Genomic DNA, 60,948 nt, shown 5'->3' on the forward strand with positions numbered 1-60,948 from the left:
AACCTTAATCAAGACAAAATCAGGTTACATATGTTTGATATGGCATTCGTTGTCGTGTAACAACTGGAGTTATTTTTTTGTTTGAAATTGTTGGTCTTTCTAAACCATCTATGCCGTTTGCTCAGTGTTACATGGTGGAAGCGAAGGAATGTATTGAGGGAAACGGGAAACATGGGGGAAATTATTATTATGTCTGTCCTTTTTGAAGGGTTCCACCTTGTAACACTGAGCAAACGGCATAGATGGTTTAGAAAGACCAACAATTTCAAACAAAAAAATAACTCCAGTTGTTACACGACAACGAATGCCATATCAAACATATGTAACCTGATTTTGTCTTGATTAAGATTTGCAAACCCTTAAATAAATAATAAATGTATTATTCAGCTATATAGCAACAGAGAAAGCATTAAAAGCATAAGATTACATGTTTACTGATAGTGGCACCTGGTGGCCAACATTTTTTGAAGAGAGAAAAAAAAATTTGGGAAGAGAGAAAAACATTAAAGACTTAGGCTCAGGAAGGACATTTTTTTTTTCACCTTGCAGGGTTTCCATATAATGTAGTATTCTGTTTGGTTTAGTCATGTTAAATACTATTTTTAGCTTAAATAAAACCTTAAATATGTTACCACATCAAACATATTGTTAGGTTACAAAATAAAACATTATTAGTCTTGGGAATCACTGACTTTTCATACAAAGTACTACTAATGTATTCTACTAACTCTTATCTCTAAATATCTGATTACAGCTCTATATAACCGCTAATAAGAATAATTTCATGCAAAGAACAATATTTAACATCTGCATGAAATATATGAAATAAATACACACACTACACTGTAAAAAGTTTTAACATGCAATTTTTGCCTTAAGGAGCTACAGTACCTTATCTAACCCTTTACATTGGTTTTGTTGATGTAAGTGATGTTAAATAATATGTCTGGCTTGAATCAAACCAGATGATTTAGATGTTACCACATGAAGCACATATTTAGATTAAGATTTTTTTTTTTTTTTTTGTGCAGTTCATCATAGATTGACAGAGCTCAGCTTGCTGTAAAATTGAGTAAACCCTTATGCAAGAATAAGCACTGTTCTAGAGTCATCAGAATACACTGGGGACTCCTGGGGGATTCCTCTCAAATATTCTACCCCCTCTCTTCCTCTGCCATCTCTCCATCACTCTCCTTTCTCTAGCATCTTCTCTGTCCCCTCCCCCATGCTCTCCTCCACTTTCATCCCCCCATCTTTGGCAACATTTACCCCAAACAGATGCTCACTGCTGCTCAGGCACAGATGTATGTATACCTGACCACAAAAGGCATTTCTGCACTTTTCTGCTTGTGTGTAAAATAGATATGCATCCTTTTTTGCTCCATTGTGTAAAGAAAAACATCGTCTGGTAATTCACAAGCAACCATATTCCTCCCCAGTGTGATGTAACATTGATGTACTCTAACACATTTGCAACGGTGCATGCAAGACAAACACACCCATCCCCACATTGTGAAAAACACTGCACATGACTTACAATAATCTAGTGCAGCTGTACACTCAGAAATACGAGTAAACACACATCTATATACTAAGGGAGTCCTGTTTTCCTTTTTCTTTTTAACTAATAATACATATTATTTTATGTGGACACACTGAACATCTTCAGCTCTATATATCTGCATCTCCCTGTCACAAATTCCTCATTCTAGTCTTAATGTCTTACAGTGTGCTGATGGAAAGATTTGCAACTTACCTTCTCTGTGTATGTAAAATCTTCAATGGCACAAGAGCAGTGTGAAATAGTAGCAGATATACACTGCTTGATCTGACACTCTGGCACCCACACACATAGACACACTGCCTGCTACACCACCCCAGCTGACAGTCTTTCTCTTGCTCCGCCCATCAACTAGTGGAATCACTCAGGAAGCCAGCTGAAACCCACTTCCTCTCTCTCTCCCAAACACTCACGCAGATATTGTTAAAAAGATAATAGCAAGCTTATTTACCTGCTGCTGCCCAGTCAGATCATTTATATCAAGGTGCTTATTTTTCTCAGCCACCTGTAGTCTTTGCAAGGCTTTGATTCTACTGTACGTGCTGTGCTGTTGATGTGCGCATAGTGTATAATATCTGCTGTCCACTCGGGTGGCTTCTCTGCGTGCATGTGCAGCTCAGCCAGATCTGCACGGAAATTCTTGCTCAGAGCTGACAAGGAACACAGATAAATATCCACAACTGCCCCTCCCCCAAAGTGTGTGTGTGTGTGTGTGGACGGGTTTGGGTGGTTTACGAGGACATTTTTTTAGGTTACAAACTGGTAATTACAAGAGTGTTATGCAATAAATGTGTTTTATGAGAACATTTATAGTGTCTCCATAATTCAAATCACTTAAAAAAACATACTAAACGATGTTTTACTGAAAATGTAAAAATGCAGAATGTATTTTGTGAGGGTTAGGTTTAGGTGTAGGGTTAGGGTTAGGGGATAGAATCTATAGTTTGTACAGTATAAAAATCATTATGTCTATGGAGAGTCCTCATAATGATAGCTGCACCAACATGTGTGTGTGTGTGTGTGTGTGTGTGTGTGTGTGTGTGTGTGTGTGTGTGTGTGTGTGTAAACGAAAGAAAGTTATTGTATATGCACAAAGCTTGATCTGAGCTCCTGTAATCAAAAGCTTAATCTTCAGACTTTCAATATTAGAACCACAGAAGATTAAAAAAGGAATTCCAACCGGCAACCTAAAATACCCACACAAACACACACAAGGTTACAGTGGAGGTTAAGGTGGTAAGGTGTTACATATGATTGCAGGTGTGTGTGAAACAGTTGCAGAAGTCATATTCCTGTTTTATCTTGGCAAGTAAAGACTGTTACACTGTCTTGTGTGTCCTTTGAAAATGTCATAGCTTAGCATGTCAAGTTGAGATCCTCATGTCAGCATTACTCTGCACAATGTGTATGCATATGTGTAATGCATAATAATCTGTTACAAATATGACTTTTTACGTATTAATTTATGTTTAATTAGTGCTTGTGAAAAACAAAATGCCACTTTGAGTCCCTGTGTATATATACAGTGAGGTCCAAAAGACTGAGATCACATTGAAATTCAGGGATCTTTTTTTTTTAAAACTAATATTTAAATATGGTTATATGAAGGAAGTTTTAGAATTCTGAAAACAAAGAAAGATAATGATTTTAAAGCAATATGTAGGATTCTGCACTATTTCAAAGTCACTTATCAAATGTGAGCAAACTTGTCAGTTTTTCTTTTTTTTTTCTTTTTTTTTGGCTTCCACTGAAGTGCACAAGATATTCTATGAAACATTCAAGCAAAAGAGAGACATATCAAATGCTTAGAAATTCTGAAATTCATGTCGTAATATAATATAATATAATATCCCCAATGTACCAACCGGCTTTGACATTTATTCGACAACAACAACAAAAACAAAACCAGGCCATATGAGTCATGAAACTCACAATTAGAGCATAGTAAATAAGTGGGAATAATGGGTTTCTTAAATAAAATCAAAATAATCAGTGCAGCCCAAGGGCAAAAATCTGCATACTCTTCCCATTTGTCTTTTTTCTTTTTTTTTTTTTTTAAACACTTAAAAAAAAAAAAAATATATATATATATATATATATATATATATATATATATATATATATATATATATATATATATATATGTATATGAGAACGTGAACTTTACATTAGCAGAAAAACACGACTAACTTTGTTTTTTTGTATGTTACAATAAGATAAGATAAGATAAGATAAGATAAGATAAGATAAGATTATATCATATCATATCATTCTATATTATAATTATTATATTATTGTTTTAGAAGAATATATACTATTATAAGATAAATTATAATAAAAAAAATAGAAGCAAGTGGTCTCAGAATAATTAATTCACTCACTGAGCAAATAAATAAATAAAGGATGAAAAACCAGTAAATGGATAGATAGATAGATAGATAGATAGATAGATAGATAGATAGATAGATAGATAGACAAATAGATAGATAAGTATAATTAAAAAAAAAAAAAAAAGAATTGGGCAGCTAGAAGTGGAGAGATTGAGCATTTTTTTGGCCAAACAGATTTGGAGGAGTATAATGGAATTAATTTGTCAGTGATCTGATTTCAGAGATTCATTATGTATACTAATGCGAATATGTGTATGTGTGTTTGTGTGAGCGTGATTTCAAATCTAATTTGAGGCCATCTGGTCTCCAGTAGCTGATGTCCTGCTACACTGCCCCACAGGATTACCATGAGGTTGTAAGTAAATGTACTATCACCCTGATCTCTTCACGTGCTCCCTGCACAAAGACATTAATCAATCATTCGTACAGATAACCTTAACCTTAACCCTTAACAAAGGGCTGTTATTATGATCACTTGTTCAGACTTTCATATTGGTTACACAGAAATAAAACATCAGTTAAACAAACAACATGACACTCTTGGCTTTGCATTCAGTTGAGCAATTGTCCTAAACTAAAATGAGCCCCAATCTTTCACAACTCCAGTTTAATCTCATATTCCAGATTTATACTCTTAAAGAGATAGTTCACCCCAAAAGTTCTGTTGTAATTTACTCACCCTAATGTTGTTCCAAACCTTTATGACTTTCTTTTTTTCAGTGAAACACTAAAGGAGATGTTCAGCAGAATGTTAGGGACATTTCCTATTATGTTCCACAGAAGAAAGAAAGTCAGAGAGAGGGGGAGAGAGAGAGATAGAGAGAGAGAGAGAGAGAGAGAGAGAGGAGGGAAGAAGGCAGTGTGACGAAGAGCCTGGTGAAATGGATTTACCTCTCTTGTTGCCATGGTGACAGTGGTAGTGGATGAATGGTTTTCAGTACAGTTGGGTAGCTTCAAGGAACAGAGGAATAGGCAGAGAGATGAAGAGGAGGAGGACAGCACAGGCAGGGGTTTAAAGAGATGGAACCAAATTTTCTTGATTCTGTAAATGTCTGTGTTGCTGCCCTACACCCACAGTGGGACAGACAGCTGTACCATGAGAAAGTGTATAGCATGTGATGCAGATCAGAGTTTGAAAGCAACCCACAAACACTGCTTATGTGAACAAAACCATCAAGATAATGCTGATCACATAAACAGTATGACATCCTGCATGCTCATACACAGACGTTCTCTTGATAGAAAAAAAAAAGTCATACATTTAGTGCCTGCCCAGAAAATTCAGTCATCATTTACTCACCCTCATGTAGTTTAAAGGGGTCATGACATGAAGAATACATTTTTTTCTTGATCTTTTCACATATGAGGTCACTATACTATAAAAACATACTGTAAGTTTCAGAACTCAAAGCTTCCTCCTCACTGCAAAAAGAGCATTTGTTGAAACCAAGCTGCCAAAACGAATCGTTCTCTACTTCCTCCAAATTGTGATGTCACAATGATGTAGTCATTTGCATCTGACTGCCTCCACAACAACACATCAACAGGCTTGTTCGGGATGAGCAAAATCTGCATAGCACCGATCATCGGTGATCACCGCGAGGTTAGAAATGTTTCCAGGTGTGGTCCGACTTGCTCTGATGTCATGCTGACGTATGCTAAAAAACTCTTTTGACTTATCATATTTCTGAAGTATCTAAAATACATGTGTTTATTAAACTAAAAATGGATGGAAAGTCACGACACACTGGCGAAATTAACAGGTATTTTGAGTGTCTTTTTCATCATATTTATTTTCATTTTAAAGCAACAGAATTTAAATTATACCCACTTTATCAGCAATAGCATTTGAACGTGAATTCCACAATATCTGTCTTTGATCTCGAAGGTGTCTGATCCACTATGGGAAGAGAATTGTCCAACTTGACAGCATGTATTTCACTCCTCCCCTGACTGCAGCCGTCAACTCTCGTCTACTTAGGCAAGGCGTTTGGCATTTCAAACAAGCCTAACGCCTACTTTACCTTATCACCAAGGATGGATGAAGAACTGAGAGGCCCGGGGCCTGGGTAGCTCAGCAAGTACTGAAGCTGACTATCACACCTGGAGTCGCGAGTTTGAATCCAGGGCGTGCTGAGTGACTCCAGCCAGGTCTCCTAAGCAACCAAATTGGCCTGGTTGCTAGGGAGGGTAGAGTCACATGGAGTAACATCCTCATGGTTGCGATTAGTGGTTCTCGCGGAGAGTAGCATGAGCCTCCACATACTGGGATTATCCACGGTGTCATGCACAACGAGCCATGTAATAAAATGCGCGGATTGACTGTCTCAGAAGCGGAGGCAACTGAGACTTGTCCTCCACCACCTGGATTGAGGTGAGTAACCACGCCACCACGAGGACCTAGTAAGTACTGGGAATTGGGCATTCCAAATTGGGGAGAAAAGGGGATAAAAATAAATAAATAAGAACTGAGAGGTCCATGGGCCGGCACACCGTGGAGGCCCCTCATGACGTGACTACGTTCACCTTTATGCTCTACAGGACGCTTGACAGATTTGGTTGGATTTTTCAAATTGACGGAAGAAAAGTTTGGAGCAATGTCTTACACGGCCAATTATATGTACTTTTTAATTATGAACCGATCCAAAATCATGCGTTAATAGGGATGTGCACTTATTCAAACACCAAAATCACTATTCGATTATTCTGCGCGTGTTTAGAGGTCTTCAACCCGATCTGAGTCTGACGGTACCCGACAAACCTGCAGGTTTTGGCCAGGTTCAGGTCAGTTTTTCAAGTAGGTTATAGGGCGAGTTACGGGCTGTTCACACGTGCGTCGAGGCCATGAAAACACACACTGGATGGACGTCTTTGATTGTTGAGCCACAAACAGTTTGATTTTTTTTCAGCATACCGCACAGGACCGTTGCATTTTTTTAGACACTGTGTTAAGTTTAAAATAACTTAATTATTTATAAACACATCTCGAGACACCTGTGTTCTGTTTCACCATTTGTTGCGCTGCATCAACATTTTTCAGTGCTGGTGTCACAAATCAATATTCTGATGAAGTTCAGGTTGCAAAGAGGACTTAATGTGACTGTTACACATGATTCCTGGTTGTTTTTCACCAGACAAAGTTTCAGCACTTGATAAACAGTGAGCCAATGCTTTTTTCCCTCTTTTGCTCTGGTGTGCAGACAATAATTACACAAGTTAAATGCGGAATCATTTAAAAATCAAAGCATCCCGAAGAAGTCCTGTAAACCGTAGCGTTCACTGCCTCATGTAAAGTGAATGTGCCTGGGAAGAATTACGCATTTTCCATTGATTAAGAATATGCAAACTATGTTGCAAGCAGTGATAGAGATATTTTTGTTCGACATTATTGCGATTTTATCATTTGAAGATCTATGTATTGTGCTATTTAGGTTCATAGCTCACTGTGCACTTTATTCCCTGCTAATATGGGTTTGTGTTTGACGCATCCATGGTAATAAATGTTCTTTATTCCCAAATCCCGACTTCCGATAAATAAAAGAATAACTGTTCGTGAACTCTCGCGGTTAACCAAATATTACAAAAGGTTACTGTGCACATATTTAGGGTATTAAGGCATCTTTTGCTTTATAATTAAACATTAAATGCATGCAGGACTTAAACATTTTAAAGTCCTCCATACTGTTGCACGAATTTTGTCGCTTATATGAATTTAAACATTAGCTTTGTACACAAACAGGGTAAACTGCACCTTATCTTTGGAAGCGTTTTGTAAATCAGACGCTGTTCTCTGTAGTCCTTCAAATAAACATGCTACACCTGTGAGATGCAGATTCTTTGAGCGTGCACTCGAGTGCCTGTGCTCGCGCTGCTGTCGTCCAGCATGCATTTGGCCGAACAACTGGTATTTCACATAAAGCTGACATTTACGTGGATTTATAATAGATATCTCAAAATAAATAAAATAATTGATTTAGAGGCCACTGGGCAACTGCCTAATCGGCCCAGTGTGGTTAATCCGTCTCTGCTTATCACTTCTGTAGTCCCGCCTAGTAGTGGTGAGCAGTGAGGTGGCAAAGAGAGAGCAGGTCAGTCAAGAGTAGAGAGCCAATCAAAACAGTGGGCATTTACTGTCAAGTCTTAAAGGAGAAGCACCAAAACAAAGCGTTTCTGACAGAGGGTCAGAATGAGGGTGGAAAAGATCATGTTTTAAAAAAAAAAAAAAAAAAAACTTTACTAATATTATAAGTGAACCTCAAGGAACATACAAAAATAATTAAAAAAAAAATAACAAATAAATAAATTAAATTAAATTAAAAAAAAAAGGCATATCATGACCCCTTTAAGGCTTTATGGCTTCTGTTGAACACAAAATGAGAAGTTAGACAGAATGTTGGCCTCAGTCACCATTTATTTTCATTGCATCTTTTTCCATACGAAGAAAGTGAACATTGTCCCTGATTCTAACATTCTGTGTAACACCTGTTTTTGTGTTTTATGGAAGAAAGAAATTCATACAGGTTTAGAACAACATGGAGGTGACTGAATGATTGGGTGAACTATCCCTTTAAATGTCTGTTAAGAGAAACAGAATTCACAGCTGAAAGTGTGTACTGAAAGCAGTGTGGCCACATGCTGCCAGTCCCTGTTCTGCAATCAGTCTTACTCACCAAAAGAAGGATTGTATCTTGCACATTTATTGCTAGTTGGTAGGATGCAATTTCTCCTTTGGACTGAAAGAGCCACAAAAGACTGCAAATAAACATGGCAAAAATTACTTCTATGTGATACATTTTACACCTGTGTAGTCTTATGATCAGTGTTGGGCAAGCTACTCAAAAAAATTTAGCTAGCTAAGCTACCAACTACTCAACAGAAAAATAAGTTAAGTTAAGCTAAAAGCTACACTTCAGAAAAAGTAGCAAGTTACACTACAAACTTGCTACATTTAAGCTACTTCATTTATATATTTCATAAAAATATAACTTCCCTACTGAAAAGCTACTTGATTTAAAAACTAGCGAAGCTACTGTCTCGCTACTCAGAAATGTAGTTAAGCTAATAGCTTCGCTATTTGTAGCGACGCTACTGCCCATCACTGCTTTTTATGTACTTCTTTGAGTGTCTAGGTTATTTGCAAACATGTAATATTGCATTACGCTTGCCTTTTATGCTCTTATCACAACACCAAGTGTAGCATAGATTATTGCAACTGCAGAGACTTGAACCTGAGTCTTTGACAAGTAGCTTCACTATTATAAGGGTTGACAAATATTCCCGAAGTGTTTTGGAACCAATGACTTTAGTGAAATAAACTGTTTCATAATGGAATGGACTGACTTATGTTTTTCAAATCACAGGTAAGCTCATGTTTAAAGGGAATAATACAACTCAGCACAACAAGCAAAGATCAAAAAACAGTGGCACTTAAATAAGGTGACAATGACAATATAAACACCAATAGTTCACTATGGGGACAATAACAAGTCATTGTACATGGAGAGTTGGTCCCAACATAACATACAGTATTAACTGTAAAACAACTTATTTACAAAAATGGGCAACTGTACATTTACCCTAATTTTCTTTCAAATACTGTATATATAATATCAAATATACAAATTATATAAATTATATATAGATAGATAGATTTTCTCTCCCCTGTGTCTCACAGGTGGGGCCGACATGCATGATCAAGGTAGAATTACATGCACGCTTCCAACTGCTTCTCTCTGATTGCGCTACCTATTATTGTTCACCTTATTGTTCACTGTTACTGTTCGCTATTGTTCGCTGTCATGTTCGCTGTCAGAGTTTCTCTTGTGTAGTTGGAGTGTGTTTGTGTATCTGTTGGTTGCCTGTCTATAGAGGTGAGGTTACCTGCCTGCTTGTGGTCACTCACACCAGTTGGTGCCCAGTACTGTGGAGGAGGATTCCTCGGTATCTGCCCGCTTCTCGGGAGATACGTCTGGATGTTCGCCAGTTCGTTGCCACATGACCTATTTGTGCGACCAATAAGACTTCCTGTAACCCCCCAGCCACGCTCCTCCAACCGCTGTCAGTGCCTTCGAGACCCTGGTCGCACATAGCTATGGATTTTGTAACTGGCTATAAAAAATCTGCCAGTACAGTAAGACAAAATACACATGTTAAAAATACATTCTATGAAAAACCTAAATATCTTGTGCAGTGTTGTTTCTAAAACAAGATAAATCTAACTGATCTTGTTTTAAGGATTTTTAGCTATTTTTACAGGAAAACAATTCAAAAATTATTATCAAGAATACGATATTTGCCCTAAAAGGTCTTATTAGAAAAAAAGAAATTATGATCCAACGTGAATTTTCTTGATAAAAAATATGATTGTGCCTGGTAACATGTGCATGTAAAATGGCTAGAAATAGCATTTTAGCTTAGCATAAAGCTGACAATTTACACAAGGTTTATTTCTATTTCTTCTGCTCCAAACTTACTTCAAACTTACTTCTCTGTCTGCTCGTATGAATGTAACACATCATAAGAAAGTGTTTCACCGCTGTTCAAATGCACTTTGGATCGCATCATTTATATGTATAAATGTTTTCCATCTGAAAGGACTAAATATTAAATGAAACAAATGACAATAAATTGCAAAGTAATCTCTTCAGTAATCAAAATACTTTTTGAATGTAACTGTATTCGAATTACCAATTATTTAAATTGTAACTGTTGTGGAATACAGTTACTTATATTTTGTATTTTAAATACGTATTCCCGTTACATGTATTCCGTTACTCCTCAACTCTGAGTATACTACACATTGTTACTGGTGCAAATACAAATAAAGTTTGCATGAACAAAGTAGTTCACTAAGGGCAAAGGGAAAAAGTGGACAAAAAGGGACGATAATTTTACAGGAGTCAGACTCAGATGGGCAGTTTCCCAGACGGGTTTAAATTAAGCCAGGAGTAGGCCTTAATCTAGAATAGTTAATCATGGCTTAAAAAAATGGCTTTCTAAAACACAGATTAAGTACCGATTACTAACACCTGGACTATGGAGTCCTGAACTAAAGTAAACAAGATTCATTTAAAACCACCTGTACTAGTCTGAATTAGCTGGACTGAGGTTGCCTATAAAACATGGAATGGATGCAGAAAAGCCTAAAATTGTGTGAAACTGGAGAAGCAAGTCCAAGGAAAACAATGGCAGCAGAAAAGAGACTGTGATCAAAAAACAGTGCTGAGCATGAGAAAACAGTTTTAAAGCAACTAGTTTCAAGACACCCCATCACTGAAGATAAACTGCACACATCAGCTTTGGAATCAAAGAAAAGGAATGCCTGGAAATCTATTTGTAAGGAATTAAATGCAAATGAACACACATCTACAAGACCAATACAACAACTTCAGGTAAGAATCATCACCTTACTGTTTTGTGAAATCACTTGGTTGACATTAGAGTTGCTATTCAATACAGGTGTTGTGGAAGAATATAAAAATAAACCTAAAAAACAACTGCTGCTGAAGCCAGAAGAGAGAGGTTTAAGACTGGCGGAGGACCTGCAAATAAAGATACTGACCAGTTGGATGAGTTACTGACAGGAATAATGGACAGCCAGCAACCTTTCGGGAACATACCAGATGATGACCATCTAGACCATTCAGATGATGGATCATACACACCTACTTTGAGTATATGAGTACATCTCACTTTTCCTTTTCTTTCTCTCCTTTCAAACTTTAATTTGCTTCTGTGTCATCTGATGTGTAACATCTTCTCATTTAATCTGCATTTATTTTACCATATATATGAACTGTTTTTGTTTCAATGAGAAAATCATATGGACAGAACTGAAGAGTTGCAAGGTGGTTTACCCTCCACATCCTCAGAAGCAAGGGTGGCAGTGTCTGCCCGTACTGGTCACCAGAACAAAAGACTCCCTATTCATGAAAGGCTGGTTATTGAATTTCACAAACATAAGTTAAAGTATCTTAAGTAGGAGCATGAAATGAAAATGGAGATACTGTAAGTAGAACTGGAAATGAAGATGTAGAAAGAGATGCAACTGTCTCAAATGTCACATCACGACATGAATCTGTGAAATAAATGTTGTTTTATTAACTCTTGTTGGATGTTATGACTGTTTCTGTAACATACTAGACAAAATATACACTTTTAAAATCTATTTTATTTGCTCATTACATGTGAAAATGTATGTGATCCGAGCAGAAGGACGAAAAGGTAAATAATGTCAAATATCTACTTAAAGTGGCACAATGCAAAAGCATCTCTGTATGCAAGTCCTTCTCTGTGGTCTGTTGTAAATGGTGGTACATCTGGATTGTCATCCTCTTCTATTGTAGGATCTGGGCATCCATGCTGTTTCAGATCGTTGTGAAGAACAGCTGTTGCAATGATGACAGTGCAGCATCTTCTTGGTTTGAACCGAAGTGTTTTCCGAAGGCACTGAAAACAACTCTTCCAAACATGCGCTCTACTAGACCCCTAGTGCGCACATGAGCCAGGTTGTAGCGCCATTGCTCAGCTGTTGTTGGGTGCAAGAATGGTGTAAATAAAATTCTGAGCATACTCACTGTCACCAAGCAATATTTCATTATGATCTCCTCTTTCAAACTGAGTATACAGGGATGACTTAAGGAAAATCTGGGAAAATCATGAGTTGCACCTTTCTAATGTCCAACAATGTTTGAAAACTTGCAGTTCCTGTATTCCTCAGCATTTGGCGTAGAGGGACGTTTTATGGGAATATGGGTTCTGCTTATGCAGCCTATGACTCCTGGGAAGTTCCCATATTCTTGGAATTGTACCTTGTATTTAGCTTGGGTTATAGCATCAGGGAAGTTTATGTAATATCCTTTTAATTCACAAATGGTCCTGCATACTCTGTGAATGACTTTACATACTGTTGGTTCACTGACACCACAAAAATCCTCGGTTTCTCTGTGAAAGGTGCCACATGCCAAAAACCTGTAAGTTATGAGCACCTGGAGACAAACTGGTACAGGCCATCCTCTTTTGGTCACAGATGAAAGACTGGGTTCTAAAATTGAAATAATCTCCATTGCATTCACTTTATGCATTCGAAAACGAATTTTATCAAAATGTTGCAATGGGTCACTTCTGTAGGCAAAAACTTGTCTAGCTGGTGGTACTTGTTGATCTTCATTGACCTAGTCCAAGTAATCCATGTGTCTTCTTTGACAAACGACATTAACCTTAAATTAAACCTGCCTCCTGGCAGGTTTAAGCCTCAATTTAGTCCTGGAGTAGCTCTAACCTTCAGGAAATCAGATTAGTAAATTCAGAACTAGGCTAAATCTAGGACTATTTCAAACCATGACTGAGAATGCAGATTTCTGTTAATCTGGTTTAAAAGGCCATTTTAGTCTAGGACTAGGCTTAATCTCTGTCTGGGAAACTGCCCAAGAATGATTCAAAACACTCGACACGCACAATGCACGCTGAGGACATTTGCTGGCCACAAACGTGAAGACTCCCGTCAATATGCGCTCAAAATCAGTGCCATACTGGGCCTTAGCTACTGGGGTGAAAGCTGGGAACGTTTCTAGGATCCCAAATGTGTAGAAGAAGCCCTCTTCTAGAGGGGTCCACATCCACAACAATTCCAGTAGTATTAAGGGACCCAGAGAAGTGAGATGGCAAAGAGAGAGCAGGTCAGTCAAGAGCAGAAAGCCAATCAAAACAGTGGGCATTTACTGTCAAGTCTTAAAGGAGCAAAAAGTTCAATGTGATATTGTGTAGATATACCGGGGCAATAGTTATAGGACACAATTTGTTAATTTATGCAAATAATTTTGAGACACCAAGATTTTTTTATTTTTTTTTATTTTTTTTGAGTAACAAATTAAGATGATGCTTACTCAAAATAAACACTTCAGAAAAAAAGTCAAATATTTCCTGTTAATTTCAAACACATTTGGCATTTTATTACATCTCAAGTATTCTATAAACAAACTAATCTCTGTTATGATTGGATAGAGTCAATTTGAGCCCATTTTGAACATTTTGCATAACAAATCTATTCCCCCCACTTAAGAAAAACAATGTGTTTAATAGAGGCCTTTAGCCCCTGCAACAGGGGGGCTTTTTTACCCCAAACATTATCCTTTCACTTATTGGACAGTTATTAAAAATGTTTGATTTAATGACCTTAAACAAAACTGAAAATGATAAATAAGTATTTTGTCTCAAAAGAAATGTTTTTTTGTGTGTTTTTTTTTCAGGGATTTTCATTAGATACATAAATTTGCAACATTTTAAAAAATAATAAAAATTAGATCAAATTGCCTCAAAATCAACCTTTAGACACCACACACAAAGATCCCGTGGAACAGGGGAATTTTGCAGTTTATATTGACAAACAGGTGTTTAGGAAAGTTCTGTGGTAGCTTTTGATGCTATTTAGTGTTTTGGGAGAAAATAAAATCAATGGAGACTTTTACCCCACTGAGCCTTTAGCCCTGTTGTACCCTATTTCTTTATATATATATATATATATATATATATATATATATATACATACAAAAGGGGTATACAAAACAAAAAACAAAAAAAAACAAAAAAAAAACTTTTTTAAGATTTAAGCATTTCAATTTCTTAACAAAAGTCCATCAAACTGAAATGAGTAATCTTTAACAAAATAATATATATATATATATATATATATATATATATATATATATATATATATATATATACAAAAGGGGTATACAAAACAAAAAACAAACAAAAAAAACAAAAAAAAACTTTAAGATTTAAGCATTTCAATTTCTTAACAAAAGTCCATCAAACTGAAATGAGTAATCTTTAACAAAATAAAATATATATATATATATATATATATATATATATATATATATATATATATATATATATATATATTATATATTAAATATATCAATATTTAAGTCCTTTTTTACTATCAATCTCCACTTTCACTTTCACATTCTTCTTCTTTTTTTTTTTTTCTTTTTTTTTTTTTTTTTTGGCGATTCAAATTCTTTGTGCATATGGCTACCTACTGGGCAGGGAGCAGAATTTATAGTAAAAAAGTACTCAGTCAAGATCAATATTTAAAGGAATATTCTGGGTTCAATACAAGTTAAGCTCAACAGCATTCGTGTCATAATGTTGATTACCAAAATACATTTTTTTTTTGTTTGTTTTTTTTTTGACTTGCCGCTACTTTAAAAAAGCAAATATCAAGGTTACAGTGAGGCACTTACAATGGAAATGAATGTGGTCAAGTTTTGGTGGGTTAAAAGGCAGAAATGTGAAACTTACAATTTTATAAAAGCACTTAAATTAATTATTCTGTTAAAACTCATGTATTATCTGAGCTGTAAAGTTGTTTAAAACATAATTTCTACAGAAATGTTAGGGTTTTAGGATTTGTTGACAGTACATCAACACAAGGGTGTAGATTTGGCTTGAATATTGGTGGGGTTGCAGTGTGAAGCATCTACATGTTTCCATTGATCATGGTATAAATATTGGGGGGTTGTACCTGCTTGTTTTGATTATTGGGGGGTTACCTCTCCCCCATCCCCCCTGGAAATTACACTTCTGCAACGACATCGTCAACAAAGTTGTAAAATTGGATATAACTTTTCACAGAAAAGGTTATTAAGTGATTTCATCACACTAAAATCATGTTAACATGTATATTGTTTATGTCTTGTGGCTAAGTGAGAATTTTAACATTCAAAAGTTGGCCCCCATTCATTTCAATTGTAAGTGCCTCACTTTCACCTCAATTTCCCCCTTTTTTTTTTTTTTTAAGAAAAGGAGGGGTAAGTCAAAACTAATTTTTATGGGAATCAATATTATGTCACAAATGCTGTCGATTGAGCTTAACTTGTACATAATCCGGAATATTCCTTTAAATTTTAATCTGTTTCTCACCCACACCTATAATATGGCTTCTAAAGACATGAATTTAACCTCTGGAGTCCTGTGGATTACTTTCATGCTGCATTTATGTCCTTCTTGGAGCTTCAAAGATTTGGTCACCATTCACTTGCACTTATGGACCTACAGAGCTGAAATATTCTTCTAAAAATCTTCGTTTGTTTTCTGCAGAAGCAAGAAAGTCATACACATCTGGGGTGGCATGAGGGTGAGTAAATGATGAGAGAATTTCCATATTTGGGTGAAGCGCAGATCCCTTTAAGGGGTGACTAACATTACGTCAGATGACGACACAGTGGGGGCGGGGCCAAACTTCCGCTCCGTTGCCGGGAACGCAACGCAACGCAACGCAACGCAACGCAAATACCACGTGTCCTGAAGCCGGCTGCAGCGCATGCAGTTGATTCACGTTTTTCTACTAACAGTTTAGTTGTAAGATGGCGGCGCGGTGGGGAACAGGCGAGGAGATTTTAAAAGCCTGTAATAGTCAAATGTTCTCGTCGGTGAATCTCGATGAGGTAAGAATTGCACATACTAACTCATTTTTAGTGTGGCACCAAAATGGAGTTGATGACATTTATCACTTCGTTGAAATACTCGAGTTAAATATAAAAACGTGCTGGAGTTTGTGACACGTGGATTGTAAGGGTGAGATACTATTTGCAGTACTTTATGCCACATGTGAGTTTATTTATGAAATGGTCTCTAGAAAACAGACAGATTATATCACTTTTCTAGTATTGTTGGCGTAATTTGTCCTGTTAGCAGCTGATGTTGTCATGCTTCTCCATTCATAAGAAAATATAACCTGTTCAAGAGCAGTTCTACAGATTATCATTCCCATAATGTCTGGACATTTTACATTTAGTGAACTATAAATGCATTGTTTTGGGTTTTGATATAATCTACATACAAGGAGTATTATCTGTTTGAATGTGAGTGGCATTTGTCAGATTAAATAGTTGGTCCTTTAAATAATTATGTGTTTTAACATTTATTAGTAAGTCCTTTTAACGTTGTTTAGTACTTATTTTGGTACTATATATTTTTAAATGGTTGTTTTCAAGTGATTCACTCCCACGTGGTTGAATCATTTGAAGAATAAAGCTAACAGCAAATTTTGTTTACTATCCATATTTGTACCGTTTACTTACAGATTGAAGTTAGAAACAGCAATCAGTTATTTAATAAAGTTTAATGATGCCTGACAGATCAATGCAGTTGATGTCAACTGTCACTATGTTGATGAAAAAACATAAAGCTTTGAATACATTTCTACGTTGATCACTTGCATTTATCAGTATTTAGCTTTGTTTATTTTAGCATTGTCGTGATTGTTAGCTATGTCGTTCAAAGCGGTTTGCGTTGACTCGCTGTCCAGCACGTGGTTCAGGTGTGAGTGGGTCAGTCGTGTTGGGCCGCAGTGAAATTAAAATCTATATAGTGACAACACTCTCTTTTATTCCGCATATGTTTACGTTATGAAGAGAAGGTGCTTTATTTTCATTACACAAAGGGTGATTATTCGAAATGACTTTGTTGTAGTGAAAGGCTTGTTTTGAACTCTGCCGGTGTTGCGTTTGCCCAGTAATGCACTGCGGCGGCATGACGTGCTGTGCACAACACGTGCTTGTAGCTGAAGCGTTTCATGTACCATTTAAGCTATCTGGAAATCGTTTTTGACACATTCAGTTTCTCATTTCAAATTGAAGGTTTAAAGATTTGGTCCAAAATTAAGTAGCCTGTCTTTGCCTTAAGTAATTTGGTGTGTCTAGCGTTTTGTGTTCAATGTAACTAATGACTAATATCAAAACAATTAATATAAATGAGTCGACAGATTTTCACTGGAAACCATGTAAATGAATCATAGTCTCATTCTTAAATACAGACTTTCAACTGCTGCTAAACCTACTAGGACCATCGATTTCGATTCTAGAAGATAGAACACATTTATGTTTGGCTGTTTTACAATACATAAACTACATTTTTTACAAGAGCATGAACTTTCAAAGTGTGTGCATGTGCTGCTTACACCTACCTAATAAATGTGCAACCATGCAATGCCTCCCCATGAGTATTATTCTTAGCAGATTCTTCATTTTGTGCAGGATAAGCAAGGATTACTAGTAAAATAATGGAAACAGTTACATTCATAATCCATGGGAGCAAGGGGACATATAAGGATAGTTTTAATATAAATGGATCTAAAAAGGTAAACTGGTTTGCTGTTGAGTCACAAGACCAAACTTACCTTGTTTTCCCTTCTGCAGGCAGAGATGCTTCAGGGAAGTTTCTCTGGCAGCTGTCTGGAGTATCACAGTCTTAATAACGGAGATGCTCTGGAAGCTTTACATGACTGCTTGGATCCTTCTATTCTGTCCATTTTTGAGGAAAGCCCCACTGGAGAAGTAAATTAAGCCGTTTTTAAAGAGAAAATATAAACGGTTGACCAATTATTTAAAGGTGCACTCAGAAATGCGTTCCTAAAGAAATGAATTAGAATTTTGAAGCGTATGTATAAATTCTTGAGCACTCACATGATATGATGATTTCAGTCATATTACCTTATAAAAGCTGTTTAAATCTACATGGAGATGGTCCACTCGTGGAGGCTGCCATGTTAGGATCACATGACCAGCCAAATACTGCTCACTCATTCTCAGTTACTTCCCTGTTATTGGACACTTTTACTCATGGATTAATCATAGCAAACTGTGAATAGTGAATTTCTACAATGACATCAGTAACTTAAAACCAAGATGACATAGTCTTAAAATTACTGAGTGCACCTTTAAAAAAATTGAATGGGATCTGTCTCAGTGCAATCCTTTATTGGCTAGCAATTATATAGTCTGTTTTCTATAAATCTGTTTTTATGTCATGCAGAATAATTCAGCACTATATTAAGCGTCTTTTCTCTATTTTCAGGTTAAAAGTAATATTGATGAGGAAAGTGAAGCGACACTGCTCACAGCTCTCACTGAGATACTTGACAATGTTGACGATGAGAACTTGTCGCCTTTTGACAGTCTACCGGATTCAGACCTGTTCTCAGGACACAGGGGTCAGGAACATTCACCGGTGAGCCCTCATCTGGTCTTCTCACCTGTCTAAACATGTCAGGAATATGTTGGGAGCTTTCAGAAGCTATTAATTTTTTAACAGAACAACTTGAATTTCAAATACTGATTTTTGTTTGTTTATCCACAGCTGAGGAAATTTATTTCACGGTATCCCCCAGATAAAGAGTCTGTGATTACCACAAGACATTTTCCTGGGAAGGTATTTGTGTTCAAAATCATTCTCCCCCATCTAATTTTAGGAAGACAACAAACTACGAAGAGTATTATGAGATTCATAGTTTTTAAAGACAATGCAGTTTTTTGTTTTTTTTTCCTGCTTTGAATGCATACATATGCTTTTGTTAGATGAGTCATGATGTTGGACACTTCTGTATCATTTTTGTTGTAGAGTCTCCCACGAATGCAGAGAGCATCTCAGCAGAATAGTGAAGGAGAAGAGGAGGAAGATGGAGATGCTAGTTTGACACCCATAACCAATATTGATTTATCATCATTGGATGAGTTTGACTGGTGCCTTCCTGTCTCCTTAGAGCAGGATGGAGAAAGGATGCCTGTTACTCTGAGTGATTTAGTAAAACACATGCACCCTTACTGCATGACAGTATGTGTTGAAGGAGAAGAGGGACAAGAGCATCTTCTGCCTGAACAGGGCATTATGCTGGAAGTGGTAGATCAAGGAGAGCATGGAGAGCCCATCCTGACCATCCCAGATCTCAGCCTCCCTCTTCCTGTTTCTCGCTCCGACTCAGCAGAAGGCGAGCAAAGAGTCCCAGAGAAGAACATGGAAGAACATGTAGGAACTTCTGTAGTATGTCCAGTTGAGCAGGAGAAAGTGGTTGCCAATGTGGATAAAAATGAGTCTTCTGACAAATGCAACTCAAGAGGGAGAAAGAAACAGAAAAGCATTGAATCCCCTTTGGTTGAAAGGAGAGTTTTGAGAAGCTCAACTTCTCAAGTTAAAGAGGAGTCACAGAAGAAACAACAGGAAGAGCACAAGAAGAAAAAAGTTAGGTTTTCATCAGCAGAACCCGAGAACCCCAAACTTGAAAATTCGACAGGATTGGTTATCAACCTTGAGCCACAGGTTGATAAAGAGCACATCATGAACCCTCAAGCTGATGCAACAATCACTGAGTACAAGCCAGACAACAAACCTATCCCAAGTGCATTATCTCTTGACAAATCTGTCAAAGCAGAACTGCCTTCAAAAGAGGAGCCTGTTAGTGAGCAGCCTGCTGTTTGTCAACATAGTGAAGCTAAGCCCAAACCTCTCAGTTTACAACAATACCGTCTCCTCCGCCAGCAGAAGAAACCAGACCCAGTGAATAAGACGGAGGACTACAGCACTAAATGGCCCAAGTTGCCCGAAGCACCGAAGGAGCTCCCTCCAATACCCTGCCTGCTGGACCTCAACCCCAGAGACCCACGCAGAACCTCTTCTACTCCTGTTAAAAAAGATCTTGCTCCTGAAATAATGCCTGCATGGCACCCAAGAGGTCCAGCTGCTCCCTCAACACCTGAAGCCTTGCTCGTCCCACCAGCATCAATGATGGCTTCCTCTAAGAAACCTGTGTCATCTAAATCAGGCCCTCCACCTTTCTGTACATCTGCTGAAACTGTCCAGCACTCAACATCAACCTCATCCCAGAAACAACCTGCTGCAAATTCACCTTCAGTTGTCTCAACTCAGAAACTACCTGCTCCTACCAGTGTTCCAGAAAACACTATTAAGAGTGAGACCTCCCAGCCTGCAAGGCATGAGGTTGCAAAGCAGATGCTTCCCGAAAGGACAGTTTCGCTACCAGTGTCCACTACATCCAGTCCCAAAGAATGTTTACATAGAAACCCTAGTGCTGCTTGTGTGGTAGAAGATGTGCCAGTGGCTCCATCTAAAGTTCCAGATCCCTCAAGGCCTAAAAGTCCTACCACTGCACAAGTCCAGAGCCTCAACTCTAGCCCTCATGATCTTAATGCTGCTTTGCCTCTAAAGAGGGAGACTGAGCAGGCTGTTTTGGCCCCTGTGCTTGATCAAGCCAAAAACACTCTGCCATCTAATTCTAAACCGCTGACCTCACAATCGCAGCCTCATGTTGCACCAATAGCTGCTCAGCCATTTTTCTCTGCTCTAGTTCAAGCCAGAGTTGTTCAACTGGCAGAACAGATGAGAATGGCTTCTTCTGAGATCCCCAAACCAAAGAACACCACTGTTGAGCTCATTGAGTCATTCACAAGTGAAATTGGTGAGTTTTGCTGCATATGATGTGTTTTAGATGTACTGGTAGTTAGTTGGATATTGTTACAGATTTATGTAATTTAGATTGGTTTATTTAGATTTAAACTTTTTCTCTTCAGGCATTGAGGCTGCTGATCTTACAAGCCTCTTGGAGCAGTTTGAAGAGTCTCAATGTAAGAATATGTCTGAGTGCATTGATCTTTTTTTTTTTTTTTTTTACTCCTTAAAAAGCAGGTTACACTTAACAATAAGATTCTATTTGTTGACATTAGTAAATGCATGATCAAAAAACTAACAATCAGTACGTTTTTCAGGCACTTTAAAAGTTCAATGTCATTTGGACTTAAACAATAATTTGTCATCTTAAAATGTCATTTAAATGCTTTAGTCAGACTGAAATCGCACCAGTGCGATTTTTGTGAAGTCAGACTAACAGACCCAAATAATACGATTGTAGTTCTGTTTTGTCTATGTAATTTTTGTTATTTGAATATTTTAGTTTTGTGTATTTATGCATTTTAATCAGACTACAATTGGATTCAACGTCCTTCAAATATTAAGTTATGCATTGTGTCATACTTGAAAAGACCGTTGAACACTGTAACTCAACTATGCAAAAACCCGCTGTAGCTCAAGTTTAACTGCGCATGTAAATTTACTGACTCAATTATATTTTTAACAGCATTTATTAATCTTGGTTAATGTTAGTTTATAAAAATACAATTGTTTGTTGTTAGTTAATGTAATACCTTTATTATATATAGAAATTAACATAAAACTAATTTAATAAATGCTATCAAATTATTGGTCATGTTAACTAATGCCATTAACTAGTGTTAACAAATACAAACTTTTTGTAAAGTGTTGCCAAAAAGTATTTGTTTACCAAGGATGGTTGCTAAAAGCAAGCTGACTATGTGAAAGATGTTAATGAATAGCAGAGCTTTCTTTGGAGGACTGAAACTTGTGCCCTTGGCAAAGCTGTACCAGTATTGACATCTTTAAAACGCAGACCATTTGTTTGTAAGCAATTAGGCAGCACAAATGTCTATACATTTTGAGCTTGGAAAAAGTTGGCATTCCTGGAATGAAAGAATGTTTGTGGTGTAGTCGCCATGTAAAGCACAGATCATGAGGACGGAGTTCACAATTTAACATGACTCAGTGGTTAAGATTAGATATCACCAAACCATGTTCATCTTATATTTATGTTTTTATGGCTTTCTGCCCAAATAAAGGAATATTGCCAAAAAGCAGTTTGAAGGCAAATTTTTATATATTAACCTGAATGATGCACTTTTAAATGGACAAAGCATTAGCCAGTTATAGAATTTATTAGTACAAATGTTGAGTGGACAGACTATTGTTTGGCTACAAATGAGTCTGCTGGCTCTGTTAGTCTCTGAAAATTCTCAGTATTTACTCACCCTCGTGATATCCCAGTTGTGTATGACTTTCTTCACTAGAACACATTTGAAGAAAAATATCTCAGCTCAGTAGGTCCTTAAAATTCAAGTGAATGGAGATTTCTCTTTTGAAGCTCCAAGAATCACAGGCAATCAGCATAAACATCCATACACCTCCAGCTGTTAAATGAATGTCTTCTAAAGCAGCACGATCACTTTTGGTGCAAAAAAGATAAATATTTAAGTACTTTTTTTTTACTCTAAATCATGCTTCTATTCTGCAGCAGTATGCATGACGTAATCGCATTGGCATTTGAAATATGCGAGAACTGACACGTGCGTCACAGCTGGAAGAGCAGCGTTGCTTACAAGCGATGAGGAGGAACGCAGTACAGTAGCTTGGTTGGTTTTGGTTTAGATATGTATTTATACATTTCTTTACTAACAGTGGTGCATCTGTGTGCTTATCTTGGATGTCTCAACCGAGTGGAGAACGTGAGATTACGTCGGTATCATGGCACTGTGAATACGTCACAGGAGAGACCGCTTGGACTCCACCCTCTTGTGAAGCTTACCCTCACATTGGATTATATTTAAAAAGTACTTAAATATTGATCTTTTTCATACCAAAAGTGATCAAATTGCTTTAGAAGACATTAATTTAACCACTGGAGTCGTATTGATGACATTTATGCTGTGATCTGTGATTTTTGGAGTTTCAAAAGAGAAATCTCCATTCAATAGCATTTTAAGGGCTCACTGAGCTAAGACATTTTTCTATTTTTCTTCAAATATGTTCTGGTGAAGAAAGTCATACACACCTGGGATATCATGAGGGTGAGTAGATAATGAGAGAATTTTCATTTTTTGGGTGAACTATCCCTTTAAAGAATAGGGTGTGATAGCCCCAGGGAGAGGGCCTGTGCCTTTTAAAAGAGGGTGTGGCATGAATGGAAACAGCTGCTGTGTGCTCATGCTCATTGAACTGCTGGAATTCTGCCCTGTTAACAAAACCATTTTAAAAGCAGTTTGTTGTCTTTGTCTGAGGACATGCAGGCCTGAGGCCGAAAGCTGATTTTGTGTACCCATCAAGCAAGCGTTTATTTTCAGTCTTCTGTTTCTCAGCTGTTGATGGACAATTTTGTTACTGTAAGGATCTGTTGTCCCTGTCTGTTCCATGTCATCCTCTTAAACTCGTCATTCACAACCTTTCCTCTCTTTTTCAGCTAAAGAAGTGCAGAGTGTTCCGGAGGTCTGTGGTAGAGCAGCCGCTGTAGGAAACTCCAGGTGAGTATCATGAGGTTGAAGGCTGAGTGATGGAGTTACCCTACAGCCGTTGTGCTGCTCTTACACCGAACTCAACGTTTGAGTGTGTGTGTGGTTGTATGCCACTTTTTACCAAGACCTACCGAAACAAATGAGTCCCCCAACATGAAGGTGGACATAAAAAATTTGTCAAAAACACACACGCATAACTTGGTCTGAGTGACGGCAATGTTTTACCAACAACTGCATTTCAATGCTTTTGAAGTTGTCAATGCAAATTGTATTTATTTTGTCTTTGTGAATTCAGTTTTGAACGGCAGGTGGAGACGAAGGCCCTGGAGAAAACTCGTAATCATGACCTGGGCAGTACGGCAGGTATTTTTTATTTGATGTCTTTTCAAGTCATGTCAGGAAATAAGTACCAAAATCACACTGCAGGCTTTGTCTACCACTTTATGAAAGGCTTATTAAAAACAAATAACACCGTAAAGGCCCTGTGCGCACTCACGACAAAGTGCTTCTTCGTTCTTTGCTCAGAGCCAAAAAGAAGTTAGAAACAGCTGAGCAACAACGTACTGTTTGCGAACATTCAGACACCGGACACGCCACTGGGGGGGGTGTTTAGAGCTGCATTTAAAGGGGCGGCCCTGTGGCGATCGCTGCCAAGGGGGAACATCCCTTGACAGTCCCCTCACATCTCCCACCCTGCTATCAGGGCACCACATTTGACCTCACCATGGGCCCCGCCTTTGCTTGGGATGGCCCTGGATGTAGAATGGCCAGACAAGCTCGCTAATAACTGCACGCTGGTGTGTTCATGTTGACTGATCTTAACTAATTAGTTGTCGGCCTCAAAGTAGGTGGAGCTACAGGTCACACCTACCGATGATGTGGACCAATGCCAGTAAGGTGTTAAGCAGCTGGTACAAGTTTTCCTGAAAGTTTACAGTGGCGAGCTGTTAACCACCAAAGTGAAACAACACCTTTTTGCCAGATTTTGTTCTACATGATGTCAAACTTGTTCATTCTTTGATTTTGTATGAAGTATGCAGGGGCTGTTTACTTGGAACACATTTTTGCATTTGTCTGTGCTGTTTTCTTAAAGGGACAGTTCACCCAAAAATGAAGATTCTCATCATTTACTCACCCTCATGATATCCCAGGTGTGCATGTCTTTCTTTTTTCACCAGAACACATTTGAAGAAAAATAGAAAAATTACTTATCTCAGTAGGTCCTTAAAATGCAAGTTAATGGAGATTTCTCTCTTGAAGCTCCAAAAAATCACAGACAGTCAGCATAAACTTCATCCATACGACCCCAGCTGTTAAATTAATGTCTTCTAAAGTGATACGATCACATTTGGTGTGAAAAAGATAAATATTTAAGTACTTTTTTTTTTTTTTTTTTTACTCTAAATCATGCTTCCGGTTAGCAGCGGTAGTGCGTGTGACGTAATCGCATTGGCATTTGAAACATGCGAGAACTGACACGTGCGTCACAGCTGGAAGAGCAGCGCTGTTTACAAGTGAGGAGGAGGAATGCTGTACAGTAGCTTGGTTGATTTTGGTTTAGATCTGTATCCGTTTCTTTACTCACAATGGTGCATTTGTGTGCTTATCCTGGATGTCTCAACCGAGTGGAGAACATTAGATTACGTCTGTATCATGGCAACGGTAATATGTCACACGAGAGACCACTTGGACGCCACCCTCTCGTGAAGCGTTGGATTATAGTTAAAAAGTACTTAAATATTAATATTTTTTCGCACCAAAAGCGATCGTATCACTTTAGAAGACATTAATTTAACTGCTGGAGTCGTATCGTAGATGTTTATGCTGTCTTTTTTTTTTTTTTTTTTTTTTAACTTCAAATGAGAAATCGTCATCCACTTGAATTATAAGGACCTACTGAGCTGAGAAATTTTTCTTCAAATGTGTTCTGGTGAAGAAAGTCATACACACCTGGGATATCATGAGGGTGAGTAAATTATGAGAATTTTCATTATTGGGTGAACTATCCCTTTAACTGGTTTTCTACTTACACATGGGCTACCTTTTACCACCTCTCCCTGTATTTTTCAGCATTTTTCCATAACGTATTTTTAAGATACTGTGTCAAGTTAAAGGAACAAACTTTTAAAAAATGCATCTCAAGATGCCTGTGGTTTTTGTTTTTTACTGCAAGAACTTGTTCAGTCTGAACAGCCCCTAACACTATTTAATAAATACAAAAATTAACACTGTTTAACAGATGGTTTTCCTTTTTTTCCATAGACCTTACACCTCCAGCCACACCCCCACACCAGATGTGGAAGCCTATTGCACCACTTGCACTGCTGGGGAAAAACAAGAAGTCAGAGGACCTTAAATCAACCCCTAACAAGACTATTCAGATAGAGGCAAGACCACTACCTTCAAATAAACTGCGCAGCAAACCTCAGGCCCCTATTACAACTCAGACACAGCCTTTCTCCCTTGACCACGACTACTGCATCCCTCCAAAGGAACCCCATCTAAATGAGGTTGGCAAACGGTGGAATGTCAAACAACAATCTAGCATCATCATCAAGACTGTTGAGCTGCCCTCCAACAAAGCAATCCAGCACAGTGTCTCCAAAGCTCCATCAAATCCTTCAGTTACAGAGGGAGCACAAAGAAATCTCAACCTTTGTCAACCTTCTGTGGATAGGAAGTGCATTGAGAGGGATGCATTAAATAGCTCTGTCTTGGTGACTCCAGATGCCTCTCCAAACAGGCCTGAGTCTGTAAGCCCTTTACTGGATGAAGCAAAATGCAACCAGCAGAAACCTCTAGGCTACTCTGAGTGCTTGTCCAGGCAATACCAGCACGAAAGAGGCCGCGCAAGACGAAGATACAGAGCACAATACTCCAATAGCTCCGAATCCAGCTCGGAGTTGTCTTCCAGATCACGTTCACCACCTAGGAAAAGGTCAGCCTTGAGTTTTGGCAGCCAACTAGGGCTGGGAGATATGTCTTAAATTATATCTCGATATTTTTATATTTGATGTATATCTCTATAATTATGTATTTGTTCTAAAATGGCTCAAAAGTGTTTTGATTATTAGAATATAATGCTGAATTATTATTCTGATTATTAGATTTATGTTACACAAAAGTAATATATTTCTATCCTGTTTACTTCATCTTCACCTGAGGGTTTTATTTTGACACTGAAAGTGCTGTCGTATTTACTTCAACTTCACAAGGAGCATTTATTTGACAGTTTACAATGTTCTGCATTTCCTGAAACACTGTAATCTCCTCCTTTTCTGTTATTCTGTGCCGTGTTTGTAGATTTGTATAATAACTTGTAACTGTTACTAATGTTTAGAACTGCGTGAATGCTTGAACCTGCATTACTTTGATTTCACAATGCACGTAAACTGATCTGAGAGCGCCGCCATGTGCATGCACACAGATCAGCGCGTCACTGGTTTGTTCTGAATCACATACAGACCATGTTTATCTGTCTTTAAATCACAGCATTTTGTGGATTAATAATCACATTTGACCAATTTGCGATTTTGATGTTATTTTGTTTAATTAAGCAGCCCTGAAGGATCGTGAAATTTGTCTACTGATGTGTTCTATGAAACTTAAGACAAATGAAAGCACATTAAAATCATCACAATATAGGTCAATTTTACATCATCAGCAAAATTATCTGGATTATATCGTTAATATTCAATATGTCGCCCAGCCCTACGGCCAACACATATTTTATCTTACAGATACAGATCTCGTCACTCAAGTAGTAGATCCAGTTCGACATCTCAGTCTTGTTCCCGATCCAGCTCCAGGTCTTTTTCCCCACCCCGCCGGAGACGGTATTCCTACTCGAGCTCCTGCTCTGGATCCTGGAGCCGCTCTCGATCCAGATCCCGCTCTTCAGATTCTCATATACGTCAGCATTGGACAAGACAAAGAAGGTGAGGATTACTGCATGGAACAGTTCCTTTTTAGTACAGTGTGTTTTCAGCTCTGCTTTCTCTTTCTTGACAGCCCTAATGAGAGGTCTGGTTTCCACTATTCACAAAATAACAATGAAGACATAAAAAGATGCAAGGACAAAGCCATTGTGAGTTTTTTAATCAAGGAAGTCCATCTTATTTGACATTGTCACTATTAAGATGCACTGCTTTTTTTTTTTTTTCCCTCCTTTTCCCAATGGAAACTTGGAAAATTCTAACAGTACTTAATGAACATCAATTAAAATGTTTTAGGAGGAAAGGAGAATAGTTTATGTTGGACGAATCCATGGAACGATGACTCGTAAAGAGCTGAAAGAACGCTTCTCATACTTTGGAGAGATTGAGGAGTGCACTGTGCACTTTAGAGAAAATGGGTAGGGCTCTGATTCATTAACTTCTGAATTATTATTTCTAGTTCAGTTTGATTTTGTTTATCATGAGCAACAGAACTCTAAGACTGGTTATTAATTTCAGGGACAACTACGGCTTTGTTACTTACTACAACACAAAGGATGCATTCGATGCTATTGAGCATGGAAGCAAACTGAGGCAGCCGAATGAGCTTCCATTTGACCTGTGTTTTGGAGGCAGGAGGCAGTTTTGCAGGACCAGTTATGCTGATCTTGGTAAGCTATGTTTTTTTTTAGATCTAAACTTTCTTCCTATTGAAGCCTCCAAGTGCTAAAATCGCCTCCTAATTTCTTTCAGATTCAAACCGGGAGTACGATGGTCCAATGCCTACAAAGGGAAAACTTGATGCACTAGACTTTGACACTTTACTCAAGCAGGCACAGAGGAACCTGAAAGGGTAACAATTAATAGCTTAGCTGCAGAAGAGAAGACTAATTACCTCGGAGCGAAATGCTGCCCCACACTTCCAGTGTTGCCTCTCAATTACTGTTTTTGGTTGTTTGTTTTTTTGTTTTGTTTTTCTCTGTTTGTGTTTTTGTTTCTGCAAGTTTACACCTTGTATTGAAGTGAAGATTTGTAAGAAAAATGAAAAGCGCAAAAAAAAAATCATGAAATATAAAGATGACTGTGGAATGAATTATAAGAATTTTTTAAAGGATGCAATTTATTTAAATGTTTAATCTGACTTGTCAAATGTTCGAAACATTTTAAAACAAATTAAATGGAAGCATTATGTTTGGGGAAAAACAGATATACAATGTTGAAAATGTATCAACCTAAATAAACCTTCAAATGAATTGTCTCTTGTAAGTTTCAAAATCAATGTCATTCTCCCTTGAAGCAAGACCTTTGCAAATATAGCATACTGTCTTATATATATATATATATATATATATATTATACATTTATTTTGGTCTAAAAATGTCACCATAGGTAGAGATTGTGTCTGCAGATAGATGTTCTGTTTGCTACAGAATAAAATCTTTTTAATCTAATTTCAGGAACTGGCAGGTTACAAAAGACATTAAATGAATTAGAAGGAATAAGGCAAAATACAGTGAAAATATTCTGGGTAATTCTTTTCTAGCTCCTAGTCTATTGAATGTTGAAATGGTAATATCAGGATTCTAGCTCAAGGGTTTTCAAACTTTTCAGTGAACAAGGATTCATAAATATGATGATCCCCTTGCAAGAAACCCCCTTCCTCTTTATGTGTGAGGTGGAAAAAAAGTGATATTAAGACAACCTGAACAAATGTATAGTTCTTTTCATAATAAAATATTGTACCACTGCCAAAGGCGAAAGTGGTGAGGAGAAACAATGGCTGTCAATAAAATTATAATTGTAAATAATCTCATGATTTCTAGTCTTTAGAAAGTATAATAATTTATAATAATTAATTATAATTTTATTTATTTATCACACATTATACATTTGCACATATACAGTGAAATTCTTTTTTTTCACATATCCCAGCTAAGCTGGGGTCAGAGTGCAGGGTCAGCCATGATACGGCGCCCCTGGAGCAGATAGGGTCAAGGGCCTTGCTCAAAGGCCCAACAGTGGCATCTTGGCAGTGCTGGGGCTTGAACCCCCGACCTTCTGATCAGTAACCCAGAGCCTTAACCGCTGAGCCACCACTGCCCCATGATGAATTTAAGTAGAATAAAACAGTAATAATGCCAAATTTTGGTAAATGGTTTTTTTTTTTTTTTCACTTAACTTTATTGCAGACCCTAGTTTGAAAACCCCTCTGGAGCACTTTGATTATTTGAAATCTATTATATTTTATCCAAAGCAATTCACCGTGCATTCAAGGTAAATGTTTTGGAAATCAAAAACCAACGATCCCCCCCATGACTTCCACCATCTCTGTTTAAACCAGCGCTCCAGTAATGGAGCGAACCATTCAAGATTCATATAGGGGTGCTATGTCCTACTACTCCAACGAGAAAAAGCCAGTGGCCACTGTATTCGACGATTAAATAGAGGCCAGCTCGATGTATTAATGATAAAATGCTATTACAGTACGCTACATTTCCATTTATTTGCCATTCTTCGAGAAAAAAAAAAGATGAAAAGAAAAAAACCAATCCGACTTCCATGTCTGCTCAAAACCCCTCCATGAAATAGATACTCAAACCAATGCACATCCGTTTTCTCAATAATCCCCGAAAAATGTCATAAAAACGTGTTGCAAACATAATTTGTGCAGTAAGAGTTTATTCATACAGTCGTGGTTGGACCAGCGCTGGAATCACGCTGTCTCTTTAAATCTGTGCTGGGATTTGTTTTCAGACTTGCATAAGCAGTCCGTGACTGGCTCAAACCAGTTCCTGAGTCTGCGCAGTAAGTGTAAACAGGAAGGAGAGTGAAAAATTAAACACGGTTGATGAACGTTGTTACACTGACATAGTCGGTTTATAATCGGGATGCGATATCTGTTGTTTCATGCGAACGAAGAAAATCGATTAATCGTCTTTATTTAAAGCATAGAACGCGATGTAAGGCAGGCGGTGACTAAAAAGACGCTGTTAAAGAAAGAAAAAATCGGGTAATTCTAATTGCTTGGCTGCTTAAATACACTACGGTGAAAGATAAACAGCACTTCTCGATATAATTATATATTTAAAAAAACGCTTTCAGCATTGTCAGTTCTGTCTCGTGCAGAAAACCTGCATCCGATTGAACACAGCGTCCGACCTGTGGACTGGTGGCCTACTAACCCACTTTTGAATCCGATAGTTTCATCAGCCGTGATCAAGTATAGACTACTTTAAAATGGTTCAGAAGGACAAAATAATCGAGTCGTCAGAGACTGAGGCAAACTCGGTATCAACCGAAGCGGGTTCGGATACGCAAGGTCCAGTTGTCGACCCCAGTGTCGGCGTGGAGAGAACAGGCCGCAGGAAATTCATCACTGGTGTTGTAGAGGGTGAGATAACATACCAAACACAGACTTAATATTGCCAAACCTAACAGTCGAAATGAATGGACAACGTCTAATTAGTTACCTACAATGTGTTTAGTTCATTAGTGTGCCTGTAATGATTGACTAAAGCATCTATGTCTAAATGTGTGCTGCGTTTGTCAAAACCTTATGTTGTTCTCAACAGGCTTCTATGGACGGCCATGGACTATGGAACAAAGGAAAGAGCTTTTCAGGAGGTATTGTTAATTGTAAACTTTCATAACTACTATTGTAATTCCTGAGTTTAGAACCTCAAATTATGCATCAAATATTTTATGTTTTTAGGCAGCAGAAATGGGGATTGAACACGTATCTGTATGCCCCAAAAGATGACTACAAACACAGAATGTTTTGGAGAGAGATGTATTCTGTTGAGGAAGCAGGTGAAATATCCTTATCATGCCCTTTGAAATTGTACGATTGTCTATGCTGCATCTGTCTTTCGTTTACTAGTCTAAATTTCTCTTTCATTCCTTTAAAGAGCAACTCACAATGTTGGTAAGTGCTGCTACAGAGCATGGCATTGAGTTCATTTATGCCATTTCCCCTGGCCTGGACATTACATTCTCCAATCAGAAGGAAGTGTCTACACTGAAAAGGAAGCTAGACCAGGTAAGAATGAGCCTACTTGTAACTACTGAAGCGGCCATTGTACTGTTTTCAGTGTCGTTATGGCCTACATCCTTTATCTCCGTTTTTTTGCAGGTCACTCATTTTGGGTGCAAGTCATTTGCCTTATTGTTTGATGACATAGATCACAACATGTGTCCAGCTGACAAGGAAGTATTCAGCTCCTTTGCACATGCCCAAGTGTCCATTACTAATGAGATTTTCCAGTATTTGGGAGAACCTGATATATTCTTATTTTGCCCCACAGGTAAGATACAATTAGTAACCATTGTGTTCCTTTGTCGGAATTTGTATTATATCCACTGTATTGTGTCCATTACATCTTAAAATGAATTGATTGTTCACTTGTCCTCAGAGTATTGCGGAACATTTTGCTATCCGAATGTGTCACAATCGCCTTACCTGCATACGATTGGTGAAAAGCTGCTTCCTGGTGTTGAGGTACTTTGGACAGGTAAGCTATATTTTCATTGATGGGACATCTGTGGAATAATTTGAAGGTCTCTTTTGGATTTAAAAATCACTTTCATCTTTTTGACAGGTCCAAAGGTAGTTTCTAAAGACATAACCGTTGAATCTATTGAAGAAGTCACAAAGATACTGAGGAGAGCTCCTGTCATCTGGGACAATATTCATGCTAATGACTATGATCAGAAGCGACTTTTCTTAGGGCCTTATAAGGGCAGGTCCACCGAACTCATTCCCCGCCTAAAAGGAGTCCTCACCAACCCCAATTGTGAATTTGAGTCCAACTTTGTTGCCATTCACACGTTAGCCACGTGGTACAAATCTAACATGAATGGAGTGAGAAAAGATGTTGTCATGAGTAAGTATGGCTTGATGGAAACATTTATTCATCAAAAAAACAGCAGACATTCTTATATGTTAAGTGGTTGAGGGCTTTGCCCTCTTGAATGCTAATCTAATCTCTACAACCCACAAAATGGTTGCCATATCATGGCTGATTGCCCAGTAAAAACTGATAAATTAGACATATTTTATACTGAGTTTCTCTCTAATTAAGGATCAATCAAAATGATTTATCTTGACCTACATATGTGGGTGTCATTGGCCCTTTATGTCCTGTTATATGCATTAAATGTTATGTATTCTAACTAGTCAGATTGAAAAAAAGGCTTCATAGCTTCTAATTTCTCTTTTTAGCGGACGGTGAAGACAGCACTGTGTCCATTCAGATAAAGCTGGAGAACGAGGGCAGTGATGAGGAGCTAGAAACAGACATCCTCTACAGCCCACAGATCGCACTGAAGCTGGCTCTTAGTGAATGGTTGAGCGAGTTTGTAGTGCCTCATCAGTACAACAGTAACTATTTGTTCTTTGTGTGATATATAATATGAAAGGAATAGTTCACCCATAATTGGAAATCCTGTCATCATTTACTCACCCTAATGTTGCTCCAAACCTGTATAACTTTCTTTTGAAAGTCTAAACTGTGTTTATTTGCCATAATGTAAGTGACTAGTCACTCTGATCTGTCAAGCACTAAAAAGGGCTCAAACACCATAAAATCAAAAAGTAATCGATACAACTTTTGTGCTATATTCCAAGTCTTCTGAAGCTATACAGTCAGTGCAATAAACAAAATGAAATTTAAGTTCTTATTCATTCTCAAATCAATTTATTAGGGATGTAAAAATGCATCGCGGTGCATCGATCTGTCAAAGAAATATCGATGCATCAATTACGGAATGTAAGAATTGATTATCATTACTATATTAATACCCAATGTTTCCGTCTCATATTACACTAACTTTCTCGCAAAAGACAAGGAGCAGAGCACACGAGATTGAAGGGAAATAAAGTGCTTTTTGAAATTAAGAAAATGTATGCGGCTGAGTTAACCCTGTGAACTTGCACAAGATAAAATGGATGGATGGATGGATACTGCTGATTTCGGCTTTGTGTCATTATTCAAAACTGTCTGCATCCATCTGACCAAAGTACGTAAATTCAATGTTGTTGCCGCCTTCTCTGATTATGAGATATTATGTTAATATTGCTTTTGTATCTCCATAAAATGTGTTATTTCTCCATAAAACAGTTGAACTACGAATATATCTTAGCTTTTAAAAAATATGACTGGTGGGCAGACATTGGCTGTGACCAAAAACACTCATTCGTTTATTAATTCTCTTGATATTCAATTCTACAGTATATAGGGAATAGGGAGCGATTTCAGACTGTTCTGAGAGCTAACCAGTTAGCTAAATGTCGGTTGTTGATTACATTCACCCTACCTGTGATTGGTCAATGGCACACGGCAATCAAATATTTTATCTTGCGCGTTGTCTCATGAATGGAGCTGCTGCCACCGTACAGCTTCGTCTCTCCCTATCCCAAAATGAATAGAGTACTATAGAATGAATAGTTACTAATAGAAAGTTTTCATTCTATGACCCAGTTTGATTTAAAGATGGATCTTTATTTATGCTTTATTTATGATTATGCTTATTTCACGGTTTACCGTCTGTTTGTGTGTTAAGTCTTTGTTGCATCTGACATTGTTATTCTTTATTAATATTGGATATCTGTTATGCATGTAAGATATCAATATGTACCATATTAGGCCTATATAACATGTTCATATCTGTACTGCATATCACGTAATGCATTTTTATGTTAATATATGCAGCCACACATAAGCCAATCTTCCTTGGTCCTAAATGCATCTGTGACTCTAGTGGTCAAGTCTGGTGCATTTCTGTGCTGTCTAAATTAGGAATGTTCAGTATAAACTTTGAATCCATTTTTGGCATGTTTTTAAAAATAGATATGAATCATTCCACAATAATCGGATCGAATTGTGACCAACTTTGAGATTTCACGATGCATCATAATCATTGTGTAAAGAATCGTAACCCCTACAAATTATATTAATAAAGTAAATCGAATATAGCAGATACATCGATAACATCAAACCTCATTTTGTGAACAAATGTCATGATGCATGTTTGGTCAGTATTTCTGTTCATCACGCTGGTGATCATATCATTCAGAAATCTTAGAATATAGTACACAAGTCTCATTTACTGTGGTTTCATGGTGTGTGTGTTTTTTTTTTTTTTTTTTTTTTAGCTTGACAGAGTCACTATACATTATGGCGAATAAACCCTGTCAAGACTTTACAAAAATTCACCTTTTATTTGCCATGGAAGAAAGCAAGTCATATGGGTAAATAATGTCAGAATTTAATTTTTTGGGTAAACTCTACTTTGAATTGTCAACTGTGTAATCTTATTTGTTTTGGTGTGAGCAGTCTGTTAGTGTCTTAAACTTTCTCTTCATTGCAGGTCGGCAGGTACCTCATAGTGGAACTAAAAGCACTTCTATGGATGTTCCTTCACTCAGTGTGCCCAGTCTGGACTCCACCACTACAGTGACTACAGTCTTCCAACAGCCAATCATGAGTCCAGCCGTGCCCCTTAATGATGAGCCACATGTGCTCGGCAAAGAAGAGGAGGTGGAGAAGAAAGAGTCAGACGAAGAACCCATGGAGATGGTTGTAGAGAAGCATGACGAGGTGGAAGACACTAAAAATGTCAACCAGATCCTCACAGAGATTGTCAAAGCTAAGATGACAGAAGATCTCAAACCAATGGACACAGACAAAGACAGCCTGACAGAGTCCAAGTCTCCAGAGATGTCCATTCAAGAGGATTCAGGCAGTGACATTGCACCAATGCAGACTGATGATCAGCTCAATAAGGAAGTGTTTGTTCCAGGCCTCAATGAGAAACCACTGTTTGCTGCTGAAGCACTTACTCTGGAGGATCTGACACTGCTGGCTGAACTCTTCTACCTACCATATGAGCATGGACTAAAAGCAGTTCAGATGCTGAAAGAGTTTAACTGGCTGAGAGCCAACAGCAATTATGTCAGCGTTAACTCCAAAGGGAAGGATCCAGAGAAGGTGTGATATGCAACTGCAGCAAGTCTTCAACAAGTCATCATAAGATGGAAGTTGGAACCCAAAAATGAAAATTCTCTTATCACTTACTCACCCTCATGCCATCCCAGATATGTATGACTTTATTTCTTCTGCAGAACACAAACAAAGATTTTTAAAAGAATATCTGTGCCCTGTAGATCCTCACAATGCAAGTGAATGGTGGCCAAAACTTTTAATCTCCAAAAATCACAAAGTCAGCATAAAAGTAATCCATACAACTCCAGTGATTAAACTCATATCTTCTGAAGTGATATCACAGGTGTGAGTGAGAAACAGATCAATATTTAAGTCCTTTTTTACTCTAAATCTCCTCTTACATTTCCACAGTCGTCTTTTATTTTTTGGTGATTCGCATTCTTAGTTCATATCGCCAACTACTGGTCGTGTTTCTGGTCAAAGGTTGAGATTGATCGTAAAAAAAGGACGTGTATTGATCTTGTTCTCACCTACACCTGTCATATTGCTTCAGAAGATATGGGTTTAACCACTTGTGTTGTATGGATTACATTTATGCTGCCTTCGTGATTTTGGAAGATTCAAAGTTTTGGTCACCATTCACTTGAATTGTGAGGACCTACTGAGCTGAGATACTCTTCTAAAAATCTTTGTGTTCTGAAAAAGAAAGAAAGTCATACACATCTGGGATGGCATGAGGGTGAGTAAATGATGAGAGAATCTTTTTTAAATTTTTGGGTCAGAGTATATGCCATGTTTAAGTAGGCAAAAAAGAAAACGAGGCAGAGAGGGGCACACATACAGTCTATTTAATATGTTGTACTAATGTGTGCATGGGTGTCAATTGTTCAGAAAAAAAAACCCAAAAACATTTAAATAGGTCTTTCCACAAATGTAATTGGACAAAAATGTGATACTTGGGTTGTAAACCTAGGCCCATAAGACAGTTTGACAAGAACAGACTGTATGTTCATCCTTTACAGCCTTGTTTCCATCTATTTTGAATTATTTGTGGTGTCTACTCTTACTAAAGTCTATTGGACAAACATTTGGTCCAACAAAATGGTGAATATGCAGTAATTATTTTCACCACTTGGTGGTACCTTTATAAGAAAAACTACATTTTTTGTTGCTAAGTTTTATTGAAATAGTACACGTTTCATAGTGTGATAACAGGGTTATTTCCATTTGTTTTACCTAGGTAATTGAATGGCAGTCCAGAGCAGAAAACTTTGAAGAGATGTGCTGCTCTGTCATCCAGATGTTCACCAGACTCTCTAACTCAGCCAACAGGACCATTCTGTATGACCTCTATCCATATATCTGGGATATAAAGAGTATCATCTCAATGGTGAAATCATTTGTTCAGTGGTTAGGTAGGTATGGCAAATCTCTGCGTCACATCGCAAGTTTACAAAGCTTTCAGAACTACACTTTTTTATGCATTACCATGTTTCAAAGTGACATCTGTAAAATTTCAGGTTCTCAAAATAGATTGCTCAGCAGATGGCAGAGCATATTTGTAGACTTAAGAGAGTAAATTAACACTTCTCTGCACAAGACAAAAAAAAACATATCAGCTCCATTCTCACTCAGAGTGAGCAGCATTCATATACATCACAAAAATGTATTGGGCCATGTATGAAAATTAGATCTAGTTTACACTCACTTTTTTCTTTACTTATTTCATTTATTGTGAACATATTGCTTTCCTCTACTGACTGAATGCCGTCCTCATTGCTAGCCAATCCCTCTCCTTCAGGCCACTCTGCTTAATCGGGTAGGATCAATTGTAATTAGACGGCTGTGGTCAGAGCTGCCAGGTGCTGGTCCTGCTGCTTGCTGTGCATTCAGTATCATTGTGCGTTAACTTGCCAACATCTGTTGCCACCATCATGGGTGTGATCCAGAAGGAAAGTAGGCACCTTACGACCTAGCGCGCCGCGCATGCGAACTTGGAAAGTGAGGCGGCTGTTTAAGGCTATTCTGGTGCATCATAAATGTTAATTGAAAACCTTTAAAGATTCTTTCCACATTATATGATGTTTGTCTTGTCTAATTATGTGCATTCTGAACCATTGCGCTCCACAAACAACCTCAGAGTATGCTTTACTCTAACTGAACTGTTCTGGGCTGGTCCAGGGCCTTTCTTGTCTTCCCAGCACATTTTAATAAAAATTGTAACTCAGATGACCTACGTAAACTGCCCTACAAAGCTGACATCCTGTAACTACGCCTGCACTGAAATAGAAAAAATGGCTCACTTAATTGTCTCTGAATCTGAGCATAGTTGAGACAAACCCGTCTGTCACAGGACAGATCATTGTCTAAAAGATCCAAAGAGCCATAACTCAAGTTACTGCATTTTGCCTTTGCACAGCAATATACGTCAACTACACTTCCCATTATCCTTATTTCAGATGTGCAGTCAAGTATATCAGTGGTCTCTTATCTGAGAATTACTTGGGTCATCAGCCAGCCCATTTATTTGAGATGATTGCTAAGTTTCTTTCTTCATGATTTTGAGAGACCTGTCACTTATTGAGAACGCTCATATTTGTTATCTGTATGACTCATGGGCATTTCTACAGTGCAGTTAGAGTAACGGATTCTATTCTAAATGAGGTTTTTGTTGGAAGTTGGTTGAGTAATTATAGCACCAGCATAGCCTAGGTTACCCTGGTAACCACATTGCATTCACAGGTTTCTGTCCAGCTTTATAACAAAGCAACACAGCAGGCAGCAACCAAAACTGGCATGGCACATCTAACTATTTGTTAGATGATGGAGAGGAAAATTAAATTTAGAACATGCAGCACTAAACCGTGTGTTCTATAAAAAGGCATCAATGCTTATAGGCATTTTGAATTATTTACTAAAAAATCCAAAAATGTTCCCCTAATAGCTTTCACAACATGCTCTTGGGACAGATGTTGATTTAACAATGGCTTTTACATTATATAGAGTAATCAAGAAGAACAAATTTTTGTATGGACTGTCTCCTGCCAATATGCCCCAAAGCCTCTCTTTGCACGGACAGTCCAAAACACAGAATTATTAGCCAGGCCGGCTTTTCTACCCCATCCAAAGCAGTGCGGATGGCTTTCAGTCAGCGCGTCACTGGTGCTGTGATGAGATCAGTTACTAATGAGCTCTTTTGTCTTTTCCCTTCATTATGTACAGATGGAAGAATCCTTGGCACAAGTTTGTAATGCTATTGGATGGACAGTGCCCGATGTATGCACAATGCTGCAGTTATCATTTTTCTTTTTGGGGTTTTATACACTGGTTGCCAAAAGTTTGGAATAATTGACAGATTTTGCTGTTTTTGTGAATTAAAGTACCAATTTCCTTCCAAAGTGGCACTCAGCTGATCACAAAGTATAGTCAGGACATTACTGATGTAAAAAACAGCACCATAACTATTTGAAAAAATCATTTTTTATCAAATCTAGACAGGCCCCATTTCCAGCAGCCATCACTCCAACACCTTATCCTTGAGTAATCATGCTAAATTGCTCATTTGATACTAGAAAATCACTTGCCATTATATCAAACACAGTTGAAAGCGATTTGGTTCGTTAAATGAAGTTTAACATTGTCCTTGTGTTTGTTTATGAGTTGCCACAGTATGCAATAGACTGGCATGTCTTAAGGTCGATATTAGGTCAAAAATGGCAAAAAAGAAATGGCTTTCTATAGAAAATGGTCAGTCAATCATTGTTTTGAGGAATGAAGGCTATACAATGCTTGAAATTGCCAAAAAACTGAAGATTTCATACAAAGGTGAATACAGTCTTCAAAGACAAAGGACAACTGGCTCTAACAAGGACAGAAAGAGATGTGGAAGGCTAGATGTACAACTAAACACGAGGATAAGTACATCAGAGTCTCTAGTTTGAGAAATAGATGCCTCACATGTTCTCAGCTGACAGCTTCATTGAATTCTACCCGCTCAACACCAGTTTCATGTACAACAGTAAAGAGAAGACTCAGGGGTGCAGGCCTTATGGGAAGAATTGCAAAGAAAAAGCCACTTTTGAAACAGAAAAACAAAAAGAAAAGGTTAGCGTGAGCAAAGAAACAGACATTGGACAGTAGATAATTGGAAAAGAGTGTTATGGATCTTAACCCCATTTAGCTTTTGTGGGATCAGCTAGACTGGAAGGTGCGCGAGAAGTGCCCGATGAGACAGCCACATCTATGGCAAGTGCTACAGGAAGCGTGGGGTGAAATGTCACCTGAGTATCTGGACAAACTGACAGCTAGAATGCCAAGGATCTGCAAAGCTGTCATTGCTGCACGTGGAGGATTTTTTTGATTAGAACTCTTTGAAGTAGTTTCAGAAGTTCTGAATATTTTTTTTCAAATTTTAATAGTAATTTTTCACATTATTAATGTCCTGACTATACATTGTGATCAGTTGAATGCCACTTTGGTGAATAAAAGTACCAATTATCCATGAGCAAAATCTGTACATAATTCCAAACTTTTGGCTGCCAGTGTATATATATATATTTTGTTTTTCTTTATGACCCCAAAGTATTTAAGTTGAATTTCTTTCAATGTCTCAGGAGAGGATGGGTTTTTGAATGAAGTCACATTTGCGCAGCGATAGCTCAATCGTTAGGCGTTAACCCCCCCAATTCTTTTCTCTGGCAGCTCTAACATGATTTTTGTTTCTGTCAGTAGGCCCAATTGAAATGGTTCGGACCACCTTTACTGCACCATCTAAGGGGAAAATCTGTACCCTTGCCTTATCTAAACATATTTCCACAGTAAAACAAAAACTATTCAGTAAGCAAGTTTTATCAAACATGAGAAAGTCATTGTCTGGATACAAAGAAAAAAGCAAAGGAAGTGGTGAAATTTCCCCTCAGATGTTGTATGTGTTGTTTGTCCTGCCATTTCACCACAGGATGTGTTTTAGATATGATCAAACTGAGTGAAAACAGGAACACTTTGATTCCTGTATCGCGCTCCATTTGTCTTGTTACATGACACAGAGTCCTCATCCCCTTGCATTGGCACTGCTATTTATCTAGAAATTAATGCATTTCCCCCAATGCAATGTAAAGCTTGGATCTGCTTGGCAGCAATACAGAGCGCCCAGCTTTATCATAGATATCTACCGTGGGGGGGATTGCTGCCGTGACTGGAAAGATTCAGTCATAGTATACTCTTGAATTAGGGGTTCTTTGTGACTAGCCCATGAAGTGTGCAGATCTACCTGTAAAAAAAACAACTTCATAAGCTTTTCCACAATGGTGGCTGATGAAGAATGCTCATTAGTCAAGTGACAAGACAGATAGGTCTAAATGTGACTTCAGCTAAGGTTTAGAATTCAGAGGGCTTAAACAGCTGAAGCTTATTTAGTACCAGCGAGCGAACTGATGACATGTAATCACCAATACCACTAAAGGGACTGTCATAAATTTAGATAAAATAACAATTCTTTTAACTGACAGCAAATTCATTTGAAGAACTAATCTTAAATTGCATTGTGGACCTCACTTAATTATAAATAGTAAACTTGAGGACCGTGCTAAATATGAATTGCTTCAGGCTGTGTCTTGTTTCGAAGGCTGCATCCTCCGGAGGTCGCATTTGTCGGCCGCATATGTCATCAAGGATGTCTCGTTTCATAAAAGCGAGTAGGACACTCTGAATGTGAACTTCTTTCTTGGGAATTCGGAGGGTGTATGAGGTGTATCCTTCGTGGGCACTCACAACCCACAATTCTTTGCTTCAACGGAAATGAACATCATTTGTCTAAATAAAATTATGCCAATTTGCACAAAATATGATGTTCAAATGCAAGTAATGTTAATTCCCAAGTTAAAGTACCTCAGTAGACGGGTGCAGAGTATATGTGTATATATAATATGTATAATTATAGAAATATATGATAAAATAAAGTATTATAGACTAAAAGTACAACTGTAAAATCTGTTTTCTTTTCTCTTTACCATTACAACTCTCCTAAAATTTACCTCATAGATTCCCTTCCAAAGGGACTTTGTTCCCTTCTCACTCAAAGCGCCCGTGCATGTTAAAGAGTGGCTTGCTGTCATAGCAACCATGTTATGTTCTGTTTCCATTTGTCCTACGAAGGCCGTCTCATTTAAGCGAGGCATTTTTAAAGGAGGACGCCCGGTATACTGCAGCCTTCAAAGAAAGTGTCCTAGCTAGCGCGCAGCCTTCGAAACGAGACACAGCTTCAGTAATTTGACCAAAGCAGGCATTGCTGTCAGTGTAAGCCCTCTGTCAATGTAAGCTTAAGCTGCTTGAGCCCCAGGCACAAAAGTTACATGGTATTTCACCATTGTTCGTATTGAGGTGTATTCCATGATTTTAGTATCTACGTTTATTTTCAATGGAGTGATTTGGAAATAAGACGCCTCTACCCAATACCCCTTCCCCCTCATTATGCCAGAAAGCCCCTGACATAATGTTCTCCGCTTGGATCTGATCCCAACAGGGTGTCGTAGTCAGTCATCAGCACAGTTCTTAAGTGGCGACCAAGAGCCCTGGGCCTTTAGGGGCGGTCTAGCAGGAGAGTTCCAGGTATCCAATATTGAATTACCAGCAAAATGTTACACGAAGTTGTATTTTCGTTTGTTGTAGATGTTGGTGTAGTTGCAAAATGTTACGGGTTGGTCTGTTGAAGGTGAAGCTGTCAGCAGGTGCATATAAACGTGAATGGTGTACAGCCACTTGGGCTTTATCTGAAGTGTAAACTGAAATAGGTCAAAAGACTACTTTCAGTTCCAGTGTTTGGGGTGATGGTGTTCTCTAACCCAGCCTAAATTTTGATTTCTTTCAGCAACTGCCCAAATGAGATGCTGCTTTTCCCTCTGCGCTTGCGACGGCGCAGCATGGCTAGGTTTTATTTTATGACATCTTGTTTCTTTGCAGGAAACAGCGCAAAATTATTCCCCCATTTTCTCCGCGCTTGCATCCACGGCACTGCGATTGCGCATGCGACTGTGACTTTGCTTTCTAAAAGCTCCATGAACAAATTATTTGTCCTTAACACATTTCAATTCTCAAGATCTCAAAATGATTTGGCTATTTTGACTGTCCATATATGTGATGAAAACAAACAGTATGCGATGTTTTAAGCTGGAACTCTTTGGTCATGGATTTTTGCTCTGCGCGCAAGCATCATACCTTTTCTCTACAGGAAGTTCTCGCGCAGCAAAAAAGAGTGGTAAAGGAGCATCTCCTTTGCCAGTTAAGCCTTTCTCAGACCAAGCCTGCGCACTTTCCTTTCATTTTGGTTGCTCGCAAAAAAGAAACACAAATAGAAAAAGGATGATGAATGCTGTTTACATGCTCTTGCTGTACATTGACCTATCAGAGAAGCCAATTTAGTTTCGAAAGCATTTAATTTAATGCTCTGCTTTTTTGTCTGGGGTTGGTTCAGCTGGAGCAGGTAAACTCATGCTGAAGTGTCAGTTGCACCTCAGTCATATGGTCAAATCGAGAAAAATACTAAATTATACTATGCTTTTGCTTTGGTCTCCACAGAGACTGTTGCCAATTGATGGGGCAAATGATCTTTTCTACCAGCCACCACCATCAATGCCAACTTCCAAAATCTATACCATAAGGCCTTACTTTCCGAAAGATGAGGTAGGTTTGGCTCCAAATCAAACCACTGTCATGAAGTATGTTTGACATAAGACATTTTAATTTATACTTGAAAAATGTTTGTGTTTGAAATTCTAGAAAATACTTTACACTTTATTTTGACACAGACATTGTTCTTTGTTTAGGACATGGCTTGTCTACTGCAAGCTATTTCATAAGATGAAGACTCTTTAGATGCTTTATGCCTAGATATGTTATGCCTAGATAAGTTGCTGTTGGCTGCTTGTATTCCCAGCTGAGGTGTCCCAGTTAAAGCAGTGCTTTCAGGTTTACTTGCAACACATCTGAGCCATTCTGCTGAAACAGCAGTCTGGTCCACCTGTTTGTCCTCAGAGGGATCACACTGTGTGGAATGAGAGCTGTCGGATGCCTTGACGCATTGCATCTCTGTCTTTTTCTCTCTGCCCTCAGTCTGCCATCTATAAGATCTGCAGGGAAATGTTCAACGAAAGCTGTGATGGCATTTCTTTCCCCGATGAGTCGCCGGACCTTATTGGAGACAGGTGCAGTTTGAGCTTCTGCTTGCTTTCTTTAGACCTATAAATGTGTTAAGTTTTGATTAAAGGTGCACTCACAAATATTTTTATGTTTTGCTGGCCGATATGGCAGTTACACTGACACCTAGTGGTGTGGATGTAGCGTCACACAAAATCAATAGTTTTCAGTTACCAATGGCATTCTCTAAACGGAAGAGTGTGATTGAGATAAAATGAGTCAAGTGATCAATACATGGTGGTCCCCATGAGGCAGCCCATGTAAAATGAAACCAATTTGATTAGGCTACTAATATGACTGGATTCTTCATCTCGTGTGTGTGTGTGTGTGTGTACATGATTTTAAAAGAAGATTTCAAAAGTACTATTAATTTTTTTAGGGGTGGAACATTTCTTTAGGGGAATAAATGAATGGAGTGCACCTTGAAGAAAAATGAAACTCTTATATCCTTGGATAATCACATGACCTGTGATCTTTGTACCATTATTATCCTCACTGCAGGTTTGTAGGAGGTTTCCTGACGCTCAGCCCAGACTATGGCTTTGTGCTTGAGGATGAGGAAGGTATTTGTGGCTATGCTTTGGGCACTGTGGATGTCAAACCTTTTGTGAAGAAATGCAAGTTAAGTTGGATACCATTCATGCAGGAGAAATACAACAAGCCAGACACAGAGAAGGACATGTCAGAGGCAGAGGTTAGCTCACACTCCACTCCACTGTAATTTCTTCTACAGCGAACCCATCCTTGATGTTTCAGGGTTATAAGATGTTAATGGAAGTCTTTTTTTCTCCATAGAAAATGATGCTAAGCTTCCATGAGGAGGAGGAGGGCTTGCCAGAATCATTCCTGAGTAACTTCCCGTCCCTTATTAAAGTGGATATTCATGCAAAGGTTACTGACCCCAGTGTTGCCAAAAGCATGATGGGATGTCTCCTCTCATCGCTCAAAGCTAATGGTAGGTAGAGTAGGGTTAGGTGTGTGTATGTACAGTGCTGTGGGAAAGTATTTTCCCCCTTCCTGATTTCTTCTGGGTTTTTTTGTTGTTGATTTTATATAAAAAAAAAAAAAATTATTGATTCTCATATTGAACACAGAAAAACAAAACATATATATATACACAGAATCAACAATTAACCCCCACTATTACCCCTCCCAATCCCCAGCCCCACCCTGGCCCCCAACAACATCCCAGTGATCATGCATGATTATAGACACACGCACAAAAAAAATAAATAATTATAATCACACATCCAGAAACGCCAGATATCAAACCCATTTCCCCACAAACAAGTTCAATTTCCCCAGTCTTCTAAATGACCCCTCTTCAAAGGCCGCCACCCTCCCCATCTCCGAGCACCACTCCTGAAATGGGGGCACTCCAGCCGACCTCCATCATCTTAAAACTATCTGTCTGGTGATCATGACACTGGTTAGAACCAGTGATGACGGTTAGGACCGGCAAAATAAAACCCGAGTGCCCAATACATCACACACATAACTCTGAACCTTCAATCAAAACTCCTGGATCTTAACACACCCCCAAAAGACATGGGTTATGTCTAGGGATTCACCGATCCGATACCTGGATCGGTACCTGCTCCGATACTGACGTTTTCATACGGATCAGGTATCGGTTCGATCAGCCTGATCCAAATCCGATACTGTGTTAGACATGTTCGTTACTGTCAAGCTCCAAAAGTGACATAAATGAACCATTAAAGCACCATTAAAGTTTAAAGTCAAAGGACAATTTAGGTGTTGATTTTATTGAACAGGGCTGGCAGTAATCAGGCCTGGGTGTGTGTGTAGTCCAGCTGAACCTCATTATGAATGCAGTTTCATAGATTTGGGGATTTAGTAACTAGGGGGGGAAAATATATTTTCACACAGGCCCAGTTGGTATTGGATAACTGTTTTGCTTCAGTAAATAACATTATCATTTAAAAACTCTTTTTTGTGTTTACTCGTATTACCTTTGTTTTATGTGAGTTTTTGTTTGAATTTTTGAAACAATTTAGTATGAGATATACACAAAAACTGAAGAAATCAGGATGGGGGCAAGTACTTTAACACAGTACTGTATACATGTACATTGAGGTTTATAAGTCCTTTGAAAATCCAAGTCTGAATTAAACCTGAAAATAAACAGAATTTTAGGATTCTGAAAAATATCAAACAAAGAAATGTTATGAAATATTTAGGATTTGCACTATTTATAGGTCACTAATCAAATATGCAAATTTGTCACATTGACTGTTTTAACTTAAACGTTGTAGTAAAGGTCACATTTCATTGCTTTCATTGAAGCACACAAGATGGTCTTTAGAATATGAACAAGAACTTTTGAGATTCATGTTTATTTTTCAATTCAACTTTTTAATTAAATGCTGTGCTGATAATGTATTTTTAATGAAAAAAAGTGTTAAATTAGTAAAATGCAAAATAATTTTTCCAAAACAAACGTAAAATATTTTCACAAGCAGTGTTGGGAAGAGGTCTGCATTCCCACGGAACTCCCGCAGGACCCACGGGACCTGATCAGATTAAATGTAGGCGCGGGATTCAATTTCTGAGCTGAAGGCAGTAGCGGACTAAAAAATCAGATGTGGGTATCTATTTTGATATTATTCATGAATGCACAAAAACAACAACTAAAAAAACTATATTTTATTTTACAACTAAATTATTTTTGATAACAAACAGAAAATCCAACGTAAAAACATGCACACAACGCGTGCATCAAATTATCCAATATTTAGAGCAGGCTATAGTCAATGGTGCTTTACAAGAATGGCAGAGCAAAGCGTTTACATTGTGTCATCAAAAGATGTGAAACTGGGACAGGAAAATGGTTAAGTGTTAAGAAACCAACCTCAGACAAGTCAGATGGGCATCAAGTCACACGTCATCTGATAATAGCAATAACTGGAAAATAAAATGCTCTTTGTGTAGGATACATGTTGTCTATTTGCACAGCTTTTGCCCTATGTGGCAAACAAATGCGGGGTTGCAGGAATGGGAGCGGCTGGGAAGAATATAATTGTGGGCAGAGAGCGGGTGAACATGGAGGAAACTTCAGCGGGAGCGTTCGGGTGCGGGATAGAAACTTGCAGGAGCGGAATGGAAAAAACTGCCCCACGGAGACCTCTAGTGTTGGGCAAGTTACCGGTACTCAAAGTAATCCTAAAAATATAACAACTACTTTTAGATTACTGATTATTTCATGAAAAAAGTATTCACATTAGTAATTGTTTTTGAATATACTTTCTAAAACACTTCACAGAAAAGTTTGTTTCTCTGTGTAACAAATTCAAAATTATGTCTGTATGGTTTTCCCGGCTTGTCGCACACAAGCCATGCACTCAGCACTGCACAATTCTGCCTTATAATGACTCATTAGGAGCGCACACAAACGGACGTACAAATGAACATAATTCATGTTTAAATGTATTCTACATAATTATTTTAGAAATCTTCAGTGTGTAACCTGTGCAATGTACTAAAAGTAATACACTTTATTGAAGGTCAGTAACATTAATCTGATTACAATAATTTAAAATGTAATGTGTCTACTTTTTGACTAAAAAAGTACTTGGATCACAGTAACTAATTACTTTGTAATCAGTTCTCACCCAACATTTTTTACAAGTGGACTTTTGAACTAGGGCTGTCATGATTATGAAATTTGGCTGACGATTAATTGTCAAATAAATAATTGTGATTATGACCATTAATTGTCTGTTTTGGGGCTGTGACGATTAATTGTCTCATTAAGGGCTTTCATGATTAATTGTCATATAAAAACAATTTCTGCATGTGTGCTTCATACACCATAAGATGTAATTTTTACATATTTAACTTCAAATAAATAAAATAGGAATAAACTATTATTTCCTTTTTAAGGTTTTAAAAACTTATGAATGACTTGAAAAATAATGTTTTAAATATAAAAATATTTCTAAATACTTTAACAGCAACTTTAGTTTTGGTCAATTTTACATTTACACTTGTTTTTTTGTTTTTTTTAATAAAAAAAATATATAATTTTGTATATATATATATATATATATATATATATATATATATATATATATATATAAATATTATTATTATTATATTTTTATTAAATTATGCAATAGTAAAATATTTCTTTCCTAATTTCTTCACTTTCACATGCTATTTTAATGCCTGATTAAACCCACAAGCCCTTATTTGTCATGAAGCAAAACCTTTGAGAGTTTGTTTCATAATTGTATTACTCCACAGAAATAGAGTAAGCGTGCGTCTCCTCCTCTTTGTCAATGCGTGTCATTAACACAGCGTGCATATGAACCAGGAACCTTTGCCATTAAACAATCATTTAAAGTGGAACCGGAGCACTTTGCATTCACTATCAAAGTTTAAACTTGTTGGTTTATATATTCGCGGGAGTTTGGCGTGGGCCTCAGCACGCGCATCAGAGCTCTTCACATGCTCTTTCAGGAGAGGTGCTGGTTGACCTCCTCTGTGCGGCTCAGTGAAGTTCAACTGAATGACACACAAACCCGCAATTCATGCCGTTAATTTATACAATATATTAGCTTAAAATTCCCTTATATGGGCATTATAATGTGAATTTGAATGCCCAATAATCGCGGTTGTCTCAAATAACCATGGTTAGATCAAATAACCGCGATCAGACGGTTTTTTAATAATCGCGACAGGCCTATTTTTAACCCTACTGTAAATAAAACCAGGGAAATTATGTAATTATTAATTACTAACTAATAATAATGAACTGCATGTACTTACTGCGGTATTATTTTGTGGATCTGCTTCAACTTGCATATTGTTGTTGTTATTAGTTATTAATATTTACTATAGTAACATGAAAAACTGTCAAATAAAGTGTGAACAGTGACAAGATATACTGCTTTGAATCTCTGTGTGGTCTTAACTCTCACACCACACATTAACTTAACCAGCACAAAAAAAGTGTTTATAGTTTAGAAATTTTAGATGCTGACATTAAACAAGGGATGACCTATGCTGTTAGAGGACATGAAATTCTGCAGTGATTTGTTTAAATTCTTTGTTTCCTAAACATATCTTTTCCTCCTCTATTGTCAGGCTCACATGGTGCTTTCTGTGAGGTCCGACAGATGGACAAAAGGATGTTGGACTTTTATAGCAAACTTGGCTGCTTTGAAGTGGCCAAAATGGAGGGATTCCCAAAAGATGTTATAATAATGGGGAGGAGCTTGTAAGTCTAGAAAAAGAAACATCCAGATGGAGCCCCCTAAAAAGTGCACAAAGCTTTGGCCCATAGTAAAGGCCCAAGGCACAACCTGTTTATATAACGATCACATGTTTGTAATCGCAACTCTAGTGGCCTGTAATGGTAACTTATTTCACCTAATTATGCCGGATACACTTCTAGACTTTTAGGTGCTTTTCATAGATATTATTATTTGCATGTCAGAGGTTGTGTGCTCGAGAGATTGCTAGTGTGTTCATATATGCACATGTTTCTGCAAGCGTAATTCAGTATGCATGAGTTACTTTGTAGGAAATTATTTTTCCTGGTGGACCGATAGATTGAGTTGGCCAAGTGCCATTTGACCTCACTAAATCTCTTAGATGTAGTTGGGTTGCTGTCAGTTTGTTTTCTGCATATGTCCGTGGTTAAGTTGACACATTAAAGCTGATGTGTAGATCCTCCAGACTAAAACTTGCTAAGAGAAATCCTCACTGTTTTTTTTTTTTATAGTTTACTTAAGTGTTTTGCAGTGTTCAAAGCAATAATCTCAAATGAGGATGACTTCATAATAGCCAGTGTTATTGCTTTCCTGGACATTGTAATAAAGTTTGCAGTTTTCCAGGCACAAATAATGTCAGTGAGCTCATATGCAGAATACAGAACACTGAAGCTATTTTTAAAGGTGTGGGATATTGCTCATTGACTCTTTAAAAAGAAAGAAGAGACAAAAAATAGGCAAACTAAACTTTGAACAGGCAGAAGTAAATACAGTTACATCATAATGTTCATTGTCCTTTAGACTGCATGGCATGTATTTTTTGTTTTGTTTTGTTTAAAAAAAAAAAAAAGAGAAAAAAAAAGAAAATGCCTTTTGGCTCTTGCCCCCCTTTTGTAATGTATTTGAGGTTAATGAGAGGGACTTTCCTACACTTCTGCCTTTGTTTAAAGCTGTGCATTATACATTTTTGAGACAGTACGGTTACATGACAATTATGAGATGCAGGTATGATGTTTACAAAACAAAAGTACAAATGTAACCTAAATGTGAAGGCCAATGCCCAGCACAATGTCTCTAACCAAAGTGTGAATTATAATTACATTTAAATAAAGCTATGTTAATAGATTATCGCTAACGTACCTGAGGTCCTTTCTCTGTTGTCTGAACAGGAGGATAACCACCATTGCCTGTTCGTAATTATGGTCTGCCTTTTTGTTATTATATAAAAAAATAAAAGCACCACATTTAAAGTTGGGTTTCTCTAAAAACCACACTCTAATGCCAATGTCAGGATTATTGCCCTGATTGTGTGGTACAAAGGATTCTCTTTAGGAATCCTTTAGAAGTCTACTTTTTTTTTTTTTTTTTGTGTAAACATTCCTAATTTGCTTTATAATTGATAAACAGATGAGCCCAAATGGCTCTCACAGAGTCCCACACATAATGTTAAACTTCTGATTGGGTTTATGAAAATGTAAATAGTTCTGTGCATGTGATGGGCCAACAGTTTGGGTCTTGAGAAATGTTCAGTCATTTTTTCACACCCAGTCAAGAGGAACTTTTACTATGAAAATTGGCTGTTCATCTCCATGGCTTTTAGATTACTTTGCTTGGCTCATTGTAATTTGGTTGATCATATACAATGTAAAGAACTTTTTTTTTTAAAGTTATATACAATGCATATATTTAAAAAGATGAAGACCTTTCCATACTTTGATGTAATTATGATTATGAATATGTAATATAGTTGTAATTAATGTAAGGTGTGTATGTAATTAAAATGGTCATTAAAATGTTAAATAGAAACATCTGTGCTAAATGAGTCATGCTTCCTAGGCCCTTTACTCTTCCTACAAAACACTTTTAGTTTCACTTTCTGCTGATATTGTGATGTTTAAAAATACAAATAAACTGGAAGCAGTCTTTCCTATCTGCCTATCTAACTAACTATCTGTTTTTATTACACTGGAGTGTACATACAGTATAATTAATTTAGTACTATAGCTATCATTTCAAAGTTGATTTCTATATAGATTTACACCAGCAGTGTTCTCTACGTCGTCATATTTATTTGCATTGCGCTTTTCACAACACATCCTTTCAAAGCAGCTTTACAGGAAATTCAGTAACAAAAAATTATGCTATTTAAGTGCTCATTGTGCTGTTATAATGAATAAAAATATTAAAAAGCATGCCTTAAAGATAGTCTTTAGGCCCCTAAGGACTTTAATCTCACAGTATGTCACATGATTTGTTATTTTTGGCAAGCAAGGTTTTAAATCCTAGTCCCTTTCTGAAGGACTGACTGTTTTATGCTCCATGCAGACCATGATTCTGTAAATAAACTGTTGTTTTTGTAGGTATCTGTGATAAAAAATAAATAAATAAAAAAACATTGCAAGCTCATTTTCAGCAAATTGTATCATTAAAAGCAATAAATGTTAGTGGTTTATTCTTGGGTTTATCAGAGCTATCTAAAAAGACCTTATTCAGAGTAGCGCCAGATTGAATTTTTGACGGGAATGAAAACGAGGCTGTGAGTGATGCCGTCTGGACAATGTCATGCACTGTATAAATCACATCTAATTGACAGAAGAACTCATGTTTTTATTACACTCCAGTATACATAGTCATTAGTATAAATATATTAGTACTATAGCTATCATTTCAAAGTATTGATTTCCAAACGTAACAGTAATATGTGTTTTCGATCAGTAAAATGCCCCATCTACAATTTTACATGTTGATGACGTCATGATTCTTGCGACGCTTTTCGCGTTGTCGTCACGTGTGTTTTGAATAGGCGATCTGCCCCTGTGGATGTTCTAGCCTGTATTGAACTGGTATTATTAACGTAACGTTTGAACAATAATGTCGTTTATGGAGGACGAAGCATCAGACAGTGGGGTTGACTCGCGCTCACGGTTGGAAAGCTATGTATTCAGTAAGATCAATTCTCCGTTGCTAAAAATGATGTGGTGCATGCATTATAGACACGTGGGATCATAGAACTGGAGTGGTCAGATTTTCTTTCAAATATCTGTAATCACTGATATTTAAAGTTCAGGAAGCACTGATTTCACAGAAATATGTAATTGAATCAAGATATAATGGAAATGTGAGCTTTTTTATTCATTACGCGATTCTCTACAAATAAATTAATTGTACTTAACATTGTATTTCTTCTAGGTTGTGAGTTGTCCTCTGATGTTCCATTTTACACATTTCAAGCTGATGAAGATGAGGATATGGAACATTTTCTCGAGCTTAGAACGGTTAGTAGAACATTCCCATTAAAAAAAATATCTGATGATTTTTTTTTTTTTTAAAGGGATGCTTCACCCAAAAAGGATAATCTGTCGTCATGTACTCACCCTCATGTTGTTCCAAACCTGAATGACTTTCTTTCAAATGTGCGACCCAAATCGAGATGTCAAGCATAGTGTTAGTCTCGATCACCATTCAATTTCATGTTATGGTGCAAAAAATGCAATGAAAGTAAATGTTGACCGAGGCTAACATTCTGGGTTTGTAACAACATGAGGGTGAGTACACGATGACAGAATTTTCATTTTTCGGTGAATTATTCCCCACTTGGCAACTTACCTCATTTTCAAACTCATAGATTTGTCTGGGCGACGGTGCTAAAGATGAGAATAACGTGGTGGAAGTTACCGCTATGAATCACCAGGGAAAGAAAATATCGGTGCCTGTAGCTAATCTTCACATATCCTGTCTACCTATGGTAATTTTATGTGATTCTGAGTTACTTTGTCTGTTTTACATTTACTTTATGCTATATAGATGTTCAAAATTGCTTTCAAATGAGTTCACATCTGTTTATACTTAGGTAAGCCTTGGTGAGTTTGAGTTGATGGCTCCTGTCACACTACGCCTGAAATCTGGATCTGGACCAGTGACTGTCAGTGGGCTGCATTTAGTTGGTGAGGAATAAAACGCTCTTTATTTAATGACCCAATCATATAAAGTGTGTGAGAGCACTTTAGTTATTCTCAATATATAGTACTTATGTATATGCAACATATTGTTTTTAGTCCTTTATAATGAAGTGAATGATGCACATTAATTCTTTTTGTCTCCTTTAGCCACAGAGAATGAAGACTCTGACATGTCAGATGAGGAAGATGATGATAGTGAGGAGGAAATGCCTGCTGTCAAACCAGCCAAGAAAAAGCAGTAGCTTTAATCTCACAAACACATATTTTGATGTTTACATCACACCTTTATATATTTTATACAATACTAGATTTGATGTGCCTCTACCAGATTTAATGGCGGGTGGCATAGGATTTAACAGATTTTTTTTTACTGCCAGATGTGGTTGCAAATGTTGAATTGAAAGGTAAAGGTCTCATGAACATTTGACTTTTGCCATGCTTCATGTTGAAAATGTTTTTATTTCTGAATACTGTTACTTATGCATACAAGAGAACAAAGATGTATTCATTATTGGAGTGGTGGTTATCCTGGGAATTGAAAATACAGTCCTGTCCTATCACCATTGTGCCCTGAGGCACTTAAGATGCTATTGACAGTGGACAGTGAAAAGCATTCTGTAAATAAAATGTGTTTTTTGTAGAATCTGTGCAGTTGTTACTTTTTTTACAAGCTAATTTTCCACCAATTTTGGTCAATTCAGCATTGTATCATAAAAAGCAGTAAATGTTAGTGGTTTATTAGGTTTATCTGAAGTGATATGATTGTTGTAGGTGAGAAACAAATCAATGTTTAGGTTCTTTTTTACTATAAATATCCACCTTTGACCAGACACGACCAGTAGATGGCGACAAAAGCAAAAGAAGAATGTGAAAGTGGAGATTTATAGTGGGGAAAAAAGCACTTATATATTGATCTGTTTCTCACCTACACCTATTATATCACTTCAGAAGACATGGATTTAACCACTGGAGTCGTATGGATTAGATGTCTACCTGTTTTTTTCCATCCCGCTCCCGCAAGTTTCTACCCCACACCCGAACACTACCGCTGATTTTTACTCCATTAACCCGCTCTCTGCCCGCCGCGATTTTCTTCCTGACCACTCCCGTTCACGCAACCCTGCATGTGTTTTCCACATAGAGCAAAAGCCATACATATAGACAGTAAGTTTACACAAATAACATTTTATTTTTTCTGTTACTGCAATTCTGACTTGCATGAGGTTGATTTCGTAACACTAAATTGACCATTTTCCAGTCTGAGTTTCACATCCTTTGATTACAGTGTGCCCATGCTTTGCTCTTCCATTCAAGCCCCGTTGACTATAGCCTGCTCTAAATATTGGATAATTTGATGCATGTGCTATGTGCACATTTTTACTTCGTATTTTCGGTTTATTGTTATCAAAAAATTTTTTTTGTAAAATCAAATAAAAACATTTTTTTCATTGATTAATTCATAAAAAAAAAGGTATCCACATCAAATTTTCAGGCTATCTTTGACCGCCCGCTCCTGTCCATATCTCAGGGAAGTACTGTCCACTTCCGCCTTCAGCTCGGAAATGTAATCACACTCTGCAAGAAATCTAATCGGGAATGCAGACCTCTATTATGGAGTACTTTTATGCTGCCTTTATATGCTTTTTTGAGCCTCGAAGTTCTGGCCACCTTTCACTTGCATTATATGGACCTACAGAGCTGAGAGATTCTTCTAAAAATGTTTGTGTTCTAGAGATGGCCTTATGGTGAGTAAATGATGAAAGAATTTTCATTTTTGGGTGAACTACTCCTTTAAATGTTAAATTTTTATTAGATTTACTTTTTGAAGGGAATGGAAACGAGTCTGTTAGGGACAGAAGTACAGTTCAATGGGCTGCACAGTTGTTTAGTTGATTGTTCGGCTAAAAAAATAAAAAAAATGTTTCCAAAACATTTTCAGTAGGAAAAACAAAATCATGAATTATGAATATTAGATGTGATCTGGGACCTTTTATACAGTGCATGTCATTGAAGAGACTGTAAATCTATTCCGTCATAGCTTTGATTTTCATTCGAATAAAAAAAATAAAATGAATAAATGACGTTTCTCTGAATAAGGTCTACAACTACTAATTAAAAAAATATTCACAGTAATTGAAAAAAGTATTTGTGTCATCTTGGACACTGACACCTAGTGGCTTGGATGCAGCATCATTTAAAATCAATAGTTTTCAGTTTCAAATGCCATTGTACAAATTTAGTTTTCACTATCAGCCACGATTACTTTAATCAATGAGTGAAAGTGTCCAATAATAGTGCAGTAACTGATATTAAGCGAGTAGTATTCGGCTGGTCATGTGATTCTAACATGGCAGCCCCCATGTTTTTTTTTTTTTTATATATATATATAAGTGTCCTTTTTTATTTATTTTTTTATTAGTAAACAGTAACATTTACAATTGTGTAAATATAACAATAAATATTATACAATAAGATATGCATTTTACAATATAAATATACAGAAGTATATAAAAAAGTAAACAATAACAAAGAAGTGATGGCAGCCACCATGTGCGGACCCTCTCCATGTAGAAAAAAACAGCATTTATAAGGTTACTGATATGACTGGAGTCTTCATTTTAATGTAAGTGGTCATGATTTCCTACATATACTGCAAAATTACAATTCATGTCTTTAGGAGTTAAACTTTTTAATGAGGAAATAATTACTGAGTGCACCTTTAAACCAGCATCCGGATCTGGTGCCACTGTTACTAAAACATGCTAAAATGGCATGAGCGTAATGGCGTATTTGCAAATAAACTCGTGGGAAAATAGTATTGGAATAAAGTCATATCAAAACACCCATAGTGGGAGTGTAGCTTCACAACAAAACATTTTACAACATTCGCGTTAATTCTCCTGCTGTTCCTTTCAAATGACGCCTACTGTGTAAGCCGGTGACCTCTTTTAACTCCCCAAGTAACGAAATATAGGTCTCTGCAGGACAGTAATGGGTGTTTTCAAATCTCTGGGCGTTTCTAAACTATACAATGAAAGTAGGAATCCCAATGGTTTTAAAACGCCCATCTCTGCAGAGATATGCTCCTAGTAACGCTCGTTGCGTTTCGGAAGATTACCGGAGAATATCAAGATGGTGAGAAATTATCTGCCTCTTGTCCTGTCTTTGTTAGTCTTTTAATAGATCGAAATAAAAAAAAATACTTTTGAAATACACGTTGCTTTCAATAACCACTGGGGAAATGATTATTAACTGCAGTAGTAGTCTGCTGGTTCTCCAGGTGATAACCCTGAAGTTTCATAGGCGCTTAGTCTCATTTATTTGCGTTCCTCAGACTGTCCCGTTAATATTTAACATGGCCACGAATATCGTAAATAAACTTTTCATCCACCAAATCGGAACGCAGTTAAGTACATCAGTTTGCCCCTTACCACAACTTTAGGATTCAGAGTGTATTACTGTCTGTGCTGACCATCCATCCATACTTAAAAATAAACATTACATTAGAGATTATTATTTGACTTCAAATCTATATTTATAAAATAGTTTAAATTATTAATTCTGATTTCTGAATGTGTGAAAGAGCTGTTTGAATGCACCTCTTGTCTGTTAAGAAAATTTTGTAAAAACAAAAAACAAATGGGTGAACAATTGGCCCATCCATTTTTATTTGGGCCCACCCAAAAGTAATTTCCTGGCTACGCCCTTGGAAGTTATGATGTTGTAGCCATCAGAGTTAAATATTTCTTTGACTTAAAAAACATTTAATCTTGCAAGGCAGTCTGTCTTTGATTTGTATCTGGTGTCGCAGTGGATATTGAAAGATTTTGTGTTTGACATAAACTAGAATATTACAAATATCTTCAGTGTTGGGAGGGTTACTTTTGAAATGTATTCCACTACAGATTACAGAATACATGCTGTAAAATGTAATTTGTAACGTATTCTGTTAAATTATTCAAGGTCAGTAACGTATTCTAAATACTTTGGATTACTTCTTCAGCACTGATAGATTAATTTCACTTGTTTTGACTATAAAAACTCCAGTACAGTAAGACAAAATACACATGTTAAAAATACATTCTCTGAAAAACCTAAATATCTTATGCAGTGTTGTTTCTAAAACAAGATAAATCTAATTGATCCTGTTTTAAGGATTTTTAGATATTTTTACAGGAAAACAATACAAAAATTATTATCAAGAATATGATTTTTGCCCTAATATCAAAGGTCTTACTAGAAAAAAGAAATTATGATCTAATGTGAATTTTCTTGATAAAAAAAATATGATTGTGCCTGGTAACATGTGCATGTAAAATGGCTAGAAATAGCATTTTAGCTTAGTGTAAAGCTGACAATTTACACAAGTTTTATTTCTATTTCTTCTGCTCCAAACTTACTTCAAACTTACTTCTCTGTCTGCTTGTATGAATGTAACACATCATAAGAAAGTGTTTCACCGCTGTTCAAATGCACTTTGGATCGCATCATTTATATGTATAAATGTTTTCCATCTGAAAGGACTAAATATTAAATGAAACAAATAACAATAAAATGCAAAGTAATCTGTATTCTAATTACCAATTATTTAAATTGTAACTGTAGTGGAATACAGTTACTTATATTTAGTATTTTAAATACGTATTCCCGTTACATGTATTCCATTACTCCTCAACCCTGAATATATTGCACAGTATTTGTCTGCTTCAAACTTTGTAATTTAATTTAGAAATTTTTTTATTTTTCCAATCTGGTTATTGAGCAAATTATCATTTAATTCCAGGGTTTGTTGTCAATCCTTAGAAAACTAAAGAGTGCCCCAGACCAGGAGGTGCGCATTCTGCTTCTTGGATTAGACAATGGTGGAAAGACAACACTTCTCAAACAGCTGGCCTCAGTCAGAGGATATTAGTCTCATCACCCCAACGCACATACGAATTTGTAGTTACAAAAAGGGCTGATGATGAACTCTCTTTTGGAGGAATTAATGTTTCACATGCAGGGTCATTTCTGGCTGTTGTTTTTCTTTTTCTGGAATGGTCAGTGTGTAGAGGATGCTCAGTTGATCACGACAATGAAAGTCACCAAAATTGAAAGTGACATCTGAAAAGTATGCTTTTCTCAAAAATTGCAAGGCCATTTGCTGTGGGGTTTGTGTGTATGTGTTATTTTGCAGTGAAAACTCACATATAATCACAGTGTACTTGTATGTAATTATAATTTTTTTCATTTGTTTGTAATTATTTTAGTGCATATCATATGAATATGCAGCTAGCATACTAAATACAAAAATACCATACATTTAATTGGTGAAGCCCATGATATGGCTAATACAGATTCAACCCCTATTTATTTTTTTATTAAAATTGTCTGCCTCAGACAATGCAAATTAACTTCGATAAGGTTAAAATAGTTGACATATTAAAACTGTAAACTAAAAACACAAATGAGGATTCAATAATAGGCCTGTCGTGATTATTACGTCGCCTGATCGTGGTCATTTGAAATAACAGGGTGTGACGTGGAGGAGGGCGGGGCTGTGACTACACGCCCATCCCCCAATTGTGCTAATCAGCCAAGGAGAGGGATAAATGCGGCAGAACGCAGCAGTTCGGGAGAGAGAGAGCCACATGCAGCTGCAGTGTGTGCGTTTATATTTTGTGTCTTTTTGTTTTCATTAAACATTATTTTGATGGCTCGTCCTGTTCCCGCCTCCTCCTTTCCATTTTAACCTTGTTACACTGGGATTATTTGAGATAACCGCGATTATTTTGCACTTTAAATTCTAATCGCATTGTACTATCCAAATAAGAGTTTTAAGTGAATATAGAAATTCCAATCATGGGAGTCTCATTTTCCCATGCAGCAGTGCATTATGTGAGCTCTCCAGATGAACTGAGGCCATCACCAACCCAAACTGCAGAGTCAGACCATTTAAAGCAGCTCCTGAAAAGCGTGTAATATTAAACGTTAGCTGTGATGCACATGTGCCATTTAAAAGTTTAGACAAGGATTTGATAGTGAACGCAAAACGTTCCAGTTTCCCTTTAACATTTGTGTAATGGCAAATGTTCTTGGTCGTTGCAGGTTCATACACGCAGAGTTAATGACACACAGTGACACAGAGAAGGGGACAAGGAGGAGATGTTGACTGTTACTGTGGAGATGAATGGTGGTTGTGCAGTTGGATACGTGTTGACATGCTTTAAGCTTATTTATTTCTTGCTTCAGCACAGTACAACCTTCCCAGTAACTTGAATTGTTTTGTCTTTGCCAACATTAAGAGTGTGCAGTCTCAGGGCTTCAAACTGAATGTTTGGGACATTGGTGGCCAGAAGAAGATAAGGCTGTACTGGAGAAACTACTTTGAAAATACCAACATGTTTGTAAGTGTTCCTTGAGAGAAATGTGCTGATGAGGTTTTCAGAGCCAGACAAGTGAATTAAATGAACATCAGACTCATACCTATATAAGTCATCGTTTATAATTTACATTTATATGTTTTTACCTGTTTAGAGAGCATTTCATTTCCTATGTGAGTAAAATCCGCCTCCATATTATCTTTGTTTTATGTGGTTGTTTAATACATTTTTATGATTTTGCATTTCAGATTTATGCCATAGACAGTGCAGACAGGAAGAGATTTGAGGAAATGGGACAGGTATTAAGATCGGTCTCTATACGTGTGTGCATATGTGTGAACACAAGAGGGATTATGAACCGTCAGATGCCTCTGCAAGATATTTCTCAGCCTTCACACTTGTGCAGGTCTCAGTCATGCTACTTTTCCACCTTTGTACTTTTACAGTTACTGAACGCTACATGTTTCATGTTCAATAAATTAACAAATTTAAGTTGCTCCAAAGTGTATACTTTCTTGATATGCATTAATTCAAGTGACAATTATTACAAATTTCTCACTGATTGCTAATGAAATATTGTTATGAGCTACAGAATGACTGTTTTGAATTGATTGTGTGCTGTGCAGGAGATGGCTGAGCTACTGGATGAGGAGAAACTTCGTGGCATACCTGTTTTAATCTTTGCCAACAAGCAAGACCTGCTGACCGCTGCTCCAGCCTCTGAGATCTGAACCTGCACACCATTCGTGACCGCATGTGGCAAATTCAGTCCTGCTCTGCACTTACAGGAGAGGGAGTAGAAGTGAGTCTATGAGTCTAGGGAGGTTGAACAGCTGGCCATCTGGTGCAGTCAAAACAACCTGGAGCTGAACACGCTCAAAATGGTGGAGATGATTGTGGACTTTAGGAGGAACACCCCAACATTCCCGCTCACCATTCTAAACAGCACTGTGGCAGCAGTGGTGTCATTCAGGTTCCTGGACTCTACCATCTCACAGGACCTGAAGTGGGACACCCACATTGACTTCATTGTGTAAAAGGCCCAGGAGAGGTTGTACTTCCTTTGCCAGCTGACTTTCCTCTGTCACCATTATTGTTTATGTAGCACCTTAAAGTACTCACCCCTTTATATTTTTCCATGTTCCAGTTACACCTTTGAGTTTCATCTTAAAGGAATATTCTGGGTTCAATACAAGTTAAGCTCCATCATCAGCATTTATGCCATAATGTTGATTACCACAAAAAATTATTTTGACTCGTCCCACCTTTTCTTAAAGAAAAAAGCAAAAGTCAAGGTTACAGTGAGGCACTTACAATGGAAGTGAATAGGGACAATTTTTGGTGAGTTTAAAGGCAGAAATGTGAAGTTAATAATTTTATAAAAGCACTTACATTAATTCTTCTGTAAAGTTGTGTATGTTGTCATTTATAAGGCCA

At 37.3% G+C, this 60,948-nt stretch overlaps 4 protein-coding genes and 1 pseudogene across 9 annotated transcripts in view; 4 read left to right on the top strand and 1 right to left on the bottom strand.

Moving 5' to 3' along the window:
• LOC127414279 (guanine nucleotide-binding protein G(I)/G(S)/G(O) subunit gamma-2-like) overlaps positions 1 to 2,205 on the bottom strand; it is a 19,606-nt gene extending 17,401 nt beyond the window's left edge. For 2 of the 6 annotated variants that reach the window (XR_007892771.1, XR_007892770.1), the window contains exon 1: positions 2,013 to 2,205. The gene's annotated coding sequence lies outside the window, so the exon portion shown is untranslated. The other 4 variants (XR_007892773.1, XR_007892772.1, XM_051652202.1 and 1 more) reach the window with 3 other exon arrangements.
• A 14,076-nt stretch (positions 2,206 to 16,281) lies between these two features.
• Positions 16,282 to 29,073, top strand: LOC127414153 (peroxisome proliferator-activated receptor gamma coactivator-related protein 1-like). The gene is made up of 14 exons (XM_051651942.1): positions 16,282 to 16,403; positions 18,156 to 18,293; positions 18,814 to 18,966; positions 19,096 to 19,167; positions 19,357 to 21,208; positions 21,321 to 21,374; positions 23,834 to 23,894; positions 24,181 to 24,248; positions 26,148 to 26,823; positions 27,626 to 27,823; positions 27,897 to 27,972; positions 28,118 to 28,239; positions 28,340 to 28,491; positions 28,574 to 29,073. The coding sequence occupies exons 1-14, from the start codon at positions 16,323 to 16,325 to the stop codon at positions 28,675 to 28,677; spliced, it is 3,807 nt and encodes a 1,268-aa protein (XP_051507902.1). The 5' UTR covers positions 16,282 to 16,322; the 3' UTR covers positions 28,678 to 29,073.
• Positions 29,074 to 30,615: 1,542 nt separating this feature from the next.
• LOC127413966 (protein O-GlcNAcase-like) lies at positions 30,616 to 50,996 on the top strand. The gene is made up of 16 exons (XM_051651564.1): positions 30,616 to 31,211; positions 31,393 to 31,444; positions 31,533 to 31,630; positions 31,729 to 31,859; positions 31,953 to 32,124; positions 32,233 to 32,331; positions 32,419 to 32,703; positions 33,042 to 33,200; positions 35,189 to 35,808; positions 37,004 to 37,178; positions 42,284 to 42,369; positions 43,336 to 43,440; positions 43,870 to 43,961; positions 44,455 to 44,647; positions 44,749 to 44,908; positions 49,063 to 50,996. Exons 1-16 carry the CDS (start codon positions 31,058 to 31,060, stop codon positions 49,197 to 49,199), a joined length of 2,718 nt encoding a protein of 905 aa, XP_051507524.1. The 5' UTR covers positions 30,616 to 31,057; the 3' UTR covers positions 49,200 to 50,996.
• A 974-nt stretch (positions 50,997 to 51,970) lies between these two features.
• On the top strand, positions 51,971 to 53,795 carry LOC127414038 (nucleoplasmin-like protein NO29). The gene is made up of 5 exons (XM_051651706.1): positions 51,971 to 52,134; positions 52,380 to 52,465; positions 52,816 to 52,935; positions 53,041 to 53,134; positions 53,297 to 53,795. Exons 1-5 carry the CDS (start codon positions 52,062 to 52,064, stop codon positions 53,389 to 53,391), a joined length of 468 nt encoding a protein of 155 aa, XP_051507666.1. The 5' UTR covers positions 51,971 to 52,061; the 3' UTR covers positions 53,392 to 53,795.
• Positions 53,796 to 56,390: 2,595 nt separating this feature from the next.
• Positions 56,391 to 60,325, top strand: LOC127414327 (ADP-ribosylation factor-like protein 3; annotated as a pseudogene).
• Positions 60,326 to 60,948: the final 623 nt, after the last annotated feature.

The sequence above is a fragment of the Myxocyprinus asiaticus genome, chromosome 23 (genome assembly GCF_019703515.2).
Source record: "Myxocyprinus asiaticus isolate MX2 ecotype Aquarium Trade chromosome 23, UBuf_Myxa_2, whole genome shotgun sequence".
Lineage (NCBI taxonomy): Eukaryota > Metazoa > Chordata > Actinopteri > Cypriniformes > Catostomidae > Myxocyprinus > Myxocyprinus asiaticus.

What these genes read in the sequence shown, in the direction of transcription:
- LOC127414153 (XM_051651942.1), top strand. Translation starts at nt 16,323, where the DNA reads ATGGCGGCGCGGTGGGGAACAGGCGAGGAGATTTTAAAAGCCTGTAAT. An exon ending in GGGGTCAGGAACATTCACCG is followed by an intron (nt 18,967 to 19,095) that starts GTGAGCCCTCAT and finishes GTTTATCCACAG; the next exon opens with CTGAGGAAATTTATTTCACG. An exon ending in GACCAGTTATGCTGATCTTG is followed by an intron (nt 28,492 to 28,573) that starts GTAAGCTATGTT and finishes AATTTCTTTCAG; the next exon opens with ATTCAAACCGGGAGTACGAT.
- LOC127413966 (XM_051651564.1), top strand. Translation starts at nt 31,058, where the DNA reads ATGGTTCAGAAGGACAAAATAATCGAGTCGTCAGAGACTGAGGCAAAC. An exon ending in GTATTCTGTTGAGGAAGCAG is followed by an intron (nt 31,631 to 31,728) that starts GTGAAATATCCT and finishes ATTCCTTTAAAG; the next exon opens with AGCAACTCACAATGTTGGTA. An exon ending in CTCATCGCTCAAAGCTAATG is followed by an intron (nt 44,909 to 49,062) that starts GTAGGTAGAGTA and finishes CTCTATTGTCAG; the next exon opens with GCTCACATGGTGCTTTCTGT.
- LOC127414038 (XM_051651706.1), top strand. Translation starts at nt 52,062, where the DNA reads ATGTCGTTTATGGAGGACGAAGCATCAGACAGTGGGGTTGACTCGCGC. An exon ending in ATTTTCTCGAGCTTAGAACG is followed by an intron (nt 52,466 to 52,815) that starts GTTAGTAGAACA and finishes TCAAACTCATAG; the next exon opens with ATTTGTCTGGGCGACGGTGC. An exon ending in CAGTGGGCTGCATTTAGTTG is followed by an intron (nt 53,135 to 53,296) that starts GTGAGGAATAAA and finishes TGTCTCCTTTAG; the next exon opens with CCACAGAGAATGAAGACTCT.